Source organism: Barbus barbus (assembly GCF_936440315.1).
Source record: "Barbus barbus genome assembly, chromosome: 5".
Classification (NCBI taxonomy): domain Eukaryota; kingdom Metazoa; phylum Chordata; class Actinopteri; order Cypriniformes; family Cyprinidae; genus Barbus; species Barbus barbus.
Window position 1 is genome coordinate 19,821,910 of NC_136733.1, and position 71,817 is coordinate 19,893,726.

At 41.7% G+C, this 71,817-nt stretch overlaps 3 protein-coding genes and 1 pseudogene across 6 annotated transcripts in view; 2 read left to right on the top strand and 2 right to left on the bottom strand.

Annotated features, from left to right (window-relative positions):
* The window catches only part of LOC306870427 (uncharacterized protein), a 3,035-nt gene extending 2,784 nt beyond the window's left edge, over nt 1–251 (bottom strand). Inside the window, exon 1 of one of the 2 annotated variants that reach the window (XM_079417691.1) lies at nt 188–237. In XM_079417691.1, the coding sequence (XP_079273817.1) occupies nt 188–224 (37 nt within the window). In that variant the 5' untranslated portion in view covers nt 225–237. Of the gene's footprint in view, nt 1–187 lie in introns of both variants that reach the window. The other variant, XM_079417692.1, reaches the window with a different exon arrangement.
* Nucleotides 252–1,983: 1,732 nt separating this feature from the next.
* LOC306869380 (endoplasmic reticulum aminopeptidase 2-like) lies at nt 1,984–15,872 on the top strand. Its single transcript, XM_079416140.1, has 19 exons — nt 1,984–2,110; nt 3,471–4,033; nt 4,148–4,286; nt 4,601–4,735; nt 4,827–4,947; nt 5,049–5,203; nt 5,349–5,462; nt 6,054–6,185; nt 6,276–6,407; nt 6,507–6,575; nt 6,743–6,918; nt 7,056–7,135; nt 12,631–12,814; nt 12,977–13,133; nt 13,329–13,513; nt 13,641–13,802; nt 14,809–14,949; nt 15,058–15,139; nt 15,228–15,872. The coding sequence occupies exons 2-19, from the start codon at nt 3,540–3,542 to the stop codon at nt 15,372–15,374; spliced, it is 2,805 nt and encodes a 934-aa protein (XP_079272266.1). The 5' UTR covers nt 1,984–2,110; nt 3,471–3,539; the 3' UTR covers nt 15,375–15,872.
* A 965-nt stretch (nt 15,873–16,837) lies between these two features.
* On the top strand, nt 16,838–29,133 carry LOC306870486 (leucyl-cystinyl aminopeptidase-like; annotated as a pseudogene). The gene is made up of 17 exons: nt 16,838–16,883; nt 20,488–21,390; nt 21,864–21,992; nt 22,082–22,202; nt 22,354–22,501; nt 22,995–23,108; nt 23,366–23,497; nt 23,646–23,777; nt 23,987–24,099; nt 25,082–25,173; nt 25,290–25,473; nt 27,031–27,187; nt 27,291–27,475; nt 27,648–27,809; nt 27,899–28,033; nt 28,850–28,931; nt 29,022–29,133. The product of its transcript is annotated as a leucyl-cystinyl aminopeptidase-like (transcript).
* A 9,098-nt stretch (nt 29,134–38,231) lies between these two features.
* On the bottom strand, nt 38,232–57,789 carry LOC306869337 (urea transporter 2-like). Of its 2 annotated transcripts, none has more exons than XM_079416045.1 (10): nt 57,735–57,789; nt 57,527–57,598; nt 57,212–57,380; nt 56,468–56,657; nt 56,252–56,380; nt 40,686–40,878; nt 39,574–39,721; nt 39,341–39,475; nt 39,186–39,235; nt 38,232–39,106 (listed from the first exon to the last, which is right to left on the bottom strand). In XM_079416045.1, exons 3-10 carry the CDS (start codon nt 57,363–57,365, stop codon nt 38,753–38,755), a joined length of 1,353 nt encoding a protein of 450 aa, XP_079272171.1. In that variant the 5' UTR covers nt 57,366–57,380; nt 57,527–57,598; nt 57,735–57,789; the 3' UTR covers nt 38,232–38,752. The 2 variants fall into 2 exon arrangements, with proteins under 2 accessions (XP_079272171.1, XP_079272172.1); XM_079416046.1 differs by having other exon boundaries at nt 57,527–57,566; nt 57,735–57,784.
* Nucleotides 57,790–71,817: the final 14,028 nt, after the last annotated feature.

Genomic DNA, 71,817 nt, shown 5'->3' on the forward strand with positions numbered 1-71,817 from the left:
GTAATGTTTGTTATATTTACATCAAGAAAGTACAGTGTAGTGTGTATTTAAAAACAAATGACAAAAACAGTCCAGTTATTGCAGTATTGTAAATAATGATGTTTTAATGAAGTGCCTTTACTTGAGCTTTATAATTGCTGCGAATGTTAGTAATTGTGCTAGCTTCCCTATAAAGTCTACAACTTACTTGTAAAAAGGATGGTGGTGAGGAGGGTAGGAAGCATGTTGATGTTGTAGCTCTGTGAGTTGAGCCTGCCAGTGAAAAGGATTATCAAGTTTCAGTCATGTGATTTCACACCCGCCATGGAATCTTTCCATCGTTTGTGTTGTTCTCAGGGGAGCTGTGCCAAAATACGCTATGGCTGGGCTAAAATGAGAACACAAAGACCTGTGCTGCTAAACATGCCGATACACTTATTTTGGCATCAGGTTTCATTCATAGGGTAAAATAACTCACTAGCAATTCAACATTGAAAAAGAGTGTATACAGTTTGCTTATTCACCTCACAGTGTCCATGCACTGAATTTCAGAATATTTGTTGGACAAAGTGTGTATTTTAAAATAATGAAATAGACATAAAAAATGTCCTGTTTAGTGTGGTATGTTGTAAATACTTGTGAGAATGTGAAGTGGAGCGTTTTTCCAAAGATTCGCACCTGTTTTATATTGGTTTCTTCTGTGGTGAGAAACAGATAATATCAACACCAACGGCTGTACCTGCTGCTTTGTACATCTGGATGAAATAAAACTGCACTTTCAAAGAATGTTTTGATCAGGTGTATATGACAAAGCTTATTGATCTTTACTAAAAGTCTCTTACATGAAACAAAAGTAGCAGCAATCACTGGACATTGGCCATTTTTTGCAAGTCAGGTTCAGGTCTTAAGTATGAAGTTTGTGCCTTGTTGTAGAGTTTATAGGGAAAGCTAGTACAATTACTAACATATTTGGGAATCACACAACCCAAAAGCCATTTCACTATATCTTATCATTTAAAATACTCTATTTCTGCAATAACCGGGTGGTTTTTGTACTTTGTTTTAAAAAAAAAATAAACAGTACAATATAAAATGTTTTATTGAAATAAATAACATTTATATATATATAAAACAAAGATTACTTTGTTTTACAAGAAAATGTCAGTATTTCTACTTTAAAATGTCATGTTTAATTTAATGTGTTTATAGCAGTTTCTTTGAAATTAGTTGTGAAATTTACTAGCAGTTTTCTATTGTATCTACATTGTAGCTACAGCTCTAAAATCTTATGTTGATAAGATTTTTTTATGTTTTTGAAAGACGTCTCATGAGGCTGAATATATTTGATTAAAAAATAAAACAGCACTATTATGAAAATGATTACAATTTAAAGTTATGAATTTTCAGCTGCCATTAGGCTACTCTTTTATTTCAGTAAGTATACCCAAATAATTTAGCAATATTACACAGTCCTTTAAACTTTAGTTGTTTTGTTTTAAGATTATTGACTCATTGTGTTGAATGCAATATGTGTTTTGCTTATAATACTTTATAGTTTGATTTCAATTATAGCAAGGCTTGCTAAGATTTCCGTCACACATTTAAAAGTTTATCATTTACGTAACATCACGAAAGACCAAAAAGAACAGAAATGTCATCAGCTCAAAGATATCTGAGCAAAATACGATTGGACTAAAATATTTTGCGAAGTTCAATAACAACACTGACAACAACAACAATATAAATATGGAAAAACAACAGCACTGTGTAGTAATGTAGCCTACGTGTACTGAAAAGCTGAAAAGCTCATTTAAAAAGTAGGCCTATTTGTTGGCCAGTGGTTGTTTTTGTCTATATCATATAACAGTCAAAATAACAAAGAACTTCATTGTTTTTGTTCTGTCACAGTACATGGCACTCGGACATGACCTGGCTGTTGGTACGTGTTGATGGCTGTAGGTCATTCCTCTGTCCGGCGGCTAGAGCCCCACTGTGTTGTCATTTGAATACAGAGACACGGCCAGACAGCACATGCTCGGCAGCGACTACTGCTGCAAACCAGGAAACTGTGGGCAGGACGAATGAAAGAGAAAATGAAAGCAGCCGACACAATGATCCAGCTCAAATTCAGGTAAAGACACAGCACTGAACGGTTAAAATGAGTGTGTTCCTCAATAATGTTGTTAGTAGATGCTCGTCCTACTTTACAGAGACCACATCATCGCGACACAAACACATGCCAGAATAGAGCTAGAGAGCTTGTACTGTATCACAGCAGATGTCAATGTATTAACGTGAACAGGCTCACGTTACAGAGTGAGGTCAACATAGAACGCTCAGTGTTGCCATGTGTGTTATTTTAAGAACACTCGATTGTTGTCTTTTATTTTAATTAGCATTTTGATCATTCTAACATGTGCTAGATTCTACAGTGCTTCGTGAATGATGAATGAGTGGGAAATGGAAAGTAAAGATGAAATGTAGGTCATTTTTCGGTCAGTTAAATTAAAAAGTTTTTTTTTTGAAATAATAATGTATTTAAATGATATTTAATTTGCTATATTTAGTCAAATGAAAGCTTATGGGTTTTTAGATTTTTAATTTTAGTCAAACACCTGGTCTTATGCCTATTAGCAATGGTGCAAACTACCTACTGTAAGTACAAAAATAATTTAAAATTAATTTAAATAATTTTAAAAAAGATAGTTTCAAGATCACAGGAAATTTTGGAAATATTAATGTCTATGTTTATTAACATTTAGTTTAAAATATGTCAAGTCACCTTTATTTATATAAGGCTTTTAACAATACAGATTGTGTCAAAGCAACTTTCCAATATCAAAATAGGAAAATAGTGTCAATAATGTAAAATGACAAGATTAAACACTCAATTTTCAGTTAAAGGCATTTCATTATTGGATTCAATGATGTCATCGTCCAGCTCAGTTCAGTTTAAATAGTGTCTGTGCAATTATATGTCGGTAAGTTAGCAGCATAACACCACAGCTTCTAGTGTGATACAATAAACTGTCAGAAATTTATAAAAATTAATGAGAAGGATTTAACTCACCATGCATGCACCCCACTATGCAAGTTTGTTTCCACCACAGGATGAAGAAAAAAGGTTAATATTATTTTCTTAAATTTTCAATTTCATAGCGGAAACAAAAACATAATTGTGAGATGTAAATTCATAATTCAGAGTAAAAAAGTGAGTTTTGTTACACATTAAATCCCTCACACTCTTACAAAACAAATTTAATGTAGTGCACAAATTGCTTTCATCCTATAGAATACAAGTATGCAGACAATTTACAATTAATTGGTATTTCAAGTTTATTTCAACGTTTGCAAATTAGAGGGACACAACTTACCACCACAGACGAGGAAGGACCAATATACAGTGATTTAGTATTAAGTGCAGTAAAAGTAAAGAATACTCCAATTATTTACTCTGCACATGAGTGCCAACTTTGCTTTTCTCTCCACAGGACACAGTGACCATTTCTAAAATGCAAAAGTGATCACCATCAAAATCAGCAATACCAAAAACCTTCATTATGCATCTCTTGCTTGTAATCCTGCTCTTTCTGGAGTCACAGTTTTGTGTCCAGTCTTCTGACAGCAATAGTTCTGCTGGTGATAACCTGGCAACAAACGGCCTTCCTTTTCCATGGAGTAAATTGCGCCTGCCAAACTACATAGTACCTGTACATTATCATCTACTTATTCATCCCAATCTCACCACCCTAAAGTTCAACGGTTCTGTGAAGATTGAAATCGATGTCAAAAACAACACAAACTGGGTGGTGCTGCACAGCAAGAACCTCAAGATCTTCACCGCCACTGTTCTGGACGAGCACGAGGCCCATCTGTCAGACAAAGTGCTCTCGGTGCTGGAATATCCGGCACATGAACAGATTGCCATCTTCTCCCCAAAGATTCTGACCTCTGGGGAAAAATATTTCCTGTATTTGGAATTTGGTGCACCGTTAAGTGATGGCTTCTATGGATTTTATAAGAGTACATATAGAACAAAATCAGGGGAGACAAGGTAGAGTAAAACTAACTGAAATGTAACATTATATAAATCATACAAGCACAAACGTACAATAGAATAGATTGCAAATCATTTCTAAATAATCAATCTAAATTTTCTCCCCTAAAGGGTCCTGGCGTCCACCCACTTTGAGCCCACATCTGCCCGAATGGCATTGCCATGTTTCGATGAGCCCATTTTCAAAGCTAATTACACTGTCAGAATTAGGAGGGGCCCGCCACACATAGCTTTGTCCAACATGCCATTAGTAAGCTCAATTTACACATCTACTTTATCAATGTAGAGACAATGTAAGTCAAATTTACTTTGATTGGAAAAATACATGTGGATGGGATAACATTTTGAAATTCTGAAAATATATTTTCTTTTTTATCTATTTTATCAATGTATAGGCCCATTTGTAGAATCAAATTTACTTCAAAATTATTATTATTATTATTATTAAAATAATAACATTAGTTAATTATAATGAATAAAAATTCAGCAATTTTGAAAAATAATTTATCAAATACATAAAATGTGGTCTATCATTTTAAATTTTCAAAAATATTTATTTTATAGGAACAAACTGTGGAAATCGGCAACGGTCTGTTTGAGGACCAGTTTGAAGCGAGTGTGAAGATGAGTTCGTACCTGCTGGCCTTCATTGTTTGTGATTTCAGATCTGTCAGTGGGATGACTGCAACTGGAATTAATGTAAGTAACTTTTCTGCTTGTATGACGTCTTCATCACAGGCTCTCGGGTGAGAAATGCATTTTGAATGAGCTGTTTTTTCTTCTCCCAAAGATTTCAATTTATGCAGTTCCAGAGAAATGGCATCAGACACACTATGCTCTTGAGGCTGCTTTGAGGCTTTTGGAGTTTTATGAACAATATTTCAACATACTTTATCCACTGCCAAAAATGGGTGAGTACATCTCTTACCTTTCCTTGCAATGTTTCAATGCATAAGTTATATGATGTGCCTTTGGATATTTACACTGTTGTTTATTTTATGATGTGTGCCAGACCTGATAGCGATTCCAGATTTCCAGTCAGGAGCTATGGAGAACTGGGGTTTGACTACTTATAGGGAGACGTCTCTTCTGTACGACCCTGACATCTCATCAGCCTCCGATAAGCTCTGGGTTACCCTGGTGATAGGACATGAGCTGGCCCATCAGGTTATCTATAAAATACATTCTCATTTGCATCTGGTATTAGCTAAACCAATGAATTACAGGAGTATAGTGCTATTAAATGCAAGTAAGTAATTGAAAGTTAAATGTAAATATCTTTATACTGTTTTTCTTTCTTTCTTTTCCCCAGTGGTTTGGTAACCTTGTGACCATGGAGTGGTGGAATGACATATGGCTGAATGAAGGCTTTGCCCGATATATGGAATTTGTCTCACTTGAAGCAGTATATCCAGAGCTTAAAGTTGTATGTTCAAGCTTTAGATATTTCTGCCTGTATAATAAAAGTTGTAATGTACAGCCAGGCGGTCATTATTGTAAACCCTGAAGGGTGATCAAGACCCACGTGTATCACCATGAAGGGGTTTATTTTGGGATAACGACCGCCTGATTGTATATATGCTTATACAACATTTCCCATTTTCATTTTGCTTAATTTGACGTACTAAAATAAATAAAACTAAAATAAATAAAAAAACTAATAAAAATGATCAATCACCAAAAACATACTAAAACTGGACTAAAATGAAAATATAAAAAATAATTCAAAATATTTATAGAAACTGTAGTAGTATTTCAGTGATACTAAAATAACACTGATTACACAGCTCACTAAAAAGATAAATACATACAGTGTAGATATGAAATAATGATTTTAAGTTTTTAAATAATTTTTATCAAGATGGCATTATATATCGAAACGAGAGGGAGCGAGTTTTGGCTAGAAGCAAGCTTGACAAGAAATACTTAAAAAATAAATAAATAAATAAATACTCACACCAATACTTCAATAAACAAACTGGTTTTAGAGTCTCGCATGCTTTCTTTTGCATGTTAGGAGGACCACTTCCTGGACACCTGTTTCGGAGCTATTGGACGGGATTCTCTAAATTCTTCCAGGCCAATTTCCAGTTTAGCTGAGAACCCTACTCAGATAAAGGAAATGTTTGATACAGTGTCATATAATAAGGTAGGAAAATACTTTAGCAATGTTAAAATGTTCACCATTTTGAATTATTTTTTTTATCAAATTTATCTGCTTTATTACTGAATATTTAAGGGAGCATGCATTCTCCATATGCTGAGGAATTTCTTGACAAACGAAGGCTTTCAGAGTGGCATAATTCGGTACCTTCGGAGGTTCAGGTACAGCAATGCCAGAAATGAAGACCTGTGGGACAGCCTTATTAAAGTATGTCACTTCTTCATCCCCTGCCTTTTTTTCTGTCATACATTTATAATGCAGCATCAAAACATTAACTCACACTCTCTCTTTATACTCTCTGTACAGACGTGTTCTGAGGAGGATTTTACAGCAGGAGAATACTGTTACAGCAGTACCCAAGCCACTAAAAATGCGGTAAAGATGTCACATCATGAATAAAATATTAGATTTTTGCTTTTTATAATTCACAGCACTCCATAAACACAGAATACAAATCATGAAAGACATTTTTCAACATGTGTTCTTGCACCTTGAAGGTGATACTTTCTAAATATCTCCTTGTGTAATTCTTTGCATTGTAGTATCGTTTTGCTGGGGAGCATATAGACCTGAAGAAAATGATGTATACGTGGACTCTACAAAAGGGCATACCGCTGGTCACGGTGAGGCAGCAAGGAAGGAAACTTTATGTTGGGCAAGAGCGCTTCTTAAAGATAGTCCTGCCCAATGATCCCTCATGGAATTCACTTCAAGAAGGGTAAAATCAAAAATCACATGGGTTCATTGTTTAGTTCAGTAGTTCTTTCACTCTTTAATATTTATACCACAATTTTAAGGGCAGTAAAAATATGACTGATAGCACTTATAACAGAAATATTAAATTATTTTCCATAGCTACCTGTGGCACATCCCTTTGACATACAAAACAAGCCACTCTGAACATGAGATGAAGCACGTATTGACCACAAAATCAGGTAAGATCTGGCAAAAAAAAAAAAAAGATCACACATTTATATACGGTAGAGGCAACTGAGGATAGTCGTCACAAGGAAGTTGTGACAAGCGTTTAAGTCTAAAGGTTTTAAAGTTTTAAGTCTAGACAAAAGTTGTTGTTTTTTCCATAAATATCCCAAAAGAATGGTTATATATTTGTGTATGTTGCTTTTTATATTGATCTTTTTTGTTTCCTAATTGTTTTTCTGTTTAAATTTATTTTAAAAGCTAATAGGTTTAGGGCTGTCGCGAATCGTCGATTTTATTCGACCAGTCGATTTTTAAAAATCATCGGCTGAGTCTCAATCAGCTCCCTAGCTCATGAATCAGTTGATCGTGTACACGAACTCGGTCACTGGTAAGTCCCCTGACTCACTGCACGTGACAGTGATCACTTGAATTCCAGTGACATGATTACGTACAGTGTCAACGGACACCATGTTGAACGTCACCGCTTGAATCATAGACTGTAAAAAAAGATGGACGACACGTCTCTGCTTCCTTCCACTGTAGAAAAGTGAAGCCAAAGCATCTCAGTATGGCCGCTACCCAATCAACCATAACGACACGCAGCGTTTTTATAGCATCAAATTACTAGCTAAAATCAAACTTACCACAAAAATGAACAATTGAACATATATCAGCGTGATAACAACTATCTTAAATGACCAAAATCATATTTTGGAAAATTGTATTGGAAGTGTAGTTAATTTTTTTGTTTTGACTCAAGTCCCATTCGTTTACATGGAGAGGGCGGGGTTTATGACCTGTACTGCAGCCAGCCACCAGGGGGCGATCAAAGAGCCCGCAGCTTCACTTTCCAGTACGAGTGAGACACTCGGCTTGAATTAATAAACAAGACAGGACCGATCTCTTTTTTATATTATTTTTTATTCTCTTTAAACACATCGTTCTGTTGCATCATGTTCTCACAACTTTTCAGCCGCATTTTAATTATAAATGTTAAATAAATTGTGTTCATTACCTGTCTAGCGATGTGTGTTTATGTTGAAATAGATGAATTATGTTGAAAAAATGGTTTGTCTTTTCAAATCTTCCATCGCGTGTCATATTTATCGAGTTGGCTCGTGTGGTTTATGTTTCACGTTTCAGAAATGTGTCGTTATTTCCGGTAAGGGAGTATAGTCAAAGAGACTTTAGGTGTGTTCGACTTCATGCAGCGCCGTACAAACCGATCGGCAACTGACTTGAAGCAGTGCATGCTGGTTAGAAAATTTGTCCGACTTGAACCGGCGCCACGTCACTGTCACGTGTGGCATCAAAGTACCGCGAGAGCGTTTCGAGAGCAGCCGGTTCACTCAGCGGAGCGACTGCAGGAGCGCTGATGACCACACAGCTGTTTCACGATTGGCCAAATTCACCACTGTTTCTAACATCTTCAAATATACAGCTCACAAATCTGATCTTACTTGGAAAATATCGCATTCATGTGAACAAATGGACTAAAGCTAAGCTTTGAACATTTTATAAAAGAGATTAAACAATATGGTTCTACGTTTGATACAATTAAGAACAAAAAAGCAAGAAAGACCTATGAAGCTTTTTGTTAAAATTGTTGTAATTGTACCCCTGGCATGAATTGTTTCACTTAATCTTAAGAATGTTTATTTGTTTTTGTACTTGCTTGTACAAACCCTTGTATAATTTTTGCATAATAATACAAAAATGCTGCTCACAAAAATGTTTTTAGAGCAGTAAAAGCTTTTTTACTGTATAGTCACAATGTTATATTGAGTTACATTTAATAATAAAAAAACACTGATAAAAGCAAATATACCCCCCCTTTATTGGTATTTAAATAGTAGCTATATGTTTATGTTAAACTTTATTATTGAGCAGATGGCCCTGTATTAAGCAGTATATAAAAAGTGTTTCTGTTGCTCATGAAAACATTTCTGAAACGTCCGTGCATTTGGCAAATATTGCATGTTATTCACTTCATCTGTGATAGAGTATCCAAACACCTCGAGAGCATCACTACTGGGAGCAGAAAGAGTCAAGTAGGGATAACTGCAGGCTTGAGCAATGGGCGTGGCGAAAGGTTAGGGCGTGCCAAAAGGTAGGGGCGTGGAGAAAGGTCTTAATGATTGGTCGACAAAGCTGTCTGTCAGGGTGTGAAAGAGTCGACTTCATGTCTCCCGGACTGCAAGCGGCTGCTCTCGCCGATCGGTCTGTGCGGCGCTGCATGAAGTCGAACACACCTCTTGGTGAGCGCCGATGCTCCCTAGTTTTTGCGGTGCATTATGGGATTTTTCAGGGAGCGAACGCTCCAGTGCACTGGAAGGGTTTCGCGATTGAGACAGCCCTTAAAATGTACGACTCCCTGATCAGTGCCCTGACTACTGAACAAGGGAGCTGATTGAGACTTCATTTTGCTCGCGACGACTAACTGGCAAAATACCGGAAGTGGCGCGTTTCACGGACGAGAATCCATAAAACACATTATTAGACTATTTTCTAAGGCTGCATGATATATTAAACCAATTTAAAAATCATTATTAAGCATAATTGTGAATTCACAAACACTATGATTTAATTAAATGATATGCGATGCAGTTCACACAGTATATGCGCTTTAATTATTAACATGTGTGCAGGTTAAGCACGTGCGTCTTACAGCGGCTCTGTTCACAGTATTACACAGAAACTTATCATTTACATGTGGAGCATCTCAAACTCATCTCTGCTGCTGCATGCTGTTGTGAGTTTGGTTTATTATAACCTTCATCCTGGAACGCAACGCGCGCCATTTTATCCGATTTGTAAGGTAAATCATTTATAAATCTACACAAACACAGGAGAATACATCGAGATTTCAAAATTAAAGCTCAAACCCTCACTTTGACTTTACACGGTTTGATGTCCACATATTCATTTAATTACAGTGGCTATAGCATTTCTGTCCTAAAGAAATGGCCAAATATTAAAGATTAAGTGGACATTTGAATTAAATGGTGCTTGGTCAATATTAAACAGTAATGTGTAAAAACAATCATCAGGTCGTGGGTGCCCCTGCAGGCCTTTGTTGTTATGCGTAATCTACATTAGCTCTGCTGTTTTTAATACATTATGTATTTTAACAGTTTTGCTCAATAAAACCATATGATTTCTTGCTTTTGATACTTTATTTAATATAATTATTTAATTATTATTGCTTTAAACGCTATTGTTCACTTACATCTATGTCTATTACCACAAAACAATTTATTATTATTACAGGGCCCTATGAAATCCGTTTTATTTACTTTTACTTTACTTACTTTTGTCATTTAGCAGACGCTTTTGTCCAAAGCGACTTACAAATAAGAAAAAGTAACTAAAACTAAAAAGTTACAACTCTATAAATACTATCTACCCACATATTTAAGAAAATAAAGAAATTAAATAAAATTAACACATGCATATAACAACAACATTTCAATAATAAACATATCAATGAAAAAATTAAATAAAAAGCTACTACTATCCCTTGCCGGTGTCCCTGCCCGGTGGAGTCGCACGGTAGAGTCGATGGTCTTTACACTCTTTGGTCTTCACACTAAGAGGGCTTCACACGACGGCTGCCGCGGTATAATAACCTTTATTATACCAAACCAACAAATGATCATTTCAATTCAGCTGGACCCACTTTCCTGTTTATCAACTACAAATGGCCAAGCAAGTGCACACACTGACAAGATACACGATACAGTACGAGACCAAACGCGATTTCAGCAACTCTCATCCTAGTAAACAAAATAAGCGTTTCCTAGCAACGGCAAATGCGCTAAACACTGAGACAAGTAAATACACTTACGAGCTGATTTTAAACTTCCGCTGATAGACTGCTTCTCTTAAAGACCACTTCATTACACTGCCTTCTGCTGGCGCTTGAACCCACTTTCCTGTTTATCAACTACAAATGGCCAAGCAAGTGCACACACTGACAAGATACACGATACAGTACGAGACCAAACGCGATTTCAGCAACTCTCATCCTAGTAAACAAAATAAGCGTTTCCTAGCAACGGCAAATGCGCTAAACACTGAGACAAGTAAATACACTTACGAGCTGATTTTAAACTTCCGCTGATAGACTGCTTCTCTTAAAGACCACTTCATTACACTGCCTTCTGCTGGCGCTTGAACCCACTTTCCTGTTTATCAACTACAAATGGCCAAGCAAGTGCACACACTGACAAGATACACGATACAGTACGAGACCAAACGCGATTTCAGCAACTCTCATCCTAGTAAACAAAATAAGCGTTTCCTAGCAACGGCAAATGCGCTAAACACTGAGACAAGTAAATACACTTACGAGCTGATTTTAAACTTCCGCTGATAGACTGCTTCTCTTAAAGACCACTTCATTACACTGCCTTCTGCTGGCGCTTGAACCCACTTTCCTGTTTATCAACTACAAATGGCCAAGCAAGTGCACACACTGACAAGATACACGATACAGTACGAGACCAAACGCGATTTCAGCAACTCTCATCCTAGTAAACAAAAATTTATTTCCAAATTAATTTTTTTTTTTCAATTTTCTATAGTCTGTTTTAATGGTTAAATTAAATTTTATTAATCAAACAGCCTGTCTAATTAATTGAGTTTTACAGTTTTATCTTTACAAAATTCTGTTTTCCATTATTTTCTGGAACCATTAAATTGTTCCATTTAAATTTTAATAATCAAAAGCTCCAATTAATTGATCTCATATTTAAAAAAGTATTTATTTTTTCTTTTTCTTTTTTCTTTCAGAATTACTGCACATTTACATTTTTCACCTAAATAAATTCTGGTAATTAATATTTCTGGTAAATACTCCTTTAAAAAGTGTTTTTTGATTATAATTGTATTATTATTAGATTAGAACATGTGGATATGTTGTCATTCTCACACTATAATACTGAACTTTGACTATGAGATGGACACTTGCTTCTTGCACTTTATTTTGCTCTTTACTTTTGCTTTAAAAAGGGATTTCATAGAAATTTGGATTTCATTTGGTTTAATAAAATATTCTTTAGTAAAATTGTTGATTTTTGGGGGGGAAATTAATTGTTTAGATTAAGCGATTAATCGATAAATTAGTCGATAGATTAATCAAAATAAAAATAGTTGTTAGTGGCATCCCTAAATAGGTTATTTATGGCAGGTCCCATTGTGGCCACTTACCCACAGTCTTATTATATTATTATTTATATACTCTTATGCCTATTGTTTTATTAATATTTTGTCATATTTTTACTTTTTTGGGGGGTCATTTTATTATATGCTTTTGTCTTTTTTTTGTCTTTTTTTAAGTTTTCAGGTTTAGTTTTCTAGTTTTACAACCCTGCTTACCCCATATAGTGTAAAAATATCTTTCTGCCTGTAACATTAAATGGCATAAGATAAACTAGCCCTAGTCTCCCCAACACATGTACTGTTTATACATTTTACTGTACATATACCAATATCTCCAACCCAGATGTGTTGACACTGGATGAGGAAGTTGACTGGGTGAAGCTCAATACTGACATGAATGGATATTATATTGTCCATTATGACGAGGAGGGCTGGAACGCCCTGACGGAGCTGCTGAGAGTAAACCACACTGCTCTGAGCTTTAAGGACAGAGCCAGCCTCATTCATAACGCCTTCCAGCTGGTCACGTGAGTTAACGTGCAGTGCATTGCTCTCATCAACTAAAGTTATAAATAAAGCATATCTCAGCTCACAGGGAAAACAGGAAATTCTATATTAGCTAGCAAAATAAGCACAACTGTATTATCCTATGAGCTCATTTGTAATGTTACTTGTTTTGTATTATACAGTGCAGGACGACTGTCACTAGACAGAGCTTTAGATTTGATCGGTTACTTGAAGTCTGAGACCCACAATGTTCCTCTCCTGCAAGGGCTTGGCTATCTGCAATCATTCTACAAGCTGATAGAGAAGCGAAACATAGCTGACGTTACTCATAATCTGAAGGTATGACACAAACATTTCCTGGAGTTTAATCGAATTTACTTGTCCTCATTCCTCCACATATCTGTCAAAGATTCTTTCATTTCAGTAAGGCTGCTTGCAGACCCACCCGTTGAGATCCTCAGAGACTTCTTGTCTGAGTCTTTTTTTCATCTTGTTTGTGTGTATAGCCACTTTACATCTGGTTTTGTCCTGCAGACCTACATCTTGCAGTATTTCAGAGATGTGATTGACAAGCAGACGTGGAGCGATGATGGGACAGTCTCAGATCGGAGACTGCGTGAAGAGGTTCTTTCCCTTGCATGTGATTTCAATTATCCACCGTGTTTGGAAAAGGCTAAGCAGCTCTATGATAGCTGGGTGGACTCTAATGGTACAATCAGGTGACTTGGCAACACAGTATTTGTTTCCGAAATGACACCCTCCAATATATAATCACATTTTTATCATTTTAAATGATTTTGGAAGTAGATTTCTTAACAGCTGACTAGTGCTTTACAAAATATACAGCTTACCCACTGATGTGTCTGAGACGGTTTACATGGTTGGAGCCCAGGATGACAGCGGTTGGGCCTACCTTCTGGAAAAGTATGGTGTGTCCATGTGTGAGACAGAGAAGAGCAAATTTCTCTCAGCTTTGGCAAGCAGCAAGGACTCTAAAAAACTATCAAGGTACATTTTTATCAATAGATTGAAAGTCATGTGTATGTATAATTGTACTACCATTTGGGGCCAGTAAGATGTTTCTGAAAGAATTATTGTTTATTGAGCAACATTGTATTAAATTGATCAAAAGTGACATTAAAGACATTTATAATGTTACAATGTTAGGTTACCATTTTAAATAAATGCTGTTCTTTTGAACTTAATTTAAAAAAATCATGTCAGTTTTCACAATTTTAAACAGAATTTTTTTTTCAATACTAAGAAGAAGAAGAAGAAATGTTTGAGCGGCAAATCAGAATATCAGAATGATTTCTGAAAGATCATGAGTAATGAATGACTGCTGAAAATTCAGGAATAAACTGTAATAATGTTTCAAATTTTAATAATATTACAGTATTACTGTTTTTTGATCAAATAAATGCAGAGACTACTTTTAGACTTATTTTAGACTAAAGGGATAGTTCACCCAAAAATGAAAATTCTGTCATTAATTACTCACCCTCATGTCATTCCAAACCCGTAAGACCTTCATTCAACTTTGGGAAAAAAAAAAAAAATTATGAAAAATATATTTTTTATGAAATCTGAGAACTTTCTGACCCTCCATAGACAGCAAAACAACTGAAACGCTCAAGGCCCAGAAAGGTAATAAGGGCATCGATAAAATAGTCCATGTGAAATCAGTGGTTCAACTGTAATCTTATGAAGCTGTGAGAATATTACTATTTTAAAGATGGCATTGAACGTGATTGTTGCACTGCTGTCTGTGCAGGATCAGAAAAGAACATTTAAAAGAAACATTACAAAGTTACATTAACATTAGTTTTAAGAACATTACAAAATCCTATTATATTATATATGAAATACACTGATAGAAAATGAAATGCAGAATTGCTCAGTATGATATATGCAATGCTTGATTTTGGACTTTATTTACTAGGGGTTAAAACATATGAGTGGCATTTAAATCTAACATTATGCAATGCCTTGTATGTCTCTATCCTTCTTGTAGATTATTACTGCTTGGAATGGGTGGAACTGTAATAAAAACACAGAATTTGCCCAGTCTCATATACATGGTGGCCAGAAATCCAGTGGGCCATTTTCTGGCATGGGATTTTGTGAAAATACATTGGAATGAACTGGTAGAAAAGTAGGTGCCATTCTCTGCTTTTTATTTAGGTTAGAAAGATGCAGTATAACACTAGCTATGATGTACTCATAACTGTGAATGTAAGATACTTGTGTCTCATTATCAAAGGTTTCCACTGGGATCTTTTGGAATCAGAAGTATAATTGTAGGCACTGTAACTCAGTTCTCATCCACTGAGGAGTTGAGAGAGGTGGGTTGTTTATTTGTTGTTTAGAGGGAATGGTTATCTGTTTTGATGGTTCATTTACAGCATTGCGTTTTGTTCTTTCTGTGTTGAGGTTGAGGATTTCTTCAAGTCCATCACAGAGCAGGTATCTCAGCTACGTGTCATACAGGTGGCCACAGAAAACGTGGAGAAGAACATTATGTGGCTCACGAGGAATCTAGAGGCCATGAGGACTTGGTTGAAGCAAAGACTCAACTAAAATGTAAAAAGAAGACCAACATTTCACATTATACTAGTTTTTACTAGTTTATTGGTTTTTGGTTTATTAATCAGTATCAGGATCAGCTCAGAAACTCCACTTTTCAAGTTTTGTTTTTTAGATTAACGGCACATATAATGCATGATGGGTTTGCTTTTTTGGTTTACTTAAAGATGTTTAGAAACAGCTATGCCTTTTCAAACCTCTAATGGTTTTGTCTTGGTGTTTTTCTTTGCCTCTGATTGGTCTCTTGACAGCTGTGCCACATTTCTAACTAATGTTAATAGGACACTGCCTATTAATTAGTGGCATAAAATCATACTTGAAGACACTGAACATTAATGAACTGAATAGGGTTTGGAATAAAAATAAAGAATTTTTTTATAAGGGTTGATGCAACCGAGTCTAGCCAAAAAACAAAAATGTGTTCTTATGAAACATGACAAAGACAGAAAATGTATTAAAATAAAGTATGAAAATAAATTTAAACTTTTGTTAAAAGAACAGTGCTTTTAGTTTTCATTTACTGAAATCACTTTTTGGACATTTCACTTCACTAGTCTTGTTTGGTATCATCACATTACTTATTATACACACATATTTACTAAGAAATTTTGGAATTGAGAAATTTGGAATTGATTCAAAAGTGTTTAGCTATCATTTGCCGACACACAGAACAAACTAACTTGAGCTTCATTAGGTTTGCTTCAGATTCGCTTTGTTTGCTCCTTTATCTGTCATGCTCAAAACACTGTTTAATGTTGGTTAATATCATAAGTTAGGTGATGCAGCTATTAATAGACCAAAATTCAGCCATTACAAAACGTGATAAAGTAATAACAATTGACAGCAACTAAACTGAGGAGCATGAAGATGATGATAAACATCTATTTTGGGCACAAATGTACCCAGAAGTGAGCTAAATCTCTCAAAACCTCCTTTTGGGAATGTCCTCATTTGTGAAATACTTGGGCTAGGTTTTATTATTTAGCTGTATATAAAACCAGTAAAAGTGTATAGGACGTCCCCGTTTAGAAAACTAAGTAGGCCTAAACGTGTGTTTTACTGTCGCTAGGAGGCAGTATTGCTTTACTTCAGTTCACAAAAGGCTACGTTCAAGCCAGGCATTATGTAGCTACCAATATTAACCATAAATCAACTAAAACATTAAAATTATTTAAGAATTTGAAAACGGAATTTTCTCTTTCATTCTTTAATTCATTTCCACTGTATATTCCCCTGCAATAAACAGTATTCTGCTGTTCAAAGAGTGCAATGACCTGACTATTTATAACGGTTCCACTGGTGCCCAAATGTGCTGCACACTGCAAGCTCTTGAGAAAACACCAGCCTATTGTAGTGTGTTTTCACAGAGTCAAATTGTTTGCATGTGATTGTCCAAATTGCTGAACACTGACGCTATTACAGTTTTTCTAATTGAGCATGTCAGTCTGTCTTAGCGCATGGAATCGGCAAACCATTTAAATCAGCAGGAATATGGAGCTATGAATTAATACTTTTATGAACTTTTATTATTTTTTTCTTATAAATTAAGACCGCTATTATCCACTATTAGATTAAACATTTGTTCATTTTTTAATGCAAAGATCTCGTCAATCTTTATGTGTCTGTTGAGGTTGTCTTTAATTATAACAATCAGTATTGCAGCCATGCAGCAAGGTCAGCTGCTGAATTTCTCTAGGAGTGCAGAAGCTGCGGGATCTTAAAGGGATAGTTCACCAAAAAATGAAAAGTCTGTAGTCTTTTACTCGTATGATAGTCTTCTGTGAAACACAAAATGAGATATTAGCCAGAATGTTTGGAAACCAGAATCAGAAAAATCTAAATGAAATTGATTGCCAAAAAAACCTTTGCTGGTAAAAACTTACACAGATAGATGGATAGATAGATAGCTAGACAGACAGACAGACAGACAGATAGATAGATAGATAGATAGATAGATAGATAGATAGATAGATAGATAGATAGATAGATAGATAGATAGATAGATAGATAGATAGATAGATAGATAGATAGATAGATTTGATTGGTTGGTTGGTTGGTTGGTTGGTTGGGTAGATAGATAGATAGATAGATAGATAGATAGATAGATAGATAGATAGATAGATAGATAGATAGATAGATAGATAGATAGATTTGATTGGTTGGTTGGTTGGTAGATAGATAGACAGACAGACAGACAGATACGGTTTAGAACAGAAAGACAAAAAAAAACAGCTTCGTGTCCGCTGTTGTATCGATAAACAGTGTCTAGAGATGGCTCAATAAACCGCTGATCGATTATTTTAATGCGGAGAAGTGAGAGAGCTGTAGATCAGGCTAACAATGCTAAGCTAGCACCAGTTGATCTGATGTGTTGCTGCGTTGAGTGAATGTGTGACTCTTCACCCTTAAACATTTCTTCAACATTTAAGCATGGAGACGTTTGAAAGCGGTGTAAGACTGCAGCTAATATGAACTCTGGTTGGACGCGAGGTCGTGTTCTGCAAAAAGTTATCAGCTAACATGCTACGGCTAGACTTAGGAGGAGCTTCTCCCCCAGGCCATCAGGCCCCTAAACTCTAACTCTGTGTCATAACATCACTTGACGCCATGTAAATATCACCATATCAATAAGCTATTCATAATTTTTCTCTACCTCATATTGCTGCTATTTAAATACCCTGGACAACTTTTTGCACATTCCTCTTTATTACTAAGTCAACAACATACTGACCTGCACATTTATATTTATATTTTTTATCTTTTATTTTATTTTATTCTCTTATTTTTTCTACTTTTCTTTTTCTTAATATTTGTATACTTTATAATTGCACTGTCCTTGGAGCGGACCTGACCTACATTTCACTGCTGGTTATACCCTGTATAATTGTGTATGTGACAAATAAAACTCTTGAATCTTGAATCTAGCCGCGTCGCCTTGTTTTATGTATAATGCAATTTAATCTCCTCAAGTACTTCTCTTATAGTTTGATAACTTGCTTTTATTGTGATCCTGGTTATGTGTCAGTGATTTTAGAATTAGCTCGTTTGATTACGATATCATGTATGCAAAGTTCAATTCAAGGCTAAGAAAAAACATGAACATTTAAACAGCTATCAGTGCATCTGATTTCCAAATTTCACAGTGTGCTTCAATAGGTTATAACAGGGCCTCTGATTAAATTCAAATGTATCAGTGTTCATGAGGGGGTGGAAATGTCAGTAAATCAGATCAGTGTTTTATTTGTTTTGTTGACTGGCTGTCATTCACATGATGTCTCGCAGTGATCTGCTGTCAGCATCTGCATTTGACTTTATTCCATTTAATCATCACATCTGATCTGTTAGTCTGCATGCATCAGACTCAAATCTCCAAAGAGTCCCAGGGTTCATACACAAACTCTCCTCCCAGTCTTGGCGAGGTGACATTTGCTGCTTTGGGTTTTTATGGTCTTGTATAAGTTTGACATGCTGGCCAGCTGGTTGTCACTTTTTAGTACTGTCATTACTTCTCTCCTAGTTTAGGTAACTTAAGAGTTTCAACCATATAACTGTCACGAAATACATTTGTCTGTCAGTGGCAGACCAAAAAAAAAAAAAAAAACGTGACTTCCTGAATGAAAAGTTTGACTGTTAAGAAAGTTTAGCTGACAAAACATATCTGGGTCATATTTCCTATATATTTTTAAATACCATGAAGCAAAATGTTGCATTCTTAATACTTAATACAAACGTGAGTATTTAAGTTGTATTTAAAAAGTATTTCAATTGTATAATATTTAAACATCAAGGTAGCTTATGTTTCAAATTAGGCATTTATGCTTATTTAAAGAATCATACAGTAATAAGAATTTAATGAGAATCACCATTGTTAATAATACGAATTAAAAAAAATTGAATGCATATTATTATTGTTATGAAAATGAGAACCAAATGTACTCAAAGTCTCCATGAAATCATAATTGACTAATCTTATTTTTTATTGAATATTGCAGTGCATTTACTGTTATAAAAATAGAAAATGAAAAATGATTTATCAGTGTACATCATTATTTTTTAATGCTCCCTCCTAATTGTTCATCAGAAATGTTAACTTCTCTTCGCAATGATGTCAGCACAAGGGCGGGACTATAATCTGTCCCTTCCAGCAACCTGTCACTCACATAAGATCAAAGCAATTAGCAAACGACAATGACCCAATCAATTCCCAATGGACAAAACTGAGTCCTGTCCTACTTTTTTCTTGCCAGAGAAGCCGTTGCACTCAGATACACATCACAGTTGGAAAGAAAAGATGATCACTACTTCCATTTTTTGCTAACTTTAATCAGCATGAATATAATCTCATAATTGCAGAACATCTTAAAATTAGGCTGAATTGTAATCACATTTGCAAAAATTTGTGATTGGTTCAAGAAATGTGACCTTGACATGTTTTTGTAGGATTTACAAAGGAACTGTAGCAAGTGCTTATTGAAGAATTTACAAACTCTGCACAGTACTAAATTAAAGTTTTGCACTAACAGTAAATGAGGCATGTGTAAGAAGCTGAAGTTCAGATCACTTAAAGATGAAGAGTATTTGTGCAGCAGACCTGAGTTTGACCCAAGTCAGAAGGTAGGACACATTTAACATTCAAGCAATGCGTAAAATGGAAATTTGATCACTGTTAACTCAGGCAGTGCCTTGATTTGTTATTGAATTAATTCTCTGAAGAAAGACGTAAAAGAGGAACAATGCAGACACTTTATTTTCTCTCAGGGTATTGAAAAATTTGATGCAGACAATAGTTGAGGCACATTGAATTGAGTATGAAATAGGTTATGCCGTACACTGGTGACAGCCTGTGGCCATGGGTGCAAGTATTTACTTGAACAGTCTTAATGTTTGTCTGGACAGATGCATTGTACCTTTTCTTTAGTATCTTTAGTTTCACTTTCATTTACTTTCTACTTTTTTACTCTCTGAATTAAAACACTTGTGTGGGCTGACTACAAAATCGCTCAACTTTTCAGAAAACTTCTCAGTTGTCTTAGACGGCAGCACTCTCGTCAACAAGAAGCCACTTTTGTATTCACACACCATTTTCTGTTTCCACTGTAACCTACAGAAAGAGCTCCACTGCCCAGGAACATGATTGAGAACAGCATGTTTGAGGAAGAGCCAGATGTGGTGGATTTGGCGAAGGAGTCCCCATCCTACCCCATCGACTCAGACGATGTGGTCTATGAACCCCGCAGCTCGCGACTGTTAGTCCGAGGCCTTGGAGAAAACGACCTGGATGAAGACGAGGAAGATTACGAATCGTCTGCCCGTCTTCTTGTCCTTCATGAATCGCAGTTCCAACCAGCGCAGCGCTGCCTCATCCTACACCCGACAGCAGCATTCTGGATCGTGCTCCAAGCCTTCGACGAAGGCTATGGTGGTAGGTGTTGTTGTCCTGGTTCTGGTGGCCTCCATGTTAATGGTCTTCTACTTCCTGCTAGGCTGCACTTTCACGACAGCGGGCTGCCGGAAGACCAATTCAACCATGGACAGCATCTATCCCATTTCCAAAAACGGAAATGTTTTTCCCATGGGCCAAGTTGAGGTTACCGCCCAGTGTGCATCCTGTGCATTACAATATTTCACTCAATCCCAACCTGACCCTGATGACCTTCCAAGGCATTGTATCCATCTTAGTGCAAGTCTTGCATGAAACAAAGAATATTGTCCTTCACAGTTCTGATATGAACATAATCAAGGCTACTTTTGAAGGCAAAGAGATCCACTTCCTGGAGTACAAACCTTGGCAGCAAATCGCCATCAAATTTCCAGAAGATCTTAAGTAGGGACTGTACGTTTTGAACATTAATTACACAGCAAACCTCTCCAGCAGCTATGATGGCTTCTACAACAGCTCATATGTCGGCACAAATGGTATAAAAAGGTATTTGCAGCCCAATTAACTTTTAACTTTTACAATAAGATGACCAGAGAAAGCAAGTACATCAGCCTTTCAAACATGCCCAAGGTAGTTATTTTTGTATATATATATTTACTTACATGTTTCTTTTTCTTTTCTTTTTTTCACTTTAAATTATGAGGATAATACATAAAATATTTTAATTGCTGTTCAGTTATGTCATTATGTTTTGTAACATTTATTTCATTTTAGTCTTTCTAATAGAAAACTGAGAGACTGATACATAAAATCTTTAATTGCTTTTTTTATTTAATAGTGTGTGTATAGAACACACACTCACACACATAAATATATATATATATATATATATATATATATATACACATATTTACATTCACAGCTACTGTTTGTATTATTATTTACTTTTGTTTGTTTATTATTTAATATTTTTAATTAATAATTAAAGTTATATATATATATATATTATATATATATATATATATTGTCATGCAAGTTTTTCTTCAGGTTATAATGTAAGTTTTGTAATGTTATTGTCCTTTTTTTTCTTTTTTTTTGTCTAGGTCAAAACCACAGAATTATAAAATGGGCTTCAAGAAGATGAGTTTGAGAAAAGTGTTAAAATGAGCACTTACCTCGTTGCATTTATTGTGGCTGATTTGGTCAATGTCAGTAATGTCTCTAAAACTACGGTATGTGTTTTTCTTAAAATCGATGTCTTGTGTTACAAATGTTGTGGAAACATGTTGCATTAAGTTTTTTTCCCCCAAATGTTGTGCAGGTGTCTGTGTATGCTGTTCCAGACAAAAAGGAACAAGTGCAGTATGCTCTGGACACAGCTTGCAAACTGTTGGAGTTCTACAATACGTTCTTTGAGAACAACTACCCGTTAAGCAAGCCGGGTAAGGCGCCTTTCCTTAAAGAAACTCTTCAAACAGGGATTATTAGATTCCTAGAATAGCTGGGCATACACGCTAATGTTGTTTTATAAATAACAAACCTAAAATTGTTCATTTTTGTGACATGACGAACAAATGTCCTTTAAATCAATAGATCTAGTGGCTATTCCTGACTTCCTCGCTGGAGCCATGGAGAACTGGGGACTAATCACATTCCACAAGACGACTTTGCTAGTAGTAATTCCTCCTCTAAAGACAAGCAAATGGTGAGCTCTGTCATTGCTCATGAACTTGCCCACCAGGTAATTCACTTTATAAATAAAGCAATATTCTCATGACAGGGAAATAATATTCAAGTTTAAATGATTAACAACACGTGATAGAAATGTCTAGAGTTGGTGGGTGCTTTACCAGGGTGTGTATATTTAAGTATCATTTACATCCAGTTTTGATTACAATGTTGACCTACTTCAAATTGTTTTCTTAAAGGCATAGTTCACCAAAAAATTAAAACTCTGAATTCAGAATATCCTCTTTTGTGTCCAACTCATACATGTTTGGAACAACGCGACGGTGAATAAATGATGACAGAATTTTAATTTTTGAGTGAACTCTCCCTTTAAGCTTTTACTCCAAATTCTTGAGTGAATTGAATAATAGTGATATTGACATAAAATATTATAGCATATATTATAAGTCTAAAATAAATGTAATGTCTTCAATGTCAGTTCAGTTGAAAAGGCTAGTCAGATATGCTGTGTTTATTATGTCATGTATTGTTCTTTTTCTGTTCAGTGGTTTGGAAATCTGGTCACTATGCGATGGTGGAATGATCTCTGGCTGAATGAAGGATTTGCAACCTACATGCAGTACATGTCGATTGAAACTATGTTCCCAGACCTTGACATAGTAAATTTTATTCTAAATTAAGAAATATTGTGTATTATATTATATATTAAATATTATATAAAATTTGTATTGTTATATTTTTACATTTAGTGTGTAATAAGGACTGAAATCTTGTATTTTTTTTACATGACCCTGTTTTGATGTAAAGGTAATGGAGTACGGTGAGAGTCGACTTTGAGAAAGCTGGAATTGAACACCCTATTTTAATGTGTGTCATTCAAAATGTTTATATTTGATCCTGTGTCTTTCATTTCCAGGACACTGAATTCTTAAATGTTCGCTTTAAAGCGCTGGCCAAAGATGCATTGAATTCATCCCACCCAGTGTCTACTGTCGTGAGCAACCCTGAGCAGGTGGAAGAGATGTTTGATTCTGTGTCTTATGAGAAGGTACGTCTTAAATTACCTGTTGCTTGTAAAGTAGCTTTAATTAACCCTCGTCCTGTGGTGTAGTGTAATCATTTTTGATTTAGTGTTATTGATTATATAGCTATTCTTAGAACATGAACATGTTTCTTGGTCTGCTTTTTCACACAAGGGGGCTTCGATACTGCTGATGCTCAATGCAACACTCACAGATGGGGAGTTTCGAAAAGGAGTGATTGAGTACTTACAAAAGTATAACCTACCAAACACAGAAAGTGAAGACTTATGGAACAGTCTTTCCCAGGTCAGACCTTCTCTAAGCAAGATGAACTTATGATGCCTGCATTGTGATTGCATTTCATTATTTACAAGAGCAAAACAAATACCTGTTTTGTGTGTGATAAATGTAATTACAAAATTAAACAACATGCACTTTTACATAATGATGAAGCAACTGAGCTGACATCTGAGACATGTTTTATTAGTGTGCGCTAACATCCATGTTCTCCATAGGTGAGCAAACAAAACTTGAGTGTATCTGAGATGATGTACACCTGGACTGTTCATAAAGGCTTTCCTCTGGTCACAGTGAAGAGAAATGGATTCCAGTGGAAAAATGTATTCCAGTTTCCACAAAAATATAAAAGAGATTCAGGCCATCAACATGTAGATTACTTTTTTTTTCTTCAGTAGAACAGTAAAGAAGATTTGGTAACACTTTACTTAAAGTCTTTATGTTTAGTGCATTATAAAAGTAGTTGTAATGCATTAATTATGCCTTGTAATGCAAGGCATACAATCTCATGAATAATTGTTACCACAGTTAATACATTATAACACGTATCAATTCATTGTTACAGTATACATTATAGATTTGGTTATAATTACTTACGACAAGATATAATGTATTACAATACACATTATGAATAATTATACCCTTTAATAAACCTTTATAATGCCTTTACATATAGTGCCTTTACCTTTATAACCCTTTATATAGTTTTACCAAAGATGTTTAGCTAAAACAATGGTCATTGGTGTTTCATAAAGTGCAAGTCAATGGCTACCGGCACTTTGCAAGTCAAAAAAGCATGTACAGACAAGACAAAATTAATACCTCTGGCTCCTGATGATATGTTGAGGTAATAATGTTGTAAATGATGTTCAGTTTCTTGCACAGACCAATCAATATATCGTCAGGAGCCACAGGTATTCATTTTGTGTTGCCTGTATATGCTTTTTCTGACTCTCAAGTACTGGTAGCCATTAACTTGCATTTTAAGAATAACCAAGGACTATGGTTTTGGCTAAAAATCATCTTTAGTGTTCTACTGAACAAAAAGAGTCGCATACATCTTTGATGGCCTGAGGGTGAGTAAATTCACAGCAAATTTTCATTTTTGGATGAAGTATCCCTTTAAGCAACTGTTTTAACACTGATAATAGTAAATGTTTCTTGAGAATTTAAGGTGTGAATGTTATAAAAAGGGACTTTTATATTGATCAGAGTCAAAGTCTAATATTGATCTATTAAAAAAGCAAACATCATGTGAACTCATTCTCTCTCGATGTTGAATGTTAATTGATCCACTTTTGTGTTACCCATAGCAGCTTGTGGCATATTCCCCTGACGTATGTGACTGACAAATGTAGTGTTCTCAGCTCCTGCAAGCAAGTGTTCCATCTCAAGGATAAAACAGGCGAGTATTTCATTCACAGTATTGTGCTCAGGACTGAGTGTACTGGCATAGACAGATGTTTCGAACTACCGGAAATATTCAGTAATAAATTGCTTGTTGCTTTAAATCTTTTCCAGCCATGTTAAAGCTTCCAGATCAGGTGAAGTGGTTGAAGTTCAACTTCAGGGGTGATGGCTTCTACATAGTGGATTATGATGAGGAAGGATGGAAGGACTTGATTGGTGCTTTGAAGGAGGATGTGAATGTCCTCACCTTTAAAGACAGAGCAGCTCTCATCAATAACATCTTTGCTCTCTCCAGGTAGATCTGCATTTAAAAGAAGGTTTAAAGTTATTAGACATGACTTTAAAGAGATGATGGTGCAGAATTCTCACAATCATGGAAAACCTGTAAATAACACTTTAACAATTATGATTGTGATTCAGATTTAAAAAAAATTTTTTACATACAATTCTCTTTTGCTCTGTTTTACGCAGATTCATATTTTTTAAATAATTTAAATCAGTCTCTTTAAGACAAGTCATGTCACTCGGTGGTAATCTTTGAAACGCCTCTCGGGCATGCAAGTGCAGCTTCTATCTCTTTGAATGGGGAAATGTCAAATTCTCCAAAACTGTTCACTAAGCTTAAGATTAAATTTCATATTTGAAATCAAAGAAATTTGGCAACAACTGTATCATAAATGTTATTTATTTTGCTCAAATAGCATTATAAAAAGCTTATTTTTCAGGCTGGATCAGCCAGTGTGCATGCGCAGTCCTAGGCGCACGTCTCAGAACGCTGACTGTTTCTATAGAAACCGGGACTTCTAACTGCAGCTGCAGTGACGCGCTGACTTTACCGATTATTATCATCATTCAGATCATTCAGTAGGCGGGGCTTCCTGCGATTGAGCGGCCCATTATTTTCCCACCCGAGGCCTACGGGTCTCGGGTGGGCAGTCATGGCCTAATGGTTAGAGAGTTGGACTTGTAACCCGAAGGTCATAGGTTCGAGTCTCCAAACCCCCAACTGCACCCCGGGCGCCGCAGCATTGGCTGCTCACTGTTCCGGGGTATGTTCACTACTGTGTGTTCACTTGGATGGGTTAAATGTAGAGCACAAATTCTGAGTATGGGTCACCATACTTGGCCACACACCACTTCCCTTTCCCCTTTTGTTTAAATATAGATTTAATTATTCTATCATAAACAACTGAAAAAATCACCAGAAATTATTGCATCAAAATTGATTGGTGTGGGTGTAGTGCATTTTCAAGAACATCCCAGTGATATACTGCAATGCCCATCAAAACCAGTATGCAATATTCTGCATTAAATGGTATTGTCCTTTTTTTTTCTCTCTTTTTTTGTTCAAAAATTTGCAGTTAGTCAGATTTTTTTTCATCTTTTCCAAGACGTTTCTTGTGCTCACCACGGCTGCATTTATTTGATCAAAAATATAGTAATACTGTAAAATAATATTGCACTTTAAAATAACTGTTTTCTATTTTAATATATTTTAACAACTAATTTATTCCTGTGACATCAGGCTGAATTTTCAGCAGCCATTACTCTAGTCTTTAACATCACATGGTCCTTTAGAAATCATTTTAATATGAGGATTTGATTATCAATGATGAAAGCTGTTGTGCTGCTTAATATTTTTGTGGAAACCATGATACATTTATGTTTTCAGGATTCTTTAATGAATACCAAGTTCAAAAGAAAAAAAAAAAAACGAATGTATCCTTGGCTGAATTAAAGCTGAATTTTTCTTTGCAAAACAAATCTTACTGACCCCAGCGTTTTGAACAGTAGTGTACATTTTTTAATAAATGAGTGAAAATAAAGAATATATACTTCAACTTTCCGCCAGATCGGACAAGGTGCCTTTCAGACAAGTCTTAAATCTAATGGATTACATCAGAAATGAGACCGATACGGCTCCTCTGACCGAAGCTCTCTCACAGTTTGGTCAGATCTACAGGTTACTGGACAAAAGATCAGAGTTGAACTTGGCCTCTAGAATGACGGTAAGTGCAACATCTTGTGTGGCTGTTGTAATCAAATGGCTCTCTTTATTTCATCTTATAAATAAAAAAACTTCTTTGTTTTCTTGGAATTGAATCTTTGCAGAGTTACATTGAGGACTATTTTGGAAGTTTAATGGAGAGTCAATCATGGGATCTGGAAACTCCTGTGTCAAAAATGATGCTTCGGTCTACCCTGCTGGAGATGGCATGTTCTCTTAACATAAGTAACTGCACAACAAAGGCCAAGCATCTGTTTGATCAGTGGTTCATTTCTAACAAGACTTCTCAGTAAATTTGTATGGTGACTGACTCTTGGCTGAATAATTTCTCTTTTAATTTTGTGATTTGCGAAAAGGAGAAGGAAAGAGTTGTTGTCTAAAGCTCTTGATTTTTGTACTCCTCACCGGAGTAATTCTTGAGAACAGAGGAACATCTTGTGATATATGCCTTATTGTTTTAGAATTCCCAGTGATCTCATGAGAACAATCTTCAAAGTTGCTGCTCAGACAGATGAAGGATGGGGTAAGCTTCTAGACGTGTATGAACACTCCATCAATGACCCAGAGAAGCGCAAGACATTGGAAGCTTTGGCCAGCACTCAGGATGTTCGGAAAATCATATGGTAAGGCTGAACAACATGTTCTGTCAGAGGGAAAATCTTTTGAGCAGTCAGCACAAGCATACCTGAATTTAATTTGGTTTCACTTTTAGGATTCTACAGAAAAGTCTTAATGGGAGTGAGATTCAAACTCAAGAATTTCCTTTGGTGATCAGCACAATTTGCCAGAATTTTGCTGGTTACCTCTACACTTGGGATTTTGTGAACTGGGATAAAATCACTCAAAAGTGAGTGGTGAACTTATAGTAAAATAAAAAAATCAGGAGGTGGAGGGTTACTTATTTTTTTTAGCAACATTTACATTTAAATGTCATACTTTAGTCATGTGCATACACTAATAACTATAATAACAAGACAACAAGGTATAAGGTCAGGAAAACACCTTAAAGAGTGTTTATTTAGTGGGGAAAGGTCCTGAATGTTTTTTTTTTAAATTGCCGGAAGAAATTAATACTTTAGTTTTTTTTTTTGTTGGTTTTTTTTCAAGGATGCATTAAAATGTTCTAATGTGACCGTAAAGATTTCAAAATGCTATTCTTTGGTAAAATCTTGAAAACGTGTAATGAATAATTAATAATAAAAAATGTTTCTTGAGCAGCAGATCATCATTTGAGAATGATTTCTGAAGGATCTTGTTACTTTTGCCATCACAGGAATAAATTGCATTTAAAATTTAAAAAAAAAGGAAAACCATTATTTTGAATTGTAATAACATTTCACAATATTACTGTTTTTATTGTATTTTTGATTAAATAAACACAGATTTGGTGATCATAAGAGACTTCTTTCAAAAAACATAAACTTTATTGATCCCACAATGATTCAGTGTACTTAGTATGCACATTTGTACTGTAATTTAGTAATTTTGTTAGGACTTCTCAGAAAAGTGCTGATAAATATCTTAATGCATTTTCTAATGTTTTAGGGTTGATCATTTGCATGTAAGCCTTTTCAATGGGGTTTTATATTGAACAAATTTTTTACACGTTCAAGTATTTGGGCTGCAATTTAATGTTGTTTCTTTTCCATTTTTTTCATGCAAGATTTCTTCTCGGATCCTTTGCCATTCAGAGCATCATCATGTCCGCAACCAGTCAGTTTTCCACAAAAACACATCTCATGGAGGTCTGTTCATCCCCCATACCTTTGGTTAAATGAAAAACAGTTAAATGTTACTTGAAGTATTATTACTACATTATTGTTTTTCTTGTCCAGGCCCAGAACGAAAGATTCTCAGATAAGGATCGTGCAGGAGGCCATTGAGAGCATTAAAGTGAACATGCAATGGATGGAGAATAACTTGAACACGCTGCAGAAGTGGTTATAGTCTTTCTGCAGGAGACGGCTCCTCTCTCGTGCCTCTCTCTCCCTCAGGTGACGTCACCGGGCACATGCAGGTGTGAGCGATATTACTGTCACAACAGCCAGAGCCATAAATGTACAACGTTGGGCCAAACTCAAGACAGAAGGGCAGATTTACTTGGACGTAAAGGGCCGTTTAAAAACATTTCTTTTCAGGGCATCTTTTAGGGAATTTTCCTGAGTTCTCCAGTGAGCTGCAAACTAGCCAGTAGCTTGCCAGATATCTGCCTGAGAACATTTAGCCTTTAATGCTAGCTTATGTAAATGAACAAGTCTGGATATTAACTGTAAATATGTATTATCTTTTCTCAAAGTTCCAAGTGAATTGAAACCGTATAGTCAGCATATGATTTGCTGCGTCATAACTTTAGTGTTAGTTGCTGGGGCCCAATTCACTTGGGGCCCAACTCAGTATGTGTATGGCTCTGGGCTCAAGTACTGTTTGCACTATTCAAAGATTCAGCTTGCTCAGGGCAAATCAGTTTGTTGTTAAAATATCATGATGCATTTACACTCTTTTACTTAATGGCGGTGGCTAAAGACCAAAACCTCCCATCAGTGTTTCTTAAATATGCCGTTATCGCAATTTGCCAAAAAATAAAAATAATAGTAATAATTCTGAAATTATTCTACATGAGTGTGATCACAATCCCCCTTTCTTCTAGATTAAAAAGTTTTATTTATGTATGTGGAGGTGAATTTTTAATCATCTGCGTTGTTTGAAATGCTTCAATCCAGCACTGTGTAAATGTTCTTGCCTTAGAAATTTTCCAGAACTTTCATCCTTTGCGCAAGATATATTTTGGAGTTTGATTTAGAGTTGAGTGTGTATATTATGTGCTGCTTGTGCAGGCTTTGCATATAGTAAAGGTTTATCATTGGAAATATTATGTTAGCATTTCTAAAACATTTAGGTGCTGATTTTTTTTTTTTGAGTTTTGCTATGCATATTCTGATAAAGCTGAAATATTTTACATTTCTGTTGTATTACATGTATAAGAGACAATGAGAAAACTCTGTGGTTTCACCCATGTGATTTGACATGTAGTAATATTTGTTAGCAAGTCTTCGTGTACAAGGCTTTAGTTAACTTTTGTCAAATTGCCACAAGACAAAAAAGGGGCTCTGAAGTCACATCACTGATTGAGAGTTGTTCCATTTTTCACTGGTTGCTACTGATTTGTGCTCTTCAAGGATTGAAGGTTTGTGTGTGCGTGCGTGTGTTTGTGTGAGATGTTTTCTCAGATTTTCATGATATTCAGGAATTGTTTTTGAAAATGTCAAATGCTTTTAGTTCAAAACATATGGAATCCCAACCTGTGTCAAAGTGCACATGTATCCAGCTTCTTGTAAACTCTTGATACAGTCCACAAATACATGCACATCATTTTGCTTTAATGCACAAAAACTGAGAAATTATCATGAGACGTTGCTGAGTGTGAATATTTGTGCATTTTATGTGTATTTTTTATATAATTTTAAATCCATACATAAATGTTTAGTTCCCTTCCAGGAACTTCGAGCTACGTCCGAAGACGCTATGGGAACGCCATCAGCGTAACCGGCACTCTGAATATTGTATACAACCAGTCTAATGAATGGGCGAGGCGTCACGGGCGGGGTGACGTCACGACCAGGTATATAAGCACGTGCGGCGGAGCCGGCATCAGCTTTTTGTCATTCAGCAAGCGCTCTGTGTGTTGTCAGTCTGATTCTTTGTCTTGTGAGTCTTATTTGGTGTTGTCTGTCTCAGAAACATGCCTAAGCTAAGGCAAAGACTAGGGGCGATCCTAGATCGCGTTTCAGGTTGTGTTAGTCCCTGCCCTCGTTACATCACGAGTGGGGACACACACAACCTGTGCGTGGTCTGTTTGGGTGCGGAGCATGCGGCATCAGCTCTCGAGGGAGCCGATTGCCTGCACTGTGAGCGGCTCTCGCTGCGCACACTCCGCACCCGGAAGGCTCTCTTCGAGAAGGGAGCCTTCGCGAGTCTCCCACGCGGTGCTGGCCCCGCTGCTGCCGAGGCAGAGCGGCGGCTGCACGCGTGGAACTCGCAGGCTGATCTGGCTGGCGAGAGTCAGACGGGCATGTCCCTATCTCCTCCCGTTTCCGCCAGATCTGGCGCCCCGTCTCTCGGTGCGGAAGCGGTTCTCTTTCCCCAGAGACGAGGGCTCGACGCTTCATCTCTCTTCCTCCGAGGAGGTTGATGAGACGAGCGTTGACGAGGTTTCGCCGCCTCCGTCGCTCCAATGTAATAGCGACCTCGCCAAGCGCGCTGTCGGTCCCGCTTTGCAAAATCAGAGCGGTGGCTGGGCTCGCGCGGCTCGCATATGGATCATCAGATCCAGCGCGCGCTCTCTGTGCTTGGAAGCGGTTCTCTTCCCCCAGAGAGAGGGCGCGACGCCCCGCCTGTCTTCCTCCGAGGAGGTGGATGAGGAAGGCATCGATGAGCTTTGTAAGCTCCAGTGTTTTGTACAGACACAAATAAAGCCGGGCAGCTGCGCTCATGGGGCTCGTAGGAGAAAAGGCTGATCTGGCTGGCGGGCATATAGAAGAGAAAAGAAAAGAAACTATCTTCTCCCGTATTCCTCCAGATCTGGCGCCCCGTCTCGCGGTTCGGAAGCGGTACTCTTCCCCCCGAGACGAGGGCTTGATGCTGCGTCCTCCGAGGAAAAGGTGATGTGACGAGCGTTGACGAGGTTTCGCCGCCTCTCTCGCCCCAGTGTGAGGAGCCACAAGAGCCTTCAGTTTCCCCCGATCTCCACCGAGGTGTTGAGATCGCGGGTGGAATCTTTGAGGGCAGATGGTATGCGCGCTCTCGAAATTCAGGTGGCTGCTGGGCGGGCGCAGCCTCCTCCGCATACCAGCTCCTCGCGCAACAGGTCCTGACGAGCGAGCCCCAGGACCGCGGAGGGCGACCCCTACTGGGGTGGAGCGGCTTACACCGCGGCACACGGTGACCGTTTCCCCTCAGGTGCTCTCCAGGGATTTGTCTGTCAACCCTGCTGTTCCAGGGCACAGCAGGTCCCAGCGAGTGTTGCTCTCAGGTTCTTCCGCCTGTGATTTCAGCGGGCCTGAGAAACTCGCCTCAGCCGCCAGATTACGCGTCTCCTGTCGGTGCGCCGCAGTGAGGCAGCGGTCTGGCCGCTTTTCTGACACCAGAGGTCAGTCTCGTGAGACTGATTCCCTTAGTAGCTCGTTGGACAGCGAGCTGCCGAATGTGTCTCTCTGGTTCGTTCAGATGTCCTGACGGGCGAGCCAACCCTGCAGTTCCAGGGCACAGCAGGTCCCAGCGAGCGTTATTCTCAGGTTCTACCGCCTGTGACTTCAGCGGGCCTGAGAGACTCGCCTCAACCGCCAGATTACGCGTCTCCTGTCGGTGCGCCGCAGCAAGACAGCGGTCTGGCCGCTTCTCTAACACCAGAGGTCAGTCTCGAGAGACTGATTCCCTTAGTAGATCATTTGGCAGCCTGGCAACGGCTGCCGAACGTGTCTCTCTGGGTCCTGCGGACAGCAGAGGCTGGCTATTCCATCCAGTTCGATGGGCCACCCACACGGTTCAACGGGGTCTGTGTGACTACGGTCCGCCCCGAGCAGGCTCTGGTCCTGGAACAGGAAGTCAACACTTTGCTGAAAAAGGAAGCCATAGAGTTGGTTCCACCTCACGAAGTGTACACCGGCTTCTACAGCCGATACTTCATTGTTCCGAAGAGGGACGGAGGGCTGAGGCCCATACTGGACTTGCGTCTCTTGAACCTCTCAGTCAGATCGCCGAAGTTCAAGATGCTGACGGTCAAGCAGATCGTATCTCAAATCAGGTCCGAGGACTGGTTTGTCACGATAGACCTCAAAGACGCCTATTTCCATGTGTCCATCCTTCCCTCTCACAGGAAGTTCCTGAGGTTCGCTTTCGGGGGCAAAGCGTACCAATATCGGGTTCTTCCCTTCGGCCTAGCACTCTCACCCCGCACTTTCACCAAGTGTGTAGATGCGGTCCTGGTCCCGTTGCGACTGCAAGGCATCCGCATACTAAATTATATCGACGATTGGTTGATCCTTGCTCAATCAGAGCAGCTGGCAGCCCGGCATCGAGATGTCGTTCTTGCCCACATGAAAGATTTGGGGTTAAGACTAAACGCCAAAAAGAGTGTGCTTTCTCCAGCTCAGAGAACCACTTATCTAGGCGTGGTGCGGGATTCGACCACGATGCAGGCTCGTTTGACCCCTGCTCGGATCGAGTCGATCCTCACGGCAGTCAGGAGAGTGCGAGAAGGCCAGCCATTCACTGTCAAGCAGTTTCAGAGGCTGCTTGGGCTCATGGCAGCTGCGTCCAGCGTGATTCCTTCTAGCCTGCTGTACATGAGGCCCCTACAGTGGTGGCTCAAGACCAGGGGGGTCTCCCTGAGGGGAAACTCGCTCCGCGCTGTCAAAGTATCACGGCGCTGCATCCGTGCCTTAGACATGTGGAGGAAACCCTGGTTCTTGTCCCAGGGCCCGGTGCTGGGAGCTCCTTGTCGCCGCGTCTCGCTAGCGACGGACGCTTCCCTCACCGGTTGGGGTGCGGTCATGAGTGGCCACCCTGCCCGCGGTCTGTGGAGTGGTCGCCACCTGACGTGGCATATCAACTGGCTAGAGATCCTAGCTGTGTTCCGTGCTCTCAAGCACTTCCTCCCAGACCTGAGAGATCGCCACGTGCTGGTCCGCACCGACAGCACGGCAGTGGTCTCTTACATCAACCACCAAGGAGGTCTGCGATCGCGCCCCTTGTACAAGCTGGCACACCAGATCCTTGTGTGGTCCCAGGGCAAGCTCCTATCATTGAGAGCTGTGCACATTCCTGGGTATCTCAACATCGGAGCAGACGTCCTGTCGAGACAGGGGCCGAGGCCCGGGGAATGGATGCTTCACCCCCAGGTGGTGAAGCAGATTTGGAAGGTTTTTGGCCAAGCACAGGTGGACCTCTGTGCGACTCGAGAGTCGGCGCAATGTCCCCTTTGGTTCTCTAGCTCCTCCAGCGCCTCTGGGACTGGATGCTATGGTACAGACCTGGCCGAGGCTTCGTCTGTACGCCTTCCCCCCGATCGCTCTGCTCCCGGGAGTTTTGGCGAGAGTGCGCCGGGACGCGGTCAGCCTACTGTTAGTAGCACCGTTCTGGCCGGGCCGAGCATGGTTCTCGGATCTGATTTCCCTCCTCGACGGCACCCCGTGGCCGGTACCGATCAGGAGCGATCTCCTCTCACAGGCCGGGGGCACCCTTGTGCACCCCCGCCCGGAGTGCTGGAGGCTGTGGGTGTGGCCCCTGAGGGGGCACAACTCATAGCTTCCGGTCTGTCACCCGAGGTTGTCGAGACCATCCTCCATTCAGAGCTCCCTCTACGAGGAAACTGTACGCCTTGAAGTGGAAACTCTTCACTTCATGGTGCGGGGACCGCCAGCTCGACCCAGTCAACTGCCCGATCCGCGCAGTTCTGGAGTTCCTGCAGGCCCGTTTCTCCGCAGGGTTAACCCACTCCACTATTAAGGTCTACGTGGCAGCTATCTCGTCGTACCACTCCCTTATCGGTGGCCAGTCAGTGGGCAGACACCCCCTGGTTACACGTTTCCTCCGCGGTGCGCTGAGGCTGAGGCCGCCTGTACGACCCCGTGTCCCCACGTGGGACCTGGCTGTGGTACTAGAGGCTCTGTGCAGAGCACCCTTTGAGCCTCTCGGGGAGATAACTGATAGACTCCTCACCATCAAGACCGTCTTTCTGCTGGCTATCACCTCTCTGAGGAGGGTGAGTGACCTCCAGGCCCTATCTGTGGCCCCTTCGCATATTGACTTTGCGCCCGGTTCGGCGAAAGTCTTCCTCTACCCCCGTGTGGGGTACATACCGAAGGTTCTGACGGTCGTACCACAGCCGGTCGTACTCCAGGCCTTCTGTCCTCCTCCCTTCAGGGAGCCCGACCAGGAAAGGCACAACTGTATGTGTCCAGTGTGAGCACTGGACGCATACATCCACAGAATGGCTGTGGAGAAAGACGGACCAGCTGCTCGAGTGCTTTGGTCCGCCTAAGAGGGGTCTTCCTGTTACGAAGCCCACTCTTAGTAGGTGGATGGTGGATGCCATCAATCTGGCGTACGAGACCTCTGACCTTCCCCCGCCGTTGGGAGTCAGAGCACACTCGACCCGAGGTGTGGCGGCCTCCAAGGCCTTCTGGGCAGGTGTCTCCATGCAAGACATCTGCAACGCTGCTGGGTGGTCCACGCCCCTGACATTCGCCAGGTTTTACAACCTCGACATCAGAGCCACTCCAGGCTCCTCCGTCCTTTCAGCCTGACACCAGGCAGGGACTTGTCAGTCTGGCGGCGTTGGTATTGCGTTCCCATAGCGTCTTCGGACGTAGCTCGAAGTTCCTGGAAGGGAACGTACCAGGTTACGTATGTAACCCAGGTTCCCTGAAGGGAACGAGAGCTACGTCCCGAGCCACACTTCCGGCATCCCTGCCAGCGCTTGCTTCATGACTTGAAGCTGATGCCGGCTCCGCCGCACGTGCTTATATACCTGGTCGTGACGTCACCCCGCCCGTGACGCCTCGCCCATTCATTAGACTGGTTGTATACAATATTCAGAGTGCCGGTTACGCTGATGGCGTTCCCATAGCGTCTTCGGACGTAGCTCTCGTTCCCTTCAGGGAACCTGGGTTACATACGTAACCTGGTACGTTTTGTTCAGTGTGCGAATCTATGCTCACTGTCTCAAATGATAGCGTAAATGTTCAATTATTTCCAGGTTTTTGATTATAGCCCAGTGATTTCATATATGACTTGGTACGTTGTAGTACAGCTGGTACATTGTAATTATTTTGTATGGAGCAGTTGTAGTTTTGTTTGATCTTAAGCTTTATCCATGTTTTTGTGATAGAAATTAATAAGGACAACGGCAGCATTGTTACACTGTAATGGACACTTCTAATGTCAGGTTGGAGCATTACAGTTATCGATGAATGTATTCATGTTTGTTACTATGGATCTGTTTAAACAAGCGTTATGATTGTAATTCATCTGAACCTGAATTCATCTGGATATGGTTAATTAAACTCAATGAGGTATTAAAAATACAGTGTATCTTTCTGTTGAATTTGTTTCCTGGAATTTGTTACAGCTGTCATAATTGAGGATTTTCATATGAACCTGTTGATTTCTGTCATGTCCCTCATGAGGTGTTTTGTGTTATTGGCTGCTGTTCACAAAATATGTTTATGTAACGATTTTTCCCCCTGAAATGTTCTTTGTGCCTGTCAGAGGCTGCTTTTAAGAAATGCTAGTTATTTTTGGCACAAACTCCAGTTGTTAAATTGTTAAAGTTGGCAGAAAGTTTAAAGGAAAAATATGCTTGCTTGTGAAAAATTTGCGATATTTTAAATGACTTGTGAAAAACTCATGCCTGAAGGAAAAAAAAAAGTGATATATTTGTTTGAACAGGTTGTTAGGAAATTGTCTTATGTTGTTAAACACTGGGTTTGGATTCTAGGTTTTTAAGGTGTTGTTTAACAATGGAAAACTACTGACCCGTCTTTATACAAGACAAAAAAAGAAATAAAAACATGTTGTGCACAAATTCCACAAGTTTTCCTTCTAAACATTCAGTAGATGGCACTGTTCTCTTTTCTCTGCCAGCTTGTTCTCTCTTTTCCCAAAGAAAAGATTTAGGTGCAAAGATCATCATGTGAAATACGTTAATAAGGACTGTTAATAGAAAAAAATAGAAAAATATGAATGCATATACAGTGCTCCAGTAAAAATATTTGTTTGTATAGTGACCCTGTTTTTGTAGCTGCAGGACCCATCATGCTTTATATATTAAATGAACAACTAGGTCAGTAAAATATCTTTCAGAATGCAGATTTGATTTTAGTGTTTGCAGGAAGTTTGTGAGTGTTATTTAAAAACTTACAGTAGAGCACAAGTAGTTACCATGAAAAATAAATCAAGTAGGTCAAATGAGTATCTAAAATTTTTGAACTTTTATTTATATATGAAGCAATTTATCACTCAAGGTGGGGTTGGCAGGCTTGCTTATTAGTGTCTTTGGGTTTGTTTTTCAGGTTGATTACGAATATGGAATTTTGGGGACATTATTTCTAGAACACAGCCGTGTATTTGTGCATATTAGGGCTAATTTTGATGAGGCTGTTGGCTTAAGCTGGTCTTGCTGTGTGAGACCAGGTTGCTTGTTAATAGCTGGTTATCAGTCACTGAATACAGCAGTTCTCTTCTAACATTCCTTCATATTCTTTTTAACATGAGTTTAATGTATATCAACAGGCACAAACCTCATTCCATTCAAGAAGAAAAATATATCCTGTGGTCACCTACACTCTGAAACAAGACAAAAATGCTAGATCATTTTTGCAGTGCCAGTCAAATCTGTGTAATTCCCGTGGCCCTCTTCTGTAATTTCAACTTTTCCCACTCTGCTTGCCTAACAGGGCTGTCATTACTGTTACGGATCCTGCTAAATTTCACTTTATAGTTATATATATACTGGCCACAAGGTCAACTAGGCAACTTCATTAATGAGCCAGACATATTCTTTCCCCTGAAGATGACACTCAATTTGTGGTTTTTGGTGATTTTAAAAACCGCTAGCAAACCACAAGTGACTTACTTTCCTGGCCTCAATCGACCTTTAACAACTGCACACAAAATGGACAACCAATCTGATCCTCATCCTCACACGACACTGTATCACTGGATCTTTTAATTGCCCTATATATCATCCTGCATCTACCCCACTGTGATTTGATCACACCCATGTTTATTTTAAAAAAGGCACTCAAGGTGTGGTCACATTTTCTGTTGGTTGGCAAATTTTCATGGATGAAATCCAGTCATTTAAATAGAAATCCACACGATCGGGAACTTCGCATAGGTGTGGAAGATTTACCCATGCAATATGATTGATGCCTGCTGGTCAAAATTGTGTAAAGCTGTCTGAAAGTAATGTAAACCATACACTAAACCTATTTGCTGAAGCAACCATGCCATTTTTGCCATGTGGTGTGCTACTGAGCATGTTTGTATAATACACATACACATTTATTGGAGTTTATAAAAGTCAAACAATAAGACACAAAGCTGCTACAGACAATGAAAACACTGAAATAGTGCAGGCTATCTGTTCAACACAAAACATGTTTATTTATCTGAAAATGAGTTACATCTAGAAAATAAAAAGTAAACTACACCATCATATAACACTGCCATGATGGAAAATATCAACAACAAAAAGTATTTGGCATTTTAATTTGACATACTTTTATCTGCCTCCCTGCCTGGACACTAAAAGTGACTGTGGCTCGCATACTAGAAACTTAACATATTACTAATAAGAAGTGAGAACAGCTGCATATTAAAACAAAATCCTTTTGCCTTCCTCCTGTTTTGTGTGTTCTTTCTTTTTTTCTTTTTTTCTATATATATTTCTACAGAATATAACATGTCTTGTGTAAAAAGTTTTTTCACTTCTTTTTTAAAAAAAACTTTTTGTGTGGCATTTTTCTTCAGCAAATAAACATCATGTGAACCATTTAAGGGAAATTTATAATTGAGTTAAACTGAGTTGAATTGCCTCTGCATTCCTATCTGGTCTATTTTGTGTGGTTTCCTCTTGCGGAACGTCCACAGTGCAAACATCAATATGCTCATGATCTTTCTTTTCTAGTGCAGCCAATATTTTCTCTTTCCTCTGCTGTGATTCTATATCTTTCTCTTGTTTTTTCCTTTGTTTATTGATCCTCTCCTCTTTCTTCATCTTCCAGAAGTATATCAGGTTTTTCTCAGGGTAGGTGACATTAGCAAGAGGCAGTTTATAAATGCTTTTTATCTCCGTAGTGATCAAAAGAAAAGTGAGGGCAGAGAGACAGAAGGGCCAGGTGCATGCTGGGAGTCCAAACTGTTAAAACACAATGTAAAAACCATTTAAAATCACAAACATTTTTGTATATTTCATGTTTTGAGTTTATGATACCTACAGTAGACATCACATTTGCGATTGCCGAGCCGAGATATGCACAGAAGAATGCTATGGGAAAACAAGATTCAGTGATTTGACCAGAACTGTGTAAATGATATAGGAAATTGTTATTACATAATCAGGAAGGAGAGATAATAGCTGGTATGAACTTACCACAGGCCACAGCCAGAAGATGTGTCTGCCATGTGAGAGCGTAGAACATCCCACCAATGGCAATGCAGGCCAAAACACAGTTATAACCCCACAGGCCAAAGTAGATGTTCTGGAACGGCGCAGCAAGAGCAAGACCTGAAAGTCACAGTAAAGGCGATTTAATCATCAGTTGTTAAGGCCTAAGGCTGATGATATTTATTATTAAATATTCAAATACACTTGTGATCTCTTACCTGACACCATGCCAACTGCTGATCCAATAGTTGCATGTGCAAATGTTATGGGTGAGGACATGAACAAGGCGATCATGAATATCCCTCCTGTCCAAGCATTGTCACACCCATAAACCTGCCCAATACCCACAGGGATTGAGCGGAAGAGCTGTGAAGAAAACAAAAACAAAACAAAAATGGTCAGAGGTTTGGAATAATTATGATTTTTGTTTCTGAACGTTTTGCATTCATTTGATGAAAAATACAGTAAAAAAAGAGTCCTATTTGGGAATGATTGCTGGCTCATGTGACACTGAAAACTGGAGTAATTGCTACTGAAAATTCAGCTTTTCCATCACAGGAATCGAATTTGGGTCGCCGTGAGCGCAGTTACGCTGTATGCCGATGCATTATGAGGCTATTGGCGCCGACAGGAATAGATTTTTTATATAATTTTAAAAATATATTAAAATAGAAAACAGTTCTTTTAAATTGTGATAATATTTCCCAGTATTACTGTTTTGGTAACACTTCATTTTAAGAACCTATTCTTACTCTTAACTAGTTGCTTATTAGCATGCATATTACTAGCATGTTGGCTGTTTATTAGTATTTATAAACCACATATTAATGCCTTAGCCTGCATGACCATATCCAATACCTAAACTTAACAACTACCTACTAACTATTAATAAGCAGCAATTTAGGAATTTATTGAGGGAAAACTCTTCATTAAATCTCTTAACTCTTAATTAAATTAAATAAATGCAGCCTTGGCAAGAGATGTCTTTTTTTTAAAAACTGATATATGTTATAATTTCTTTTAATATAACAAACTTTTATAAGATCTAACTTGCCTTATATGACTTTAAAATAGGTGACATTCAATTTGAGCTGAACATTTTACATTTCTTGCTATGCTGAATTTCATAGTGTCAGTTCCAGTATTTCGTAATAAACCTGCTCTCTTCTGTGTCATGTGACATCCATCTAGAAGATTCCTAAACAGAACTGTTGCACAATCGCCTTCTCTTGTTCTGGGAGAGTGGCTGCTTATCAAGATGCAAGTTTGGGACAGCTTTCCTTTCTGAAATCTATGATTTTGGCCTTCATTTTCACTTGTTAGCTCTTACCTTAGGATAATCCAGATCAGACCATGTCAAGTTATGCATGGATGTGCGTGGCTGGAAGAGAACCTGAGGGAAGTGGTGATTGTAGTGGCCTGTAGCCACCATATGGAGACACACTAGTATGTTAAACGGCAGCGTGAAAACGGGCAGGTCCCACCGACTGTTGATGGAAGCCAAGGCACTGGACACTATGGGACTACAGAAAACAACACTGTTGGAATTATATAATTCAGCACTGGGCCTAAATTAGTGGCTCATAACTGATAGGAAAAAATTAATTCAGATAATAAAATGCAACTATAAAATCAAGTAGAGTTTGCAAAATGAATAGCAATAGATTATTAGAAATAGGAGGAAATGCTTGACGTAAGATGTGAAAAGGTGTGTCTGTTCAGATTCATGCCTGCTAGGCAGATGGCTAATTTGCATGACACAAAATTATGCAAAGTACTAGGTAAGTATCCATATTGCAAAAAAAAAATAAATTACATTTGTGTTTACTTTCGTATGATAAACCATTTTGGTTCTGTGTTGGATCATCACTATCCAAAGTAAAAGTCAAATGCAAAAAGCAAAACCAGTTGAAAACCACTGGTCTAGACTAGAAAACGTTCAGCACTGAACTGTGAAATGTACCTTTTGTAAAATGCCAACCAGCATGACTAATTAATATTTATGTAAATACAATCAGATATTCAAGTCATTTTGTCCATACATAATGAGGCAAAAAAAAATTCAGAACATTCCTTTCCATGTGAACTTAAGTAACTCAATCTGACAGTCTTTAGCCCCTTTCACACAGTTATACCAGTAACTTGCCGTAAAATTACCGGAACGACTTTACCAGTAAATTCAAAAATGCCCTGTTCACACAGGCAACGACATTCCGTCTTTTTTCCGGAAAAGCACCATTCACACATCCATTCAAAATACTGGTAAATTCTGTGACATCATTAACCTCCAATGGCTGCGCTTGTATTTGTAAACATGGAGGGGTATATGCTGGTCAGTCTTTTTGGTTGATGGTTTCATTTTTGTTTCAAACTTTTGCATTTATGCAGCTGCTTTTGTCCCAGAGACATCGTAATAGATGACTACAAACCAGTGCTCAATTTGAAAATTTCGAGGTCCCGGAACAAAGCGGGGTGATGGATCCGGCATGTGATTAGAGGAGGGAGAGGTAACAGAGCATTCAGCCGATCATGTTAGTGGCCAGTTTAAGTGATTAACAGCGTGGATCAGTTGCTTTTATTACATTTTGAAAACAGCAATTTCCAGGCCTGGGAGAAAAGAAATACTAAAAAATAATGGAATTTTATTTCACAAATCTCTGTAATAGAGTTATAATTAATCATGTCCAGAATTTCGTGGGGGATTATGTGTTTATTACATAGTTTTACTCATCCCTGCAGCTTTCAAGTTTATAATGAGGGAAATTCCTGCAAACATTTATTCAAGATAGCAAGTATGTTATATGAGTAAATAAATTCGCACAAACTAGCAGATTAAATCAGTCATTTGAAAACACTCTCGGTTACTCATGTAACCTCGGTTCCCCGAAATGAGGGAACGAGACACTGCTTTGGGAAATACATTTTCCTCGAATATTACTGAAGCCTTATTGAATCACGCCAGTGAAACTGGCCAATGGCGTTCAAGCGCGCGAAATATGAGTGGGCTCGTCACTATATAAAGCAGCGCTTGTACGTCATCCATTCAGAATCTTTGACTGAAGCAACTAGGCATTGTAAGATCCTGAGCTCGGTGACACGGCAATAAGAGCAATGTCTCGTTCCCTCATTTCGGGGAACCGAGGTTACGTGAGTAACCGAGAGCGTTCCCCTTCAATTCGGTCACTCTACATTGCTTTGGGAACGTATAAAATCCCGCCGTGTCACAGCGATGGAGCCAAGCTCGAACTAAGTATGTCAAGTTTCACATTCGGAGCCGTAATGAGAACGGCAATGATATTGGCGCTCTTAGTAAACACAGCTCAGGTCTACAGGACCTAGTCGAAACCATGTAAAGTCAGGGGCGCGGCAGCTAGACGATGCCACGTCACATCAGGGGCGGAGTTAACTCCGGTGAAACAAAGAATGTGAAATGGCGGCGGCTTCGGCGCTTTCACAAATAGATTAGTTGAAATTGTTTAATTTCAATGAAATCATGTTATAATGCACAGCCGTACCGGTATGATGGTGACCAAGTCCTAAAAGACGTGGTGAACTATATCATAATACTGTGATAAACTGATAGGGACAGCATTGAATTGGTGGTGCATCTATACAGGGTGTATACGACCTAGTCGAAACCATTGACACACATCTCAGATCATGGCTGAGTAAGCGCGTGCGCTGCTCGCACTGACAGCACATGCGAGGCAAGCGACGACACATCTAGGTTATAAAACCTCGCGAAAGTGCTGGGTGACGACCAGCCTGCCGCCGTACAAATGTCCTGAATAGATATGCCATTTGCCCAGGCCCAGGATGATGCGAGGCCACGGGTTGAGTGGGCACGAACCCCTATCGGACATTCCACACCTTTAGAGCTGTAAGCCAAAGCAATTGCGTCGACGATCCAGTGTGACAGCCTTTGCTTGGACACAGGCAGTCCTTTTGTACGTCCACCGAAACATACGAATAGCTGCTCCGAGAGTCTGAACTGTCTAGAGCGCTCAATATAAGTACGCACCGCTCGTACAGGGTATTAAGCGGCTCTGTCCCGGTTGGTGTTTCGGGGCGGAAAGCAGATAGTGATATGACCTGCGCTTTAAATGGAGTCGAAAGCACTTTAAGCACATAACCTTTTCTAGGCTTCAAGGTGAGTCTGCAATCACCTGGCCCGAATTCAATACACGAGTCGTCAATTGAAAGCGCTTGTAGGTCTCCAACTCGCTTAACAGAGGCCAGCGCGAGCAGGAGCGCTGTCTTGAGAGAGAGCGCTCGCAAGCTCGCTGATTGTATGGGCTCGAACGGGGGTCCCGTGAGAGCATCAAGCACTAGCGCCAAGTCCCAAGTGGGCAGAGTAGAAGGGCGAGGAGGGTTCAGCCTTCTTGCTCCTTTTAAAAACTATATGATCAGGTCATTTCTGCCGATCGGGCAATTTTCGACGTGCGCGTGAAAGGCTGTTATAGTGGCCACATACACTTTCAATGTGGATGGCATACGACCGCTATCAAATCGCTCTTGAAGGAAGACAAGGATTATTGATATTGGGCAGCTGATTGGGTCTTCGCCCCGCGATACGCACCAACTTGAAAAAACTCTCCATTTATGTGCGTAGAGACGCCTTGTGGAGGGAGCCCTAGCCTCAGATATAGTGTTCAGCACGCGCTGAGGAAGCGCATCTGTTACTGGCAAGCTCCGTCGAGCGGCCAGACATGAAGGCTCCATGACTCCGGATTTGGGTGCCAAATCGTCCCTTGTGCTTGAGAGAGAAGGTCCCTCTTCAGTGGGATAGTCCACGGGGGGGCTACCAGCATCTCCACCAGTTCTGGGAACCACGGCTGATTGGGCCATTTCGGTACCACTAGCAGAACAGATTCCTTTTCCTCTCTGATTTTGCAAAGCACGCGAGGCAGAGGTTTCACTGGAGGAAAGGCATACTTGCGTACTTTCGGCCAGCTGTGAGCTAGTGCATCCACTCCCAGGGGAGAGTGTGTCAGTGAATAAAACAGCGGGCAGTGAGTGTTCTCCGCTGATGCGAAGAGATCCACCTCTCCGTGGATTATCCCGCCCCTCGACAGTAAATCCGCGCCGTAGTTCAGGCGTCTTTTTTTCCATGCGTTCTGTGTCACCCGGCTCTTTAGCCAGAGCTGAAGCAGACGCATATGTAGGAGCCCAAGATTGCACACTGTCGAGGCGGCAGCCATCTGGCCGAGCGTCCTCTGAAAGCATTTCAGCCGGGGAGAACGCCCTAGTTTGAAGACTGCGAGAGAACTGATCAGTTTTCGTGAGCGCTCCTCCGACAGACTCGCTCGCATTTTGATTGAGTTCAGCTCTACTCCTAAAAAGGAGATGTTCTGGCTCGGTACCAGCATGCTCTTTTGCATATTTACAGTCAGTCCTAAGCTCTGAACGTGAGCGAGGAGTCTGAGTTTGTCGCTGAGCAGCGCGCTCTCTGACTGGGCTAACACTAGCCAGTCGTCGAGATAGTTCAGGATGCGCATTCCGCTCTGCTTCAGAGGAGAGAGAGCAGCATTCATGCATTTCGTAAACGTACGAGGGGCCAGACATAAGCCAAAGGGCAGGACCGTGAATTGGTACGCTATCCCTTCAAATGCAAATCTCAGGAAGCGCCTGTGGCGGGGGGCTACCTGAATGTGAAAATAAGCATCCTTTAAATCCACGGAGATACACCAATCTCCCGTTCTGATATGTGAGAGGATTTGTCTCAGCGTAATCATTTTGAACGAGCGCTTTGAAAGCGCGCGATTCAGCGGTCTCAGGTCCAAGATTGGGCGGAGCCCGCCGTCTTTCTTTGGCACCAGAAAATAACGACTGTAGAAGCCGCTCTCGCGGTCCGTGAGGGGGACTGCCTCTACAGCGCGCTTTGCGAGAAGGTTGTGAATTTCCTCTCGCAGAACTGAGACATTCTGCTCCCGTACAGTGGACATTAACACACCGTTGAAACGGGGCGGTCTGCGGAAGAACTGAAGCGTGTAGTTGTTCTTTATTGATTTCATAACCCACTCTGATACCCCTGGCAGTGCCTGCCACGCTTCTGTGAACTGTGACAGCGGGCGAGGCGGACTGCACACCGTGAGGGATAACTCGCCGTTGGGGGGCGGGGAGTTTAATACCACACGAGTGTGAGAGTGAGTGATGGGGGAGAGGGGAGTGAGAGGAGGAAAATTGCCCTGATATTGAGGTGATTTTTGTATTTTTTTTTTACTTTATTGCACTGCACTGTGGAACAGTCAAAACACAAACATGACAATCGTTCTCGCCGCCCGCCACAGGCAAGGGGGCGTGGTGAACACACACAGCGGAGCGAGCAGACTTTCTCAGTGGCTCGTCTTCGACGCTGAGTGTAGCTTTCCTCCTCCGAGAGACAACATCAGGAACGCGGCTTTAATTCCATAGCCGGTGGCCTGCTGTCTCTGTCAGGGCAGGGTCTCTGGCCCTTCGAGCCCTGGCGGTTCTTCGGCCAAGGCTGTCTTGGCCTCACCGCCGGCTCATGCTCGCGCCGAACCGCAGTAGGAGGGACGAACGGTCTTCCCACGCGCTGCGCTGAGGATGAGCGGGAACGTGCAGGAGGGATCGCGCCAGCGCGCTTTGGTAAGAAGTGGCTAATGGCCTTCGATTGCTTCTGCGCTTCAACGAAGCGCTCCGTGAACGTCTCTACCGCCGCTCCAAAGAGACCTGAGGGATTCACGGAAGCGTCCAGAAGAGCCGTCTTCTCTGAATCTTTCAACTCGGTCAGAGTCAGCCACAGGTGACGATCCAGCACCACAAGTTCCTCTTCAGGAACTCGAGCTGCGTCGACGACGCTTTGGGGAACGCCAACAGCATAACCGGCTCTGAATACCAATCAAATCTGTCCAGAAATGGGAAGGGACGTCACGGGTGAGGTGACGTAATGACCAGCTGGTATAAAAGCACGTGCGGGGAAACCGGCATCAGCTTTCTGTCATTCAGCTAAGCGCTCTGTGTCTTGTGAGTCATATTTACCGTTGTCTGTCTGTGAATGATGTCCAAACGTGGTTGCAAAACCAAGTATGGGAGAGAGAGTGAGGCGCAATACGGGCTGTGTGTTCCTCCGTGCAAACGCTATTTGTGTGCGGAGGACACACACAGCCTGTGTGTGCTTTGCTTGGGAGCGAGGCACGTGGCGGCAGCCCTCGAGGGGGCTGACTGTCCGCACTGCGAGGGTTTTCCTCTACGTGTGCTTCGCTCCCGAAAGGCTCTTTTCTCGGGAGAAGGGTCTTTCATTGGCGCTCCCCGCGGCGCTGGCCCCGCTTCCGCTGAGGCGGAGCGTAGGCGGCGTTCGTGGGGCTCGTAACGGGATCTGGCAGAGGGATCGGAGACGAGCGAGTCTTTTTCTCCGTCCTCACCTGCCGGATCCCGCGACCGCTCGCCGAGTTCGGAAGCACGCCTGGCGGTTTCTTCCCCTCGGGCAGAGGCCGCGGCGCTTCTCTTGTCTTCCTCTGAGGAGGTTGACATGGGAGGCGCCGAACGTGTCGCACCCCCTCTTTCACCCCAGTATGAGGAGCTTGTGGAGGTGATCACTCGTGCTGTAGCCAAGCTCTGTATTGACAGGCCGGCCGAGCGTTCGGTTGAACCGCAGAGAGGCAAACTAGAGGAGCGTTTCCTGCGGTTCCAGATCTCACCTCCACACCAGAGCCTGCCGTTTTTTCCCGACCTCCACACTGAGGTGTCGCGGTCGTGGGGAAAACCCTTCTCGGCCCGCCTCTTCGCCCCCTCACCTGGTTATTACGGCAGTGTGATGGGGACGAGGGAGCGTGGCTACGGGGCCATGCCGCGTGTGGAGCAGACGCTTGCGAGCTATCTGTCTCCTGACGCGGCATCGTCCCTGAAGGCTCCGACCTTGCCCACCAAGCCGCTGCGTACATCATCGGCGCTGGTGGGCAAGGGGTACGTGGCAGCAGGTCTGGCTGGTTCTTGCCTGCACACCATGGCGGTGTTGCAGGCATACCAGGCGGACCTGCTCAAAGATCTGGACGAGGGCGAGGGACTTTCTGCGGAGGACGTTCGCGAACTCCGCAGAACCGCTGATTTGTCTCTCCGCGCCACCAAGGAGACCGCCCGTGCCATTGGGCGGTCTATGGCAGCCTTGGTGACGGCGGAGAGGCACTTGTGGTTGACCCTGTCCGACATTAAAAAACATGACAGGGTCTTCCTCTTGGACGCCCCGCTGTCGCCTGCTGGCCTATTTGGTGATGCTGTTGACTCGGTTGTCAGCAGACACCGGGAGGCCAGGAGGCAGGCGGCGGCGTTCCAGCGGTTTCTGCCTCGCCGCGCTCCGGTTCTCAGGGCCGCTGGGCGAGAGCAGCCCCTGCTGCGTGCTGGCTCCTCACGTAGGGAGGCGCAGAAGGAGAGCGTGGCCACCCGTGCGCCTCCTCATAAGCGGGGTAGAAGGAAGGGTGCGCGGCCGGGGACCTCTCAGCCTAAGCAGGATCTGAGGACCATGCTTCAGGCGAGGAGGTCTTCGGGCCAAGAGGCCCTGATGGTGGTGTTCCAGGGCCTATGAGGGTAGCCCCCGCTGGGGTAGAGCAACGGTCGCTGCAATACACAGCGATCGCCGCCCTCCAGCGCTCTCAGGAGATCGTTCTGCCAATCCTGCCACCTACGGTGCTTCAGGGCGCAGCAGTCTCCAGCGAGCGCGTGTCTCAGTTTCTTCCGCCCGGGACCGTAGCGGAGCTGAGGTGCTCGCCACCCCTTCGGGGGTCTCTGGAGCCGCTAGTTCGGTTGTTCCCTGCCGGTTCGCCGCTTCTGATTACACCAGAGGCCAGTCTCGAGAGACTGGTTCCCTTAGTAGAGTATTTCGCAGCGTGGAAACTTCTGCCAAATGTATCTCGATGGGTCCTGCGCACTGTAGAAAGAGGCTACGGAATCCAGTTTGGTTCTCGTCCGCCTCAATTTCACGGGGTGATTTCCACGTCAGTGGGCCCCGAGCAGGCTCTGGTAATGGAACAGGAGGTACATACTCTCTTAAGGAAGGAGGCCATCGAGGTGGTTCCTCCTCTCTCGAGAGAGAGTCCGGGTTCTACAGCTGGTACTTCATAGTTCCAAAGAAGGATGGAGGGTTGCGTCCTATTTTAGATCTGAGGCATCTGAACCACTCAGTCAGCAGACTGAAGTTCAAGATGCTCACGCTCAGGCAGGTCGCGTCTCAAATCAAGTCCGAGGACTGGTTTGTCGCGATCGATCTGAAGGACGCATTCTTCCCTCTCACAGGAGGTTCCTGAGGTTTGCTTTCGGGGGCGAAGCTTACCAGTATCGGGTACTTCCTTTCGGCCTAGCACTCTCACCCCGCACTTTCACGAAGTGTGTGGACGCCGCGTTAGCTCCGTTGAGACTTCGGGGCGTCCGCATATTCAATTACATCGACGATTGATTGATTCTCGCTCGGTCAGAGCGGAGGGCGGTTCAGCATCGAGGTGCTGTTCTCGCCCACATGAAAGTGTTGGGGTTAAGACTAAACGCCAAGAAAAGTGTTCTTTCTCCAGTACAGAGAACCACTTATCTGAGGGTGGTGTGGGATTCGACCACGATGCAGGCATGTATGTCCCCTGCTCGGATCGAGTCGATCCTCACAGAAGTCGAGAGAGTGAGAGAAGGCCAGTCACTCACTGTAAAGCAGTTTCAGAGACTGCTGGGTCTGATGGCGGCTGCGTCCAACGTTTTACCTATTGGCCTGCTGTACATGAGACCCTACAGTGGTGGCTCAAGACCAAGGGGTTCTCCCCGAGGGGAAACCCGCTTCGCATGATCAAGGTCACGCGGCGGTGCCTACGTGCCTTAGACATGTGGAGACAACCTTGGTTCTTGTCCCAGGGCCTGGTGTTGGGAGCTCCTTGTCGCCGCGTAACGCTAGCGACGGACGCATCCCTCACCGGTTGGGGAGCGGTCATGAGTGGCCACCCTGCCCACGGTCGGTGGAGAGGTCGTCATCTCACCTGGCACATCAACAGGCTCGAGATGTTGGCCGTGTTTCAGGCTTTGAAACACTTTCTCCTAGACCTGAGAGGTCACCATGTGTTAGTTCGCACCGACAACACATCAGTGGTCTCCTACATCAACCACCAAGGAGGTCTGCGGTTCGCGCCCCCTGTACAGGTTGGCAAACCAGATCCTTGTGTGGGCCCAGGGCAAACTCCTCTCATGAGAGCTGTTTACATCCCTGGGCATCTCAATGTGGGAGCAAACACCCTGTTGAGGCAGGGGCTGTTATCCGGGGAATGGATGCTTCACACCGAGGTGGTGGAGCAGATCTGGGAGTATTTGGCCAGGCTCAGGTGGACCTCTTTGCTACTGACAGCGCAATGTCCCCTCTAGTACTCTCTACGTCGTCCAGTGGCCACGTGGCCGAGGCTGCGTCTGTACGCCTTTCCCCCGATCGCTCTGCTCCCTGGAGTTCTGGAGAGAGTGCGCCGGGACGGACACCGGCTGCTATTAGTAGCCCCGTTCTGGCCGGGCCGAGTATGGTTCTCGGACCTGATTTTCCTCCTCGACGGCTCCCCTTGGGAGATTTCAGTCAGGGGTGCGGAAGTCTGGAGCCGTTGGTATCTCGTTCCCCAAAGCGTCGTCGACGCAGCTCGAGTTCCTGAAGAGGAACGTCTTAGGTTACTTGTGTAACCCTAGTTCCTCGAGGGAACGAGACGCTGCGTCACGGAGCCACACTTCCGGCATCCCTGCCAGCGCTTGCTTCATTCTAGAAGCTGATGCCGGTTTCCCCGCACGTGCTTTTATACCAGCTGGTCATTACGTCACCTCGCCCGTGACGTCCCTTCCCATTTCTGGACAGATTTGATTGGTATTCAGAGCCGGTTACGCTGTTGGCGTTCCCCAAAGCGTCGTCGACGCAGCGTCTCGTTCCCTCGAGGAACTAGGGTTACACAAGTAACCTAAGACGATTCCCCATATTGCGGCCGATCGCTCGAGCTGTCACCTTCGTCGCTCTGAGGGCCAGATCTGTGGCGCGTCGGAGCTCTTTGAAGACTTCAGGGTCCGGGCCACCTTCATCCAGGGACTGAAGAAGCTTGACCTGATACACCTGAAGTATTGCCATCACATGCAGTGTTGAAGCTGCCTGGCCCGCCGCCGAGAAAGCCTTGCCAGCGAAGTTTGCGGTGGCGCGGCAAGGTTTAGAGGGGAGAGACGCGTTGTTTCTCACCCTCCAGTTCGCCGCGGCTGCAGGACAGAGGTGGGCAGCGACGGCTTCTGCCACGGGGGGAAGTTTAACATACCCCGCTCGGTCAGCGCCGTCCACTGACGACAGAAGGGAGGATCCCGGATTGTGCACCCGACTGGTGAGCGTTGCGTTCCACGACTTCGCTATCTCGTCGTGCACCTCCGGGAAAAAGGGGCCGCGTCTCCGCGGGGTGTCCTTTCGGCCGCGGTCCGACTGGAGAACCACTCGTCCAGACGGCTTATGGCCGGCTCGGTAGGAGGCGCCCACTCCAGACCGAGCTCATCAACCGCCTTGGTCAGGACGCGTAGGAGCTCAACATCACTGTGATGGAGGTCCCCAGCGTCACTGCTGGGCGCAGTGTAATCCAGTGGGCTGTTGGACCACTCCTCTCTCGCAGACGCTGCCACCGAGATGGCATCAACCTCATCCTCCTCCATGGCTCCGAAAGACACCACATATTGTGCGCTGGGGGAGGGGCGGAGATCAGCGGCCATGAAGCGCACTGGAAGGGGACCTGCAGCAGGGGGATGAGAAGCGTGTGGGCACTGAGCCGGCGCGGTCTCGTCACCCGACCCGGACAGATCCGCATCAGAAACTCGCGGCACTTTACTCTTTGGCTCAGAGGAAGAGCGCGGCAGAGCTAGTTGGGTGAGTTCATCGCCTTGGACGATGGCCACACGGAGCCTGAGAGTCCGGAGACTCATATCTCCGCAGTGGGGGCAGTCCGACCCCCCAAGCGCCGCCTCTGCGTGGGCGGACCCAGGCAGAAGACGCACGATTCGTGGCCATCAGAGGGTTCGATTGGCTCTACACAGGAGAGGCAATCGCGAGAGGTCATCTTTGTTCGTCTGAAGCTCACTTACCGGAACACAGCAGGGGAAGAAGGCGTGTCCGCTGCAGCGTGTAGATCACGGTGAGTAGTAGATTCTTTGATAGGCTTCTTGCTGAAGGAAAAAATTCTGAATGGATGACGTACAAGCGCTGCTTTATATAGTGACGAGCCCCCTCATATTTTGCGCGCTTGAACGCCATTGGCCAGTTTCACTGGCGTGATTCAATAAGGCTTCAGTAATATTCGAGGAAAATGTATTTCCCAAAGCAATGTAGAGTGACCGAATTGAAGGGGAACAGCGTGAGTGATTCAGCTGGACCGTGTCTTCTCTCTTTCACTCTCTCAAAGCTGCTGCACACTGATCCAAGACTTTCGCTCGCATTTCGGGACAGTTGACAAAATTGTAACTTCCTTAGTCACAAAATTTTATAATTTGCACCTCTTTTTAAGTCAATTGGTACTCGCGCGCTCCAGAGGCTGTTTCAAGGCTGAGCGCTCACAGTCACATCCATATTGAGTTATTTTACGTAGTTTGTTGTTGAACTTAAGTGGCCAAATGCACACAAAATTACGCAAAAATGGCCGTCCTGGCGAGTATCCAGGTTTTTTCTTAAGTAAATGTGAACAGTTGAAAAAAACTGACATGGGCGAATACATGGGAAAGTGTGGAGTGAATGCGTCATCTGTGTCAGTGTGTTATGATTGGCCCGGAGCAGAGTCTTACGTCAGCGTGTTCTGAACGTGTACGTGCTCATACCGGTAATTTTCCTTCTGCGTTCACATACAGCAGAATTCCGGCAATTTACTGGTAATGTTACAACTTCTCATACCGGTAAATTGCCAGAACGAATTTACCGGTATTTTTGAAAAGATCCTATTCACACGTGATCTATTTACGGCAATTTACCGGTAATTTTCCGGAAAAGTCTGTATGTGTGAAAGGACTTTTTGACTGATGGAACATTCCATGCCACTATGTCGCTGTTTTGAAGAATTTAAATTCCATCGTTTTTTAATTCTCCCTTAAAACTAGATAACACTATTTATATAATCTGAGCATATTTTAAAGGTGCCATAGCATGAAAAACTGTCTTTATCCTGGCATATTTAAATAATAACAGTTCTGTACATGGAAATGACATACAGTGAGCCTCAAACACCATAGTTTCCTCCTTCATATGTAAATCTCGTGATTAAAAAAGACCACTGAAAAACAGGCGAATCAGAACATAACACCGACTGTGACGCAACAGTCGGGATCACTACGCCCCCAACATTTGCATAAACCCGCCCTTGTTCTAAGCCGGCCGAACCATCAGAAGCTCTGCAGGTATTGTAAATAAACAAGCGCGGACAACAGCGAAAATAACAAAATACATTTTATGTTCCAGGCCGTGCAGGGGGTGTGAAGTGCAGGGATGGGTTGGTGTCTGTATTCAGAAAGGCACAGAAAGCAAATAATGCGAGCCACTAAAGGGACATGGTTAGCTCCTTGCTAGCGGTAGCCTGTTACAGTACATAAGATTTCACTCTCAGTAAGGAGAGATGAGGATGATGGCGAATGACTTACAGATCCTGAGCACCACTGACAAGCATCTGATCTTGTGAAATGTGTGGTAAGTACTGTTGCTCCATAATGTAAACATAGTTTGTGTGATCGCGTCTCTTGAAAGTGAAACTATAACGTGATCGATGGATCGTTCAAAAGCAGTTTCAATGCCTCGCATATTAATAACGGCTCCCTGATGCCCGCGTTTTATATACAGTATAATTACCCGACGACATAACTGCGAGAGAAAGTATTTAAATATATATTTTCCTCCCTGTGCTTCCTTCTTGCTGATGAGCCGTACTGTGAAACAGCCATTCAGAGCAGAGCTCATTATTATTCATGACCCTGCCAAATAAGCCAATAACAGACCGTTTCATTCTAGGGAGAAATCCTAGGGTTGTAAATGGACATGTAAAATCGTTTCTGGAGATTTTTTGCCCTTACCTAAGCCACATACCTTCTGTGTAGATATCAGAGAACAATTTAAAATACTGTATCAATGCATTCTATGGCACCTTTAAAACACGAGTTTATCATAGTCAAAATCATAGTCTTGCCGGGCTACAGAGAAAAACTGCGCATCAAACACAAAACGACTTGAGGATCACACACCACCAGTGTCACGGTCGGTGGTTGTAGAGAAGGGAGCGCTCGACAAAGAATAACAAAAGAGATTTTATTTGCATCAACCCACTATAAACCATTATGAACTTAAGATCCGACAACTAAACAAGGAGAACTGAGGACTTTTAAAGTGAGAGGAACAAACAAGGAAACAAGGTAATTAATCGAACACAGGTGATGCATATAACTAATTAACAGAACTAGGTCAGAAACTAAAACAGGTAGAACCAAATAAGGAAGAAACAGAACAAAACCAAAACTGACATATTACAGTATCTCCCCCCCCCCCGGAAGGTGCGTCCCGCACCGTAACAGTAACATCGGGAAGGGGGGGCGGGCGTCCTGGAGGCTGGAGCAGGACCAGGATAGGACAGGGAAGCCTCCAGGACGGATCAGGAGCCTTGGGAGACCATGGCAGGACTGGAGACTCGGGAGTCCATGGTGGATCCGGAGCCTTGGGAGGCCATGGCAGGACTAGAGACTCGGGAGTCCATGGTGGATCCGGAGCCTTGGGAGGCCATGGCAGGACTGGAGATTCGGGAGGCCATGGCGGATCTGGAGGCTCGGGAGTCCATGGTGGATCAGGGGCCTTGGGAGGCCCTGGCAGGACTGGAGATTCGGGAGGCCATGGCGGATCTGGAGACTCGGCATGCCCTGGCGGATCAGGAGACATGGGAGGCCATGGCGGATCGGGGTCCTCGGGCGGCCTTGGCGGATCGGGGTCCTTGGGCGGCCTTGGCGGATCGGGGTCCTTGGGCGGCCTTGGCGGATCGGGGTCCTTGGACTGCCATGGCGGATCGGGGTCCTTGGACTGCCATGGCGGATCAGGGAGCTCCGTGGCCTTGGCCCTTGGCCTGGCCACACAGGCTGAGACTATATGCCCCCCCCCCCCCCCCCCCCCCAAAATTTATTTTGGAAAGTTCCCCTCTGGGGCCCACATTGGAGGAGCGGGTTCTTGGGGGCGCTCTGGAGGAGCGGGCGCTGGAGGGCGCTCTGGAGGAGCGGGCGCTTGGGGGCGCTCTGGAAGAGCGGGCACTTGGGGGCGCTCGGGTGGAGCGGACTCTTGGGGGCGCTCTGGAGGCGCGGAGCTGGATAGAACCAGCGGAGACGCAGGAGGGTGCTCTTGCAGCGCGGACATTAGAGGGCGCTCTTGCAGCGCGGACATTAGAGGGCGCTCTTGCAGCGCGGACACTTGAGGGCGCTCTTGCAGCGCGGAGCTGGACGGAACCAGCGGAGACGAAGACGAGCTGGGCGGGACCAGCGGAGCTTCAGGTAGGCTGGACGGGACCAGCGGGAACTCAGGTGGGCTGGGCTGGACTGGACCAGCGGGAACTCAGGTGGGCTGGACGGGACCAGCGGGTACTCAGGTGGGCTAGACGGGACCAGCGGGTACTCAGGTGGGCTGGACGGGACCAGCGGGTACTCAGGTGGGCTGGACGGGACTAGCGGGTACTCAGGTGGGCTGGACGGGACCAGCGGGAACTCAGGTGGGCTGGACTGGACCAGCGGGAACTCAGGTGGGCTGGACGGGACCAGCGGGAACTCAGGTGGGCTGGACGGGACCAGCGGGAACTCAGGTGGGCTGGACGGGACCAGCGGGTACTCAGGTGGGCTGGACGGGACCAGCGGGAACTCAGGTGGGCTGGACGGGACCCTCTTGCGAGGTGTAGGGATAGGAGGACACAGACGAGGAGCAGGCACTGGATGGCACTGGCGAGGAGCAGTCACTGGCGTGAGCATGGGAGCCGAGAATTCCGGGGGAAGAGCCTCATCCAGTAGCCCCCTGTCCTGAATCGGAGGACTCCTCAGAGGCGTAGGCGGTGGAACCCTTTCCATCGCAGCCGGCGCAACGTTCATCGCCCTTTTCGGCGCCATCCTCCTCGCCGCGGGTGGAACATTCATCGCCGTGTACGGCGGGATCCTCTTCGCCCCAGGCGGGATCCTCTTCGCCCCAGGCGGAATCATCTTCGCCGCAGGCGGAACTGGGCTGAGAGCCTTTCCAGTGCTACTGATGGTAAGGGGACGATTGGAACTGGACAGGCGGCTCGGACCGTTGGCACGGTATGCGGAGGTCCTTGGCGGGAGGTGAGCTGGCGCGACGGGACGTGCTTCAGCGGAGACTGGGTAGCGAGACCGAAAACCCTTCACTTCCTCAACTTCGAAGATTGATCCATTCAAAAATAAAATAAGATTAATTAATTCGACCAGGGAAAAATCGGAATCAGGAAACTCTTCGTCTTATTATCTTCGTCTTATCAGTATTATTGTTAGTTTTTTCCCATTTTTCTCCCACCAAAAAAGCACCACCACCAGTCCTAAATTCAGTTAAAATGTCTATGCATTCATTCATGGTTACTAAATTTTAATTCTAATTACTAAAGTTCTAGCATAAAATATTTGATTATCATAATGTCATAATATAATGCTTGACTGACTGATGTTAAGAGTGTACTTTCAGATATTTAAAAAGCTGTACCATTTTACAAACATATACAGAGTAGGCTGTATATATATATATATATATATATATATATATAATCTCCTAGTATATCAGTCTGGCGAGTAAAGTAAAAAAATCAATTGCCAAGGTGTCCGTGGAGGGTTTTTTAGGTATTTCCTTTTTTTTGATACAAATCCAAATTGTAGCAATGAATGAACAGAAGAACCAAGAGGTGAACTCACCATGCCATTGACATGAAAATGTTGGGAAGAAGCAGCCACCAATACCAATCTCCTGCATTGGAGAAAACCGCCATCAGGAGACCAACCAAGATGCCGTTATATCCATACAGGCCGTTGGTGACTGCACCTCTGAGGGAAATACAGTGTAATAGCCTACTGAAACCTCGCTCTAACATTTAGAGCAGTAAAATGTAAACTAGGTAACCACCTAAATACCTGTTCTGACCAAGGATGAGGGCAGAAATTGTTGCAAACAAAGTGCCAACAAAACCATTGAGTGCCCACCATCGATTCTGCAGGATCAGTCCAGCAAAGATGATCAGTCCGCTGAGAGGGTTGTTCACAAACATCACCTGAGCAGCTCCCCGCAGCACCCAGTCCAGAATCTGGAGAAGGATAAATTGCCCTGAACAGGATAAACATGTAAGAGAACATGGTCGGTACAAAGAAAATCTTCATAGAGGTTTGAATACAAAGCCGCATTTACATGTAATATTGTTACTGCTACTAATCTGCATATGCGTGTGTGTGTTTTGTAGTTAACAAAGGTCATAAAAAAAATTACACCATATGTCAACAGACTTATATTAATTTTAGTAAGAGCGTATTGTTTTTCATTAGGGTGTGGATCACTCGTTATCCAACTTCAGGAAACAAAGTATCAGTATATTGACTAAAAACAAGCGATGAGTAAATCCACTAAATGAGCACATCTAACACATTCCCACTGGTTTACAAGAACCAGAACAGTTTTAGAATTAAGCAAGTGTTGAAACATCTCATCTTTGTAGTAAAAGAAACAGAAATGTTTAGCTTGGTTACAGAACACTTGAATATGATTACCTTCTAAACATATGTGCAAAAATTCTCCTAACTATTCACTGCTGAATTAATGTTCTTGTTTTTCCTTCTTTCTAAATTGGGCTCTCCCATAAGGTCTAATCTAGCTCACACTTGTACCTTTCATCCATTCACCGAATGCAGGCATGTCTCCAGCGATGTAAGAGACCCATTGCATGAGCTTTGCTTTAAACTTCTGAGGTGAATTTGGCCTCTTGGGTCCCTGCGGCTGCTGTTTCTTCTGCTCTGTAGTTTCACAGACTGAATTCGCCATGAGTAGTTGCAGCTCCTGTAAATGTTTGCAGGTGGTATAATAATGGTACTGATCAAAAACAGGCTTGGGACTGATGTTGTCTGCAGGGGGTGTTTACGTTCCTCTGGCGCAAACAGGACAGGGTTTTCCTTTTCAAGAGACAAAAACAGGAAACATCTCACCTTTGTGTTTTGAGCGCTGGGATACTGTGAAGTAGACGTTCTGCAGAGATACGTGACATTCAGTGGGCCACTCTTCAAATGAAGAATGATATTATTTATTAATTCTGTATTTATTACACTTTATTAATTACACTTAATTAACATTAAGCATGTTTAGATACCATTATACTACATTTGATTGTGAGAGAGAAAGAAGGAGCAGATGTACCTTAGTCAGTTGTTGGCATATAGGAGGCCAGTTACAGAAGCAAAGAGGTCCATAAAGCCGCAGCTCTGATGGTTTTATAGTGCTGGGCTGCATGCATTGCTCCACCTCTATTCATGCAATGCTGATGCAAATAACTGATAAAGCTTCCTCTTATTCCCTCTGCATTCCTTTGACATACAGTTTGGTCCTTTCCGAGTTGTGGGTTCTGTAACTAATTTAGCTTTCCTTTCACTCTGATTGGCTGTTAAAAACCATAAAGCTTCAAAGTTATGAGAAATGCATCGGGTTTGATCTATATAAAGTGCTATTCCTGAATAACTAAAACAAAGTTTAAAAAGCTGATCACACAGAAATGGATTAACTCAGAACTTGAGGCAAATCACAGCTTGCCAATCAACCGAGTCGGGAAAAAAAACAAAAGGACCTTTGTTGTTCAGACCACTGGCAGGTCTTTTCACAAGTGCATTTGTGAGACATAATTGTGTCAAACAGGAGAATGCAACTCAGCTCTCTTCAGATTTGAGGTACTGCTGTTCAAAAGTTTGAAGTCTGTGAGATTTTTTTGTTTGTTTTTAAAGAAGTCTCTTATGCTCACCAAGTCAGCATTTATTTGATCAAAATACAGTAAGAAACCTTTATTAAGATATATTATTTCAATTCACAATGACCCTTTTCTATTTTTAATATATTTTAAAATGTCATTTTAACTTTATTATTTAATTTTATGTCATTTTAAAGGGGTCCTATTATGCTTTTTCACTTTTTGAATTTTAGTCAAGTGTGTAGTAGGCTATGTTTGGGCATAAAAAGATCTACAAAGTTACAAATCTCAAAGTCCACTCCAAAGGGAGATATTTTAAAAAAAATCCCTTTTCAAGAACTACAAGAAACGGCTCGTTTGGACTACAGCGTTGTTTTCCGGTGTTTGTGATGTCACAAAGCAGTCCATTAGAATATCATTAAAATAAATGATGTTTTATTAACAAAGTTCCGGAGGAGCGCGTCAGATACTTAGCCTAATTTGGCTCCCAAACTCTGGAATAGCCTTCCTGATAACGTTCGGGGTTCAGACACACTCTCGCTGTTTAAATTTAGATTAAAGACACATCTCTTTAGCCAAGCATTCCCATAATGCATTTTATAATCTTGTACTGCAGTTATATCTGATCAAATGTGCATTATTATTATTCTTTAGCTTAGGTTGAACAAATCATTTTTGCTTAGATGGAACAGCAGCTACGCTAATTATGTCTCTATTTGTTTCTCTGTTTCTGCCACGGGATTAACATCCCGTGGTAACTAAGAATTACAGAAGCTTCAATCTGGATCCAACCCTTAAATGATCTGAGATGACCGAACACCTGAGAAAAGATAATGCCAACCCCTCAGAGGACTTCGGAGAATGCCAATGCTCAGACAACATACAGAATTACCAAATTTGTCACAAGTTAAACATATTAAGGTTCTGCAATATATAAATATATTGTGGAAACTTAGATTCCTGTAGAGCTGCTTTGCAACGATTTGTATCGTAAAAAGCGCTATACAAATTCAAATTCTATTCAAAACTTGAATTGAATTGAATTAATTAACACAGGAGGTTCGCACTCAAGTTAATCAATGCACGGCTATAAATACAGCTGACATACCTCTATTAATTTGACGGATAATCAGCAACTGGTTCGCCCGTCTAAAACGTTGCTACCATGTCCCAAATTCCACCGCCGCGAGGTCCAACACGGTTCCGGCCGCAGCCCAGCCATCCGCCATGGCTCAAGCGGGCGCTTGGCCCGCTTTTCAGTCACGCTAAAGAACCCGGAACCCCCTTTCATCTCGAATACTTTCTTTTTCCGAGTTCTCTATTGCTTTCAGCCGTTTCACGGAAATCATCCGTTCAGTCTTCCCTCACAGGTGACGCGAACTCAACGAATACCTGGCAATTATAGCCGAGCTCGCGTTGTCCTATGGAGGGGGAAATTTTTTTCACGTATCACAAACTTTTTTCCGCAAAATGCGCTGTTCGAGTCGCGCAGTGGAACCAGTGCCCTTACTGGGGCGCAATCGATCCGGATCTTCACAGCAGGGTGTTCCTAGGCTGCAGGAACATTTCGTGTGCAGTCTGCAGGTCGGTCGCTCACTCCACCATGACTTGCCCACGAATAAATCCTGCCATAACCCCATGCCCAGAGCCCACCAGCGGGAAATCCTCCAGTTACGTCCTAAGATCCGCAACTGCTGTAAACCCAGACCCAGAGCGAACAACGGATAACAGGCAGCCATGCATGCTTTTAATTCCGGAAGATTTAACAGACAGCGCTGCCATTACCTACACATCTGTAGCTTCTGCGGCGGAGCTCACGCTCGCATTGTTTGTCCTGTATACAAAGCTGTGAATAAAAAATCTACGGCCCACGTCGAGCACGACGTCATAGACAACCTTATCAAAAAAGAAGTAAAATCAGGCTTTATGATCGGGCCTTTCGACAAACCCCCCTTTGAAGTGTTTCGCGTCAGCCCCATCGGAGTGGCTACAAGAACATTTTCGGGTAAAAAACGCCTAATTATCGATCTTAATTCCATGGTTCCAAGCATCAATAGTTTGATCCCCCTCGACGAATTTTCCCTCAAGTACCATGACATAGATCAGGCAGCCGAATTGATTAAAATCGCGGGACGAGGAGCCTGGCTAGCAAAATTAGACATCACTTCTGCCTTCAAAGTGATGCCTATCCATCCGGATTACGAATGGTCTTCTAAAATTATCTTAGTGCACTGCGACAACGAAGCAGTCGTCCAGTGTATTTATAAAGCCCGTTCTCATTTTCCCGCCCTCGCGCCTCTCCTAAGGCGTCTAATATGGATCTCAGCATGTGACCAATTCATAATAATTGCCAAACATGTTTCAGGCTCAGATAACAAAATCGCTGACTCTCTGTCTCGTTTTCTGTTTCAGAAATTCAGGACGCTGGCTCCAGAGGCGAATCAATTCCCAACTCCAGTACCTCGCTATTCAGAATTAATATTCCCGTAACTCACCCATTAAAACCCCTCCTCGACGCATCGCTGGACACTATCCTCCAAGCAGTTTCCCCTAGAACCCTTCAGTCATACATGACAGCTTGGAAAATTTTCAAGTCATTCCACCTCTCATTCAACATGCCATTCCCCGATTTTTCCCTACTCTCAATCACTTAATTTATCTCCTTCCTCAATGTCAAGGGCCTCCAAGTCGGGTCCATTAAAGGTTACCTAAGTGGCGTCCAATTTTTCCACAAGTTGATATATGGCTCTCCCTCGCCCGAAATAAGCAATTCACAAATCTCTCTGCTGATTAGGGGAATCCAACGATCCCGGCCTATCGTCCCGATTCCAGATTACCCATAACGCTAGACATTCTCACTCAATGTATCCACGCCCTCCGCACAAGTTACCAACCTCTCAATACCGCCCGCACACTCAAAACCATGTTCATTCTAGCCTTTTTCGGGTTTCTGAGGTGCTCAGAGCTCACCATCTCCTCCAAGTTCGATTCGAATACCAACCCCACCATCTCAGATCTGACAGTATTTGACAGCAAAACTATTTCTTTCTTAATCAAACAAAGCAAGACAGACCAAGCAAAGAAAGGCCATTTCATCTACATTTTCAACCTCTCTTCCCCAATCCAACCATACCAATCCGTCCTCGAGTTCCTCCGCTTTAGGAATTCTCAGGCCAAATCCCCCCTCGAACCGCTATTTTTAGACTACTCCAAAAAACCTGTCAGTCGTTTCTGGTTCCAAAAACACCTCAGAGCCGTCCTGCAATCGGCAGGCATCCTAGCAAACAATTTCTCCAGCCACTCTTTCCACATTGGGCAGCAACTTCAGCAGCACAAAAAGGCCTCTCCTATCAGCAGATCCAAACTCTAGGAAGGTGTTCTTCAGAAGCTTTCCAAAGCTACATCAGAACTAACCAGTTCCATATCAAAGTAGCCTACCAGACCTTCATTGGTCAACAAACCATCTAACGTAATCACCACCGCAGCAGTAGTCCATATTTCACCTCAATCCACGCCAAATCCCATCCAATTACCGGCGAGGCTTACCCGTCCGATGCCGTGAGTCCAAACTCTCTATAGACGCTGCAAGCCTCCCGGCCAGACAACCCTACCTTTTCCATTTCATGTTTGGCAAGACTTACCCGTCTGACGCAGCGAGTATCGACCTCCAATCAGACGTCGGCGAGAGCCTCCCGACCACATAACTTTGCCCTCCCGCCCTTCGCTCGGCGACACATTCCCGACTGACGGCGCGAGTCTTGCTCTCCCGTCGAATGCGACAAGAGCCTCCAGAATACGTTTCTCTTTCAACTACCGCTGACGTTTGCCTACTTGCGCCGTGAGTATCGAACCACCGTCAAACGCTAAAGCAGCCTTCCGGCCAAGCAATCTTGGCCTTCAGTCTGCCACTGGCGAGGCTTAACCATTCCGATGCAGCGAGTATTGATCTCCCATCGGATGCCGCGAGAGCCTCCCGGTCAGACAACCTTACCTTTTCCATCCTATGGCCGGCGAGGCTTACCCGTCCGACACAGCGAGTCTTGATCTTCCGTCGGATGTCGGCAAGAGCCTCCCGGCCACTCATCTTTACCTTTCCGTCTTACCTGTCTGATGTCTTACCTGTCTTACCGAAACCTCCCATCCAAACCTCACATTTTTTTCCCCCGCCTGGTGAGGCTTACCCGTTCGATGTCCCGAGTCTTGATCTCCCATCGGATGCTGCGAAAGCCCTCCCAGTCCGGTTTTCCTTTTCTCCCTACCCGCCCGGCGAGACTTACCCGTCTGATGAAATGAGTCTTGATTTCACATCAGATGTTGGCGAGAGTTCTCCTGGCTGGGCTCCTATACTTGACGCCCGCAAGCGAGGCTCATCCATCCGATGCCGTGAGTCTTGATCTCCTGTCGGATGTTGCAAGAGTCCTCCTTGTTGGACGTCCTAAACTCTTTTCACCTGTCAGGCCAATAGGACCCACTCGTCCGACGTCCGGAGTCTTGATCTCCAGTCGGAGGCTTCATGGGCTCTCTCGGTCAGCTACCCGCCCTCTGTCCTCTGATTAGCAGGGGCTAACGGCCAGCAGGGCCCGTACGCCGACTCCGTGAGCTGCTCCATCGGCCGGTAGGGCTCACTCGTCCCAACCCAGTGAGCACACTGTCGAGCATTGGTTCGAGCCCTCCCGACCAAGCGCCCAACCATGAACTCCACCAGCGGCCGGTCGGGCCTACCCATTCCTACCCATCCTATGCCAAGCCGCTCCCACGGAGCACGCAAACTACGGCCTATCATACCAGCTCCCGCCAGATCTCAGTGCGTATTTGGGGGGTTCTTAGTCTGGCGGCTGTCCAACACAATTGCTTTTTGGGGGGTACTCTGGGTTCAGGCCATTCCTGAGCCCGGAGCCCTTCCCCAGGACAGCACGCCAACTACGCATTACTATACTCGTCAAATACGCATTACCTTACTCGTGCTAAATATATGTAAGTGTGAACTCGTGAAATTATGTTTTATTAACAAAGTTCGGAAGGAGCGCGTCAGATACTTAGCCTAATTAACACAGGAGGTTCCCACTCAAGTTAATCAATGCACGGCTATAAATACAGCTGATATACACCTCTATTCATTTGATGGATGATCAGCAACCCTCCACCACCCCTTCTCCACTCAAGAGGTATCACTAGAGTTCTCACCACACTAGGGGGGGTACTCTGGGTTCGGGCCATTCCTGAGCCCGAAGCCCTTCCCCAGGACAGCACGCCAACTACGCATTGCTATACTCGCCAAATACGCATTACCTTACTCGTGCTAAATATATGTAAGTGTGAACTCGTGAAATCCTGCCTATGGAAATTCAAATGGTTGGCGGGTGGGGAGAACGCCTGGTTGAGCACTGCACGTTTCAAAATCAAAACCCAGTGCTGGTGTTTTTATATCACTGTATTTCTGAAGGAAACCGACTGTCTTCAGAAAATTTTTAGATGTCATTTTCGTTTCGTCTTGCATGTAATAATGTCTGATAAAGCAGCGTTTGTGAGTGGAGCTCTGCTTTGTGTACAGCTTTGCCGGGGAAACCTCGATCTCTCCCGCTCCAACAGCGCCTTCTGCTGGCAGAGAATCTACTAAAGTGATTATTTTCAAATTCGCCATTCAATAATAAAACTTGGTTAAAGGGTCACTCCACCCCAAAATGAAAATTTTCTCATTAATCACTTACCCCCATGTCGTTCCAAACCCGTAAAAGCTTAGTTCGTCCTCGGAACACAATTTAAGATATTTTGGATGAAAACCGGGAGGCTTGTGACTGTCCCATTGACTGCACAGTAAATTGCACTGTCAAGGTCCATAAAAGTATGAAAAGCCTCGTCAGAATAGTCCATCTGCTATCAGTGGTTCAATCTGAATTTAATGAATTGCATTAAAATATTTTGAACAGGAGTGAATCTGATTATTTAAGAGCTATATCTGAAACACTTCTGATATTAATTTGATCCATGTTTCAGTGACCACAAGTGTCTTTTGTTGGAATCAATAGTAGGCAGTATGTATTCACTGATACTTATCTGTGGAATGTGAAAACAAATTAAGTTAAACAATAGACAGATTTCTTGAAATAGCCTTTATGAAAAGTGGGGCATTTATCTAAATGAAACAGTTCTTTCATATTATTTGCCATTCAACTAAATTTTTTAACGGTCAACTTCAGAGAGATGCCTCATGTCTGTCTGTCTGTCTGTCTGTCTGTCTGTCTATTTGTCTGTCTATCTATCTATCTATCTATCTATCTATCTATCTATCTATCTATCTATCTATCTATCTATCTATCTATCTATCTATCTATCTACCTGGTTGCTTAGCATAGAAATTTTGTTGCATCAGAGTGATTTACTCGCATTATAGAGGGCTGACGCACCGTTTTTTTTTTTTATTTAACTTTATGAATCATACAAGGCATTTTATGATGTATACATTAAGTACAAGTTAAGTGTCTTTATATTATATTGTAAACCAGGCCTATTAATACTGCAAATAGTGGATAAATTTCCCTCAGTGTACTTGTTTACATTCATTCAGATTATCATGTTGAAATCTTACCTCGATTTTTCTGCTGTTTCACTGAAAACAGGATGAGGAATTGCTAAATGGTATGTGCTATTGCAAATAAATGTCGAAGTCACAGCACATGTGTCTAATTAAACGTTGCATAAATCTAAATCACAGCAGGAAATACAAATTGTGACAAAACAGTCATAGTAACTGAGCAAAAAGGGATCTACCTGATTTCCTTATAGTCATTTTGTGACAACTCAATCTGTTAGTATAGCACTCTTAGCCAGCATGTGATACGACTTTCTATTTTTGCCATGATCTCAGATGGGAAGTCTAACAGGTCAAACAGATGTTTTACTGAAATTGTTGTGTAACATTTCTCTCATTCACTAAAAATGTACAAAATACGTGTCTCGTTTTAGGCATTCACTCTTCATTCATTCATTCATGTTTCCCACTAGGATAATGTTTTTTTTAAGCTAGTGGACAAAAAATATTTGCATTAGCGTTGGGTGCTATTTACATTAAGTGCAAACAATGATAGCTGCTATGTACACTAGGTGAAAATAGCAATATGTGTAAATTAAATTTATTTGCACTTGGTGCCATGATACATGTACCTTGTACATTGTAAAATAGTATGCAAGAACAATTTTAAATATTTTCTTCACTTTTATTTGAAGTAAATTCTTTCTGACCTGATAAGCAATGGAAAAATGGAGAAGAATGGGACTGTACAGTTAACAGTTCTCTCCTATTATTTGCCATTCAACTGTATTTTTTTAACAGTTAGCTTTTAGAGAGATGCTTCACAGGCCAACAAGACAGATTTTTCTTTTTTTACATCATGTATTATACTGTAAGACATTTAAAGTACAAGTTAAATGTATTTATATTATATTGTAAACCAGGCCTATTGAATCGAAATAATTGCAAATAATTGATTAATTTCCCTTAATTTACTTTTTGACTTTCATTCAGATCATCTTCTCGAAATCTTAAAATCCGATTTACTGCAGTCTCACTGAAAAACAGGACGAGGAATTGCTACTGTAAATTAATGTCAAAGTAACAGCACACATACAGCTAAACATTAGCTTATTTATACTCTGAGCCGAAAAACTATGGGAAAGGGGAGAAGAATGGGATCGGAAAATGTAGATTTGGGTTGGTTGTCTAAGGTGAAGTCACTCACATCACTGCTTTTACACAAGTTTTCTTTCTTAAAGGAATGGTAAAAATTTACTTACCCTCAGGCCATCCAAGATGTAGACGAGTTTGTTTCTTCAACGGGAACAGATTTTATGAAATTGCTCATTAATGCTTTTTGACTTCAAAGTGTCGCTTCTGGACAAAATACCAGTCCATAATCCATAACACTTCCTCCAGTAAAAAAAAAAAAAAAAAAAAAAAAGGTAAAATAGCCCATCCTCTCTTGTCCTCTCACATCAAATATCCACCAACATTTTTTTACAATTGCTTTAGACTGTTTTTATTCGTACACAGTGCTTGACCTTTGTATTGACCTCTCTCCTGATTCAGACAAAACAACTTTTTTTCACTGGAGAAAGCAATATTATGGATAAAGGAGTATTTTGAATTTTCTTGATGGATTTATTCAAAACACACAGCTTTTCAATTCCCAAGACACAATTGCGCATTATTGTGACGTTTTTAATCAGCTGTTTGGACCATTCACTGCAGTGGATCCTTAGGTGAGCAAGCAATCTAATGCATTTTCAGCAAACTTTCATTTTGGGGTGAACTATGCCTTTAAGTATGTCTTGCTCAACCAGTCAATTTTGGATGGAGCTTGTGTAAATAACTTTAGTCGACAAGTATATTTACACAGTGCAAATAGAAACTAAATAGCTTTATCATATTTAGACATTTAGTAAATCAACATCAAATTGACGTTTTGTTATGCACTTACAACATATCAAACCATGTTATATTTTATTCAGAAGAGGTGTCCCACTGTAAAATTTTGGAGATCTGAGGTTTTGGGTTGCATTCAAATTTCTTTCTAAAATCGTTCTAGTGTTGTATTTAAAAACAAAACCTACTCATTCTATGCTCTCTGATAACAATTTAGATTATTATTTAAATTAAAGTGCATAATGATACACAGGCATATAGAGGCACATTAATTTGTTACGAACAGGCCCAGAGTATTTTTTCCATCTTTAAATGATTTTTTGTTCTATTTTTATCCATGTTCCATGTTATTAAGACTTAACACTGATGATTGTACAAAAAGAAATGGTCACAAACAAATTACTCGCATAATGAGAGATCTTCAAGTGCCCTTGGCAATGTTCACCCTCTTTCTCTGGGATGAATCACAACTGTAATAAAAATCCACTGCAATTACTGTTGTTTCTTGTACCTGTGGGAATGAAGACTGCCAGTATCCTAAGAAAAAAGCAGGCTATCCACTGACTAGGCTTGCTGAGTTTTCATTGCCAAATATTTGGTTCAATTAATAAGTAGTCTTCATTTCCTCTTTAAAACAAGATGCACAGCTCCACCTCCAGGCGGGACAGATGAATGACCCCTCACACGGGATCTGCACCCACTGAACACTGGAGGGCAGAAGAGGTACACTTTTAATGCTTGTGAAGTATGTTGTGTTACCATGTCCAAAGCTAAAGAACATAAAATGTTCAAAAAGCAACACTAATTTTATTACCATCCTCTTTGGAAGAAAGATTGCACTTTGCTTTATGTTTCTTCAAGCTGACGGTAGATGCATTTCTTAAATTTAAGCCAAAAGAAGAGTATTAAAACAGATTGTCCCAATTTCAACTGTCTATTCAGTGTTACATGCTGTATGTAGGCTACTGACCTGTAGTCCCAGATCAGCGATGCCTGTGAGAATAACACTATAAAACCATTCATCTCTCCATCTGTGTATTATTTTAATCCAACTAAAATCAATTGAATTTGATACATAATGACACTCAATAACAGGAATGCAAGTTTTCATTTTTTTAAGAGAGGGTTTGGCAGGCGACGTGATGAGATTTCCATATGGAAGTCCAGCTTTAAGAGCAAATGCTATATTCTGTCCAGACAATTATACAAACAATGGGAGATTGTGGTTAATTCATAATTAACTTAACTTGCTTGTAATTCTTTTTAAATCATGCACTGGACTCCAACCAATCAAATGTTTCTCATGTCTGACTCATGCTAAAAAAATCAATTAATTGAAGAAAATGCCTGAATCCAGATTTTTTTTTGTTCACAAAACCATCACAGTTAAGTGAATTGAAAACATGTGTTGGGTAAACTGCTCTGCCTAATTTCTAACAGGCAATTTACGTATCGTGAAATGAGGAAAGCATGCGCTTCTTCCTAATAATACAGCATATAATACTATGTTGAATTTTGCCAACTGTCTTAAAATGCCCAATAATTATTTTGGAGTAGGAAATGAGGTTGTAAATTCTACAGCTTTTTGTCATGTCTGCAAAATGGAGCTGCACATCAAAATGTGAATTCCTCCACTTCGAGTGCAGTCAGACCACCTGTGCAAACACTTATGTATCTGGTAGTATTCCAACCAGAGAACGAATAATCCTGACTGGCTTTATTTGCATGGGCAAAGTTCTGCCATTGCATTGAAATCACAAGTGGCAACAATTCCAACTTTATAGCTCTTGAAGTCACTAACACAAATCCAGTGCAGTGCAGGCAACTCAAGAGAAGATAAAAATGGAACAGACCTGAGGGAGAAATTCTGATAGAGCACAATGTTCTCATTTTGTTTTATTATAAAAGAACCTGGTCGAATTTCCCTTGTAAAAACAAGTAAAATTCATGTAAAGCGATTCCTGATCTATAAAACGCCTTTATCTGAAGTCTGCGATGGGAGCTAAATCATCTAGATTTAGTGATGGGAAATACCTAAAAGTGAGACCAAAGTTCTTTAAGGTCAAGTCCCGAAGACTACATAAACCACAGGTGGCAGTTCACAAATCCTTGTAATTCATGATACTATCATTGACGGATCTGTCAAGTCATTAGTCAGTGTCAAAGGTAAGTGGAGCAACATCTACTCTCTTTCGTCTACAGCACTGTCCCTACATTCCATATACAATAGGTTGGCTATATATGGCCAACTACCTTACTCACACTAGTATGCAGACAGCCAAAGGAGCAGAAGTGGTTTCCAGATGTTGACACAGACAGACAGTAATTGGAGTTTGTGATGGCTTCCAGCTGCCATGGAACACAGCCAGTGAATTCTCCAAAGGGAGTGAATGTTCTGTGCCATAACTCACACAGCAAGGTTTACAATAATAATAATAACATACTTTGCCATCTTGTGGGGAAAAAATGACATAGTGAAGGCATTTTTTTTTTTTTTTTTTGATGATTGTACAAACAAGAGCTGATAGTGCTGTCCAGAGCAGCATCCATATCAATAACATTTTTTGGTCCAAATGTTTCCCAATTTTAGAACAGCACAAATTTTACTTCCGTCATAAGTCTCAGCATGCTTGCAAAATAGATTTCATTTTACACTTGTATCCATTAAGGTATACAATTGATCAATTCATGCATTCCAGTAGAGTTGAACCCATGACCTTGGCATTGCTAGCGTCATGCTCTACTCTTACTGGAGCTATGGGAATCCAAATACATATTACTGGCTGCTCTTTCACAATATTTCACATTTAACATAATATATAACATTCAATAACACATGCAAATGAAAAGCAGATCTTCTTCAAATGCTACATTCAAATATTTAATGTCGTATATTGTGCTTTTAGTCCAATATTTGAAGTTGTTTAGGAAAAAACACCTACGGATGTTCTCTCCAGTGGTTTCTGAAAAGCATCTAGCATGACGTCTTTGAAAACACATCTGCTGTTTGCTTGTCAAAGTGACTAAAAGTGACTATTTGTATAAGATTCCCCAACGGTCACAATGCCAAAAATTCTCCTCTCAACATCTACTAATACACAAAAGACAACAACAAGGCTGTATGACTGTTGTAGAGCACATGGCGAGGGCAGGTTTAATGCAGTTCATCTGTAATATTATACAGCTAGACTTATACTCTGTCTTTAAACCTTCACATTCCAAGTAAAAGTCTATGCCACTGACTCCACAGTAAGATCTGATAAATTGCCAATTTCACCTGGCCTGCTCCTCATGTCATTGCAAACATTTATTTAAGCCTGTTTCCATAATAAATAAATAAATAAATAATTTAAATAAAAGTTAATCAAGACTATTATCTCACAATTTGGATTTTTTGTTTTTGCAATTAAATTTTTTCTTTAAATTCTGAGAAAAAAAAAGACAGAATTAAGAGACAAATTCAGAATCGCAAGATATTAGCTAAGAACTGCAAGCTTTAAATGTAGAACTGTGAGATGGTAACTCACAGTGGTTAGATATAAACTCACATTTGTGAGGGAAAAAAAATCTGAATTGTGATATAAAAATGCGCAATTACCTTTTAAAATTTTTATTCCGTGGCGGACACACACACACACACACAAAACAGAATTGCGAGATGTGAATTCAGTGTTTAGAAATAAAAAAAATCAGAAATGCAAAGCATAAACTCATAATTCTGAGGGAAAAAAGTCAGATTTGTGAGATGTTAAGTCTGTTATAAAGCCTGACTGTAAGATATAAACTTGTGAATTCTGAAATGTCAACTCGCAATTACCATTATTATTATTATTATTATTTATATTCCATGGCAGAAATGGCTTCCATAGTAAATCATTTCCATTTCATTTCAGATTTTTCAAATGTTGGTGAACTGTCGAGTAACAGTTATGTGTTTTTGCAGTTATAAATGCTTCACATTTCTAATATTTAACAAAAGTAGCGTTACTAAAATTTGAACACCTAATGCCAAATAAAACGGCACACAGCTTAAAGGCTCACCAGATGTGATATTTTTTGTCATATTTCATGTAGTCATTTGACACACTGTGACATGTAAACTTGAAATGAATAAACACTTATAGTAGCACTACACCTTCTAATCTGGCCTACTTTACTTTGCACTGAGCATGGGGCCTTCACGAATAACTCTGTACCTCTGATTAATCACAAAAACCTGCGTTGTATCCTCACACTGGCAGTTTGTGGGGCAATGGTTGGAAACCCTTAACACTGACATAGACCAGATGTTGGCAACATCCCCAGTTTTACTCTAAATGAAATGGCGGCAAACAGCCAACAACCTGAGCTGCTTTCACTATGAAATTATATGTTTACAATAATGTGCTATTGCTGGGGCACAAGAGTGCAGTTTCTCAAGGAGCGGGAAAATGAAACCAGCTGTGAATAGTCAGGAACAGTTTGGGTATGGATAAAAAAATCTGACGTTCTGACGGGTAGACAGAAGACTCTTTTCATTAATGTGGCAAGATCTGGATCTTTAGGGTTTCAGGTTATATTTTTTATTTGTTTGCTTGTTGCGTTGCTTATCATTTTCCTTATGCACTTTCATGCCCAGCATTTTTAAAGCTATATATCCTGGGTTTAATACAAGTTAACCTCAGCTGACAGCTGGCCCCCAAAAAAATAAAAATAATAATGAATAAATAAGTAACTCATCCCTTGTTTTCTTGAATTAAAAATAAAGCAAAAATCAGGGTGAATGGGGTGAAGTATTAAAAAGCTTACATTTTTATTTAAAAACACATTAATTCTTGTGTATTACTTATTATTATTATTAATAATAATAATTATTATTTCAAATCATCCCTCAATTTTAATAAAAAAAAGCAAAAATTGGGGTGAATGGGGACCATTTTTGAGTATTTACAAACAAACAATTGAAGCTTTTAAACAAACACATTAATTATTGTGTATTATTTGAGCTCTAAAGTCATTCTTGTCACTTTTATGGTTGTTTTAAGGTCAATCCAACCAAGCTGTAAAATTAGATATAACTTTACACAGAAAAGCTAAATAAGCAATTTAAATAAAAATTCACACCAAAATCGTTAACATATATA

What these genes read in the sequence shown, in the direction of transcription:
- LOC306869380 (XM_079416140.1), top strand. Translation starts at nt 3,540, where the DNA reads ATGCATCTCTTGCTTGTAATCCTGCTCTTTCTGGAGTCACAGTTTTGT. An exon ending in CCCAAGCCACTAAAAATGCG is followed by an intron (nt 6,576 to 6,742) that starts GTAAAGATGTCA and finishes TTTGCATTGTAG; the next exon opens with TATCGTTTTGCTGGGGAGCA. An exon ending in GACTCTAATGGTACAATCAG is followed by an intron (nt 13,514 to 13,640) that starts GTGACTTGGCAA and finishes CAAAATATACAG; the next exon opens with CTTACCCACTGATGTGTCTG.
- LOC306869337 (XM_079416045.1), bottom strand. Translation starts at nt 57,365, where the DNA reads ATGGCGAATTCAGTCTGTGAAACTACAGAGCAGAAGAAACAGCAGCCG. An exon ending in TCTTCTGGCTGTGGCCTGTG is followed by an intron (nt 39,236 to 39,340) that starts GTAAGTTCATAC and finishes GTTTTCCCATAG; the next exon opens with CATTCTTCTGTGCATATCTC. An exon ending in TCGCAAATGTGATGTCTACT is followed by an intron (nt 39,107 to 39,185) that starts GTAGGTATCATA and finishes GTGTTTTAACAG; the next exon opens with TTTGGACTCCCAGCATGCAC.